The 70,660-nt window shown below is 41.9% G+C and overlaps 3 protein-coding genes across 9 annotated transcripts; 1 reads left to right on the top strand and 2 right to left on the bottom strand.

The window, feature by feature from the left end:
• Positions 1-4,947: 4,947 nt before the first annotated feature.
• Positions 4,948-26,601, bottom strand: MRPS31 (mitochondrial ribosomal protein S31). 2 transcript variants are annotated; one of them, XM_030468951.1, is made up of 7 exons: positions 26,437-26,601; positions 24,106-24,396; positions 23,263-23,421; positions 17,619-17,762; positions 14,589-14,653; positions 11,092-11,235; positions 4,948-5,304 (listed from the first exon to the last, which is right to left on the bottom strand). In XM_030468951.1, exons 1-7 carry the CDS (start codon positions 26,547-26,549, stop codon positions 5,093-5,095), a joined length of 1,128 nt encoding a protein of 375 aa, XP_030324811.1. In that variant the 5' UTR covers positions 26,550-26,601; the 3' UTR covers positions 4,948-5,092. The 2 variants fall into 2 exon arrangements, with proteins under 2 accessions (XP_030324811.1, XP_030324810.1); XM_030468950.1 differs by having other exon boundaries at positions 14,589-14,656; positions 26,437-26,600.
• A 4,342-nt stretch (positions 26,602-30,943) lies between these two features.
• Positions 30,944-47,704, top strand: SLC25A15 (solute carrier family 25 member 15). Of its 2 annotated transcripts, none has more exons than XM_030447297.1 (8): positions 30,944-31,181; positions 31,808-31,919; positions 33,614-33,741; positions 37,582-37,840; positions 42,655-42,792; positions 43,199-43,368; positions 44,345-44,503; positions 45,417-47,704. In XM_030447297.1, exons 3-8 carry the CDS (start codon positions 33,687-33,689, stop codon positions 45,539-45,541), a joined length of 906 nt encoding a protein of 301 aa, XP_030303157.1. In that variant the 5' UTR covers positions 30,944-31,181; positions 31,808-31,919; positions 33,614-33,686; the 3' UTR covers positions 45,542-47,704. The 2 variants fall into 2 exon arrangements, with proteins under 2 accessions (XP_030303157.1, XP_030303163.1); XM_030447303.1 differs by lacking the exon at positions 30,944-31,181 and adding an exon at positions 31,383-31,641.
• A 2,355-nt stretch (positions 47,705-50,059) lies between these two features.
• On the bottom strand, positions 50,060-70,261 carry LOC103535588 (phosphatidylinositol 3,4,5-trisphosphate 3-phosphatase TPTE2). Of its 5 annotated transcripts, none has more exons than XM_030454497.1 (19): positions 70,139-70,261; positions 69,226-69,300; positions 67,047-67,121; positions 64,456-64,503; positions 63,613-63,771; positions 63,097-63,216; positions 60,809-60,908; positions 59,957-60,020; positions 59,371-59,435; positions 58,412-58,472; positions 57,437-57,518; positions 57,254-57,342; positions 55,937-55,998; positions 54,907-54,987; positions 53,761-53,866; positions 53,054-53,151; positions 52,593-52,688; positions 51,620-51,690; positions 50,060-50,326 (listed from the first exon to the last, which is right to left on the bottom strand). In XM_030454497.1, exons 2-19 carry the CDS (start codon positions 69,273-69,275, stop codon positions 50,197-50,199), a joined length of 1,557 nt encoding a protein of 518 aa, XP_030310357.1. In that variant the 5' UTR covers positions 69,276-69,300; positions 70,139-70,261; the 3' UTR covers positions 50,060-50,196. The 5 variants fall into 5 exon arrangements, with proteins under 5 accessions (XP_030310357.1, XP_030310351.1, XP_030310365.1 ...); XM_030454491.1 differs by lacking the exon at positions 70,139-70,261 and adding an exon at positions 69,974-70,029; XM_030454505.1 differs by lacking the exon at positions 70,139-70,261 and adding an exon at positions 69,846-69,913.
• Positions 70,262-70,660: the final 399 nt, after the last annotated feature.

Here is a 70,660-nt window from a genome sequence, read left to right as displayed (position 1 = left end):
TTTCTGCCACTGCTGACAAATTCTGTCACCTTTCACTCCCTCCCCTCCCTCTCGGGTGAGAGGGTGCAACTCTGGGGACCATAAATGAATCATCACCTGGCAGCTCCTGCAGCTCCTGGGCACGGCAGAGGTAGCGGGGCCACCCATGCCAGGCCAGCACCATGGGGAGGGGAACCACGGCCCCAGCTGCAAGGAGAGGTGGGAGCAGAGAGGGGGTCTGCTTTGCATTTGGCTTTCATTGGGAAAATGGGAATATATACACCAGGGGCCAAAAGGGAGGAGAGGGGAGGTGGTGCTGAAACACCCCTGTGGCTGCTGTCCACGCTGCCTTTCCTCGCCGTGGCCGTAGCGGTCGGGATCTGGCAGCCCAGGGGAACCTCAGCTGTCCCAGCCATACCCAGGGCTGGGTTTTTATTCCCAGAAGAGGCTGGGTGCTACTGGGGCATGGAGAAGCCTAGATGGCTCTCACATGGGGCCACACCTGGGTTTAGGTCAGCATCTCCACCACCCACTGCCAGCAATTCATAGAATTTCCATGGATCTGAATTCACCTCCACAGGGATTAAAAAGTTTCTCTGAAAGGCAGTGACTGCTACAGAAAAGAGCTATAAGGTGCAAGGGGACTCCCCCAAGATGAACACTATGTCCTCCTTTCTTCCCAAGGTCCCAGCCCATCATTCAACATTGCAAGACCACTTCTTATATTTAAAGAAACAAAGCAAGCTTTGGGTGCCACATACCAGCAGTTAAGGTTCTCTGACACATTACTTGATCCAATTGCCCTCAGATCCTTCCTGCCACCCACGTTGACCCTTTTAGTTCTTCTTTAATCTTCCAACTTTTCTCTGAGTAAAATAGGGACCACTGGCTCAATATTGTCTATCACATATATGCAACTCATTCCTTAAGGGCACCTTGATACGAGCAAAACCTTGCCTTCTTTTGCTGGGAGCTCCACTCCCATTTTGGGATGGTACTCGCATCCCTCCCCAGGCACCAGCACTTGCCCCACTGCTCCTCTCCACAGGAGACACGTTCCAGAGCACAATCAAACCTATTGTGCAGCTCTAAAACAGGTTTTGCTTTAATCTGTCCGAGGGGGGGAACAGCACAAGGATTTTCTATCTAATCCAATAAATCTACACTGACATCTTGTGGAGATCACGAGACCAGAATGCAGCAGCCGCCCCTTGGCAGGGTGGAATTTACACCCCTCCTGTGTCCTGCTGGACACCATTACAGCAGCAACTGGAGTTCCCTAAGAACCCTCAGGTGGGTCCAGAGTGAAAACCAGGCCCTGCAGTCTCAGAAGTCATTCTCCATCCACGAACATAATTTTGCTAAGTGATGCTCACAAAAAAGGGTGTTTACTCATAAATCCTCACTGAAAGCAGGACTGTGGACCCTCTTGCCATGATGATAAATGCCATGATACTTCAGGGTTTTCTTCAAAGGCTTCCAAGGAGCTATTTTCATGCTGGAATTCTATTTTCTTTGTGAGTGCTGGAAGAAAATGGACCTGAGCAGCACTCCAGGATGCCTTTAACGCCCCTCTTAATCTAAAAATACATGGTTTAAGCAAAATCTGCCTGCAGTCTCACAAACACGTGCAAGATTTTTTTTCTCTCCTATTCATCCTGCCATTTTAGCTCCTTTGCCAGATTAGAAGGGTTAAATTAAGTCACCTCCTTTCTTCCAGTGCTCAGCAAGTGCTTGAGGAACACAAACCTCCTGTCAGGCACAGGCCACATCTTAATTGCTTGGTAGAGGTCAACACCAAGAGATGAAATCCCAGCACAGATCATCTTGCAACCAAACCAAACAATATAAAACTTGAGCCTCTTCCCAATATCATGCTGGAGAACAAATATTTACATTTTTTCTGTGGAGTGAATCTCATACATCTCATTTATAATAAAACATTCTTATCAAATAGGTTTGAGACAACTTGAGAGTGCCATCAGATGTCAGAGACAAGGTCTGGGTGTAGTGGCATCTATACCTCAGAGACCCACTGTGTTAACACAATAAATTATTCAGCCCTTCATAGGATTTTCACTCTACTCACTCCTACCCTTCCCTTTCACCAAGGGACCACCCCTGAGTAGTCCTTCTCATTCCAGCCCAATTTCTGATCTGTTCTGCTGCAGAGGTGAGGGAAGATTGGCCCTTAGGAAGCAGAAATAAAGAAGTTACAGGACAGACACGGACAGGCACTAAATGCTATGCCTTGAACTTCCCCATTACACCTTTACAAACCAAATGGGCCCCTCTCAGTCCTCACTTTCTTCCCTCTGATGCAGGTTTCACTGTGTAGCTGTAAACCTGGACAAGCCATGACCACCACTGACAGGGCCAGCAACAGCTATGACCCCAGCCATCAAGGAGTCTCTACATCCTTGCTTACAACTTTGCAGTAGCTCAGCCATCTCCACTCAACAAGATGTTCTCTCTGCTACTTACCCATTGCAGCCACCTTGGAGGAAAAAGTGTCATAGACATCATTTTCCTGCGATTACATCTTCAGGTCAGCCTGCTTCATCTTCCCACTCTTCCCAGGGAAGATGCCCCTGCTCTTGCCCTGCCAAAGCCAGACAACTTTCCAACACACATGCAGCTGTCTCCAGTGATGCCCATGCTGTGGGTGTCACAGAGGAAGAGCACTAGCAGCACATTAACAAGATCTCCACACATGAAGAAGGAAGTCTAAGACCGCAGAACATAACAAACATTATTTTGCCTTGGACAGATCCTAATGCCAAGTCCATTAAGTTACACCTAATACCACCAAACCAGTTAAAAGAGTGGGGGAAAGCAACCATCATAAGAAAAACCCAAATGACTCCAGCATAGGAATCACTAGCTGCAGCACTGGCTCCACTCTGAACAAGAGCAGACAGCTTTTATCCTCGGGGCTGCAAAAGAAAAAAGGGTAATTTTTTTATGCTTCTAAGTGACTAATCTGTAAGCAATGCTTTAAATTCCTGCAAGCCAACTCTTTTGGGTCTACCAAGAAGCCTACACCCAAGAGAAACCCCACACACATAAAAGCCCTGCCACTTGGGCTCTCTTAACTTGCCCTGAGCACTCACAGTCCGTGTGTATATTAAGCCAGGTCTGATTATTCAAATCCTGTTGCCTAGTATTAACTCTCAAATCTATATTTAAGCACATAAATATACAGCATTCTAAAGACCCCATAAATTACTACAGCATTCCAAAGACCCTAAGCACCAAGAGCTCTTGTTAGGAGCTTGTTGAAGTACTGACCTCCAGCTGAATCTGTTAAATGGTAACACTCACCTCTTTCCCAGTGCTGTGACATTCAAGAGTTTCCTACACCACAAAAGCTTCCAAAACTCTTCCATTAAGAGTCAAGCTTGTGAGTGTCCTGTCTTTCACATCAAAACACAGGTTAGATGCAAGTACACACAGGAGTTATTTCTAAAATCTCATGGTGAACTCAAGTCACTGTCTGTTGTTTTAGAAAAGACTTGAAACACAGCAGCACGCAGGCTCTGTACTGCAGTTTGGTGGAAATTTGAAATTTTTGAAGTAAAACGTATCTGGGTATTGAAACAAAAAATTTCAACTGACCCTCTCTACTACATTGAGATACTTCAATAAAAATTCTCACTCTCGACAACCCAAAACCCTGAAGCCTCTAAAAATTTTTGCTGTCCTTGCAGATAGAAGATCAAAAAGATGCTTTTTCCTTCCAACAACTCAAGTCTTGCCCTTTACTCGACAGGTAAACTTCATGTACAGGTGAGCAAAAAACAGCAACAATATTCTAACCTATAGAATAAGGCCAACCCTTTATTTTTCATTTGCTTTCTTGGAATTATGATTAAAACCAGTTTGCATAAGCAGCCAGGGGTTTACCTTAATTCTGTAACTTCCTCCTTCCTGCACTGGTTATGAGGAAAGGTGAGAAAAAAAGATAAAAGCACATTTATAAGGCCAAGAGCTGCTGAAGTGGTTGGAGTGAATGCAAGAGAACAAGGAGTAACACAACTTGTGAGGCTGGATCTGCTCTGGAATATTAAGGAACAAGACATAATCAAGGATTCTGAATGACTGAGCAAGTAACCCTAGATGACAATTTAACAAAAGGTAAGTGAAGCAAAATATACTGCAGTTCCTTAATAGATACAAAGGGCCATACACATTTAATTAGAATAAGGATCATCTAAAAAATATGAAGCTACTACTCCAGCATCAGAGGACCAGACAGAAAGCAGCAGTGGCAATCTGGAGGCAACAACTCCCCTTGCCAGCAATGTCAAGTCCTCTTCCCAGCCCTGCAGCTGCCCGAGGTGAGGCCTCAGCTCCAAAGATGGCAGTCATCAAAAAACTGCTTGCTCTAATCAAAGAGGACTTCACGGATTACCTGACAACCAGAGCCATTTTTAAACAATAAATACTGATGAGAAGTTGGTCAAATGCTTCAGAGTGAATGGATGGTATTATTTTATGTAACTCACCAGTATTGTGCTGTGCACACACCTCAGGAATACAATAGCCTTTCATGGAGCAGATGAACTAACGAGCTTTCAAAGCAAATGACTTAGTAATTACCAAAAATTTTTAAATGAACCAATAAAGATGATTAGTGAAAGAAGGATAGAAAGGATTAATATCATCCAAATACCACTGTATTTAATGAATTAACAAAACTGCTTTTCAATACGAGAGCAGTTTATAAAAATTAAAGCATTGCAGCTTTTTCAGGATGGGAAAGATGAGCAAACCTGTCAAGATATATACCAAGTGTGAAGGGTGTAGGAGGTGGAATTAGACCCAATACTTTGTACAGTCAAAAGATTAGTTTCAGATTTAATAGGCGACTATTCTGATAAACTTTTAAATGCACATTATATAAAAGCCATACTTTTCAGTTCCTTGTTGTTAAAAAATATCTACATATACATGGACAGACACATATGAAAGTATAACTTTTCAGTTTATTATTTAAAGTACAACTTTTAGGACACTTGATTAGTACACACTGACAGTATTTCCATTGCAAGAAGTGATCAGTTTTGATGCAATGATTCTTCATGTCATTGGTAAAGCCCTTTCCCAAGTCTCAATTCTGTTGAAGAAATTCCTTCTTTTCCTCAAAATACTTATGAAACCACTCAATATGTTCAACCTTCTGCTTCACACTGAGGTATGGATTTTTTGAAAGCCCACAGATAACTAATTCCATGAAGTGGCGAACAGGTCCTTGCTTGGGGAAGTTTTCAAGGTGTTTCTCCAGGAAGATATGTTCATGAAATTCAGCATTATCATCCATCCCTAAAAGAATGGAAAAAAAAATTACAAAGACGTTATAAGAGTAAATTTAACAACATAAAAAAGGATATATCTTGCAAATAAATCTTAAATGAGTAAAACGAATGGTTCTGTGCCTTTAATTCTTTTGCACAGTAAAGTTAAACAACAGAGAAGTGGAAGAAATAGCAGAATTTTAAGACATTAATTTTTCCCTCCACACAAAGCATGTCAGTATATCATACTCCCATCTACTGTATTCCATTTTATGCTTTCATTTATAAGAATATCAAATATTTAAATCAACTTTCTGACTGGTGATCTTGCTGAAAGCTGATGCCATAGGGAAAAAAAAAAAAAGAAATAAGTCTATCTTTTTGCTTAAAAAACTGTTTGTTCACTACATGAATACTGATTCATCACAGGAACCACCTTTTAGATTCTGGACATATTCATAATAAATTCTTCAAGAAAAATTATTACCTACATTCTGCAGAGGATTAAAGAATACAAAATACAAGCAAGTCTTGAACAAAATATGGCAACCTCCTAAGTACCTAATACTCAACAGCTAACACACACTTCCATGTTTTCTGTAAATCATGTTTTTAACATCCTACTGCTATAAAATGGGCACGTGAAACTGGTTTTTAACATTTTTGAAATCTGTGGGTGGATCCCAATGTAAAAATGTTTGTTTCACCAGCTGAAGTTGTAACCAGCACAAAAGATGATGCACTCAAAAGCACTGATAAGAGCACAAGGGAATATTGTAGATCTCTGATCAAACACAACTCAGATCCTATGAAAAATTTTTGTTTTATCTTGTGGATTTCCCTTACTGCTGTTCATACTACGATGATAGCACACACAAGACAAAGATTCAGAATACAAATCCTTACACAGAGAAAGCAAGCAGCATAGACTGCTTTCACAGTTCCCAATTCTGAGCTGCTAAAAAAAAAAGTTATTTGCAATTGAAAGATTTATCTTCAGTTAGATACATGAATGTTTTTATTTGATCTCAATCCGTAGCAGATTTCTAAATGACATTTGCAACTTTTACTTTAAGTTTGTTATTAGAGAACAAATGTTGCATATGAACATTTCCAGATGACAAAAATGGGAAGTCTGTGCCATAGTCCTAAGTGAAGACATTTTTCTATACCACATATAGGATACGATACATTATTTGACAACATTAAATCCTGAGTATCAAAATTGACCTACTGAAGCCACCTCAGTCCTAGGCTGGTTCCTGTGTTAGAGGACCTTCCATTTCAGAGGAGCATCACTGGGATGGAGAAGCCTCTCTGCTTGTTTATCCTATCCAATATTTGCACATTATTTATTTCCTGTCCAACACTTTTGCTACTGCAATGCCTGAAGCTTGTCAATACCTCTAGCTTTCCCAGAGATTTTTCCCAGAAATGAGTGCCTAACAATGCCAGCTACATGTCACATTCACCTCCCTCATCCTTTTAAAAGAAAGCACACTTCCTTCTTCAGAAGCTCCCTTTTTGCTTTATGATAAAAAAAAAAAAAAAAAAAAAAATCCTGCCAGCTTCAGAAGGTGTATTTCTGCTGTGATTGGGAATCTGTATTTACTTAGAGAAGCTTAGAGATCCTTTTACCATGCCACTCATACTGACTTTCCCCAAGGAAGGTGGAATCTCATGGTGCTTAGATGCTGCTGGTTGCTTTCACAAGCTAACCTCCTTTCCAGATTTCCATAATTTTGTTGGTCACAAAAATCCAAGAGAAATAAACCAATTAAGCTGCTACTGAAAGAATCTGGATAATACTGCCAGTAGAATTTGTCCTTTTGGATGCTCTTCTTTTTGGCAATAAAAGGTATTGGGAGACATCATGTGTAATTAATAATTTCTACAATTTTCATGTCTAACCTCAAAGAAATTAAACCATTTCTAGTCTCACACAAAAATTCAGGTCAGAAGGAACTATTACATAATGTATTTTGATCTCACATTTGTGATATATGGTTTAGGGATGAAGTGCTAAGACCAAACATTTCAGTTAGACCACATAGTTCAGTCCCCCCAAAAGTAAAGGGTGCATCCCAAAGAGAGACCACAATTCCCCAAAGCATCAGAGGCTGAGACCTCTGGTGGGAGCTGATTAGATGAGACCTGCTTGCATGACTCCCCCACCCCCAGAAAGCTGTAACTGCAAGCCAGTGCCTCAGCACTGTCCTCAGAAACCTAATTTGAAAGAACATGTATGGTGGGAGTCTGAAGTAGTGGATTTTATCAGCCTCAGAGCAAAAGTCACCCTAGATCTTATTTCCAGTCCCTGCGTACCTACATAAAACAGAAGTCTGAGGAATTTTCTCTAGCTAAAACACTCACCCTTCCATGAGATTACTAACTTTGCCTCAAATGTAACATCTCAAAAAATAACAACCCCATGCAGTGCTACAGGCTGGGGTCAGAGTGGTTGGAGAGCAGCCAGGCAGAGAGGGACCTGGGAGTTTGGATTGACAGGAAGCTGAACATGAGCCAGCAGTGTGCCCAGGTGGCCAAGAAGGCCAATGGCATCCTGGCCTGTATCAGGAACAGCGTGGCCAGCAGGTCCAAGGAAGTGATTCTGCCCCTGTACTCAGTGCTGGTGAGGCCACACCTCGAGTCCTGTGTCCAGTTCTGGGTCCCTCAGTTTAGGAAGGATATCGAGGTCCTGGAGCAGGTCCAAAGGAGGGCAACCAGGCTGGTGAAGGGGCTCGAGCACAGACCCTGTGAGGAGAGGCTGAGGGAGCTGGGGTTGTTCAGGCTGGAGGAGGCTCAGAGGAGACCTCATCACTCTCTACAACTCCCTGAAAGGAGGGTGTAGCCAGGTGGGGGTTGGTCTCTTTTCCCAGGCAACTCTCAGCAAGACAAGAGGGCATGGTCTCAGGTTGTGCTGGGGGAGGTTTAGGTTGGACATTAGAAAGAATTTCTTTACGGAGAGGGTGACCAGACATTGGAATGGGCTGCCCAGGGAAGTAGTGGATTCTCCATCCCTGGAGATATTTAAAAAGAGACTGGATGTGGCACTCAGTGCCATGGTCTGGTAACTGCAGCAGTAGTGGTTCAAGGGTTGGACTTGATGATCTCTGAGGTCCCTTCCAACCCAGCCAATTCTATGATTCTATGATAAATGCAGAGGTCCATCCTCACAGGGAGTCTTGTTGGCATGCTCACAGTAAGTAGAGAGGACCAAGTATCCTGATCTAGTGAAAGATGACTGAGCAACCCCACCTAGGGTAAGACATCCTTGCCCATGGCAGAAGGGGGTGGACTAGATGTTCTTTAAAGGTCCCTTCCAACTCAAACCATTGTTTCTAGGATTTTTACAATGAGAAAAATCAGGCCCTGTTAGCAGGTCCCTAGAAGAGACCCAGAATTAATAAAACAAACCCAACCTAAAATGACTGTGTAACATTTGCCACCACTCGTGGCAAACTGGTCCAATACTACCCTGCTGGAAACAGCATCTCAGAAAAACAGCCACAACAGGGCTTGGCAAACTTTTGCCTTCGGAAGCAATCAGAGACAACTGAGACATTAATATTTCCAAGACTTCCATTCAACCTATCACTTCTGCCATAAAAAAATCTCTGGCCCACCAGAAGCATTTGCTCCTCAGAATGAGGTGCTAAACCAATAATCTGCACTATCCTTTTTAACCACAGGATTACTCAGGAGACTCATCAAGGCATAATTGCACAAGAATTATTTTTAAAAGGGGAAGAAATCAATGTTTTTCCCAAGTTTTTGCCCCAGCAAGTCATGGAGCAAAACTAAAGCTACTACAGTAGAAGAGGCAGAAAGAAGGAGGAGTGAGAACCATGCTATGCTTTTTACAGTAGCAGTTTGTTAACCTGCTAAAAACTTATCGGACGTCAGGGAGATGGAGAGAAAAAAAGAGGTAGTTTTCTACCTAACAGTGGCTTCAACTGCAGAGACAGGAAAGGCAGGAGCAGACAATGAAGCAGCAGCAAGGGGAGGAGTGCTACTGGCCAGTAAGCCTGTAGGCCTGGCCCTGCTTGCAACAGGGCCAGAGAAAATTAAAAAATCATGGCCTTGCCCTGATGCCTCAAAGCATAGCATAGTGCTTGGTAAAGCACGCTAACAAGAACATGGAAATGCTCAGGAGCAAAGAAAAACAGTTATAAGGGGATTCATTTCTTTTTCTTATTTAAAACTTTAAAGGCCCTCATAATGCTAAAAGTTCAGTATGCTTCCTAATTAGAAAACTGAATTACACATACGTTAGTAAAATCACATACTTGTGGTAATGTCCTCCTATTGAGAGAGACGGCTGTTACAAAACTGCAAAATTAACAGCAGAAAAGGGCATCTTTCTTCTGCAGAGCCATTGCAAGTACAGTACACTGAAATAACTGGAGCAAGGTTCTCCAGCTTTTAGTTGTGCTTTGACATCCCTGACCTGCTTAGCAGCTCTCAGCTGTCGGTTTGATAGGACAGAATTTACTGACTGCACATTTCAACCTGAGAGGTGAGAGATTTTGGAGCGCTCCACTGGAATTTTCCACATGACTACTCTTTGTGGACAAATCAATAAAGATTCTTGTTTAAGTATATGTAAAGACTCTTTGTCCACTCACCACTCTACCCCAGACAGCACAGTTCCGGGCACATTGCTGCAACAGAAAACCCATTGGCCGCCAAAGACGCCCGGACCACTTACGTCCCCAGACAGCGGGGTTCCAGCCACATTACAACAACAGAAAAACCATTGGCCACAGTGGTTTTAAGCTTGCAAAAACATGACTAGAATATACTGGGATTTCTACATGATGGAACAAATCAATTCTGGGAGCAGTGATTAAACGATGTGAAGAAACTGCCAAAATAGGATGAGAATAAACATTAAGAAACAATGAACAGCATTATGCAATTTGCAACTTGGTATAGGACAAATTTTCAAAGTCTCCTAGCTTCAGATACTAACCTGTTTTTCTTTCAGTGACTGAATCATTCTAAAGTAGTTCTGTTTGATGTCTAAAAAAAAAAAAAAACCCACAGCCAAGCTCTCTCTGAAGTTATGTAGTCCCCATTCCTTAGGTCCACACTTGCTTTCTGTAGTTCTTCTTCCCTGCTTTAACATTTTCTCACTTTCTGTGCTGGCTTAACTTCACACAGAATTTCTTTGGTTTGTTTTGTTTTTTTAATGGCAGTAAAAGTAAATACTGTGCACAAAGACAGCTAGTTAATACAGATGCCTAGGGTGAGTGAATATTGCAACTAGTTTTTCTTATGAAGCAGATAGAACAAAGGGAACAAACAACTGTTTAACACTTGCCCAGTAGAGATCAGAACTGGCAGATAGCTAACTAGGATCTAGCTAGCCACTTGGTCTGAGAGCCACACCAAAGAACAGCATCAGCATTATAAAATACACACATCTGTTTTAAGATTCCTACTCCTCTGCTAGAAGCTTCTTTAAAGAAGTTGCATAGTAAAAGGTGTTATGTAATAGATCTGAAGGGCCTTTTTGTGTTGAAAGCATCAGGGCTGAGGAAGGGAGGGAGTTCTCCCCTTTTTGGCAGCAGCCAGTCCCTCAGATCAGCCAAACCACCTGCAGGATTCCACCTGAAGAGTGCCAGAACGAGTTCCTCTGAAGCCTCTCTGATCCAGGACAGTTGGAAAGTTGTACTTGTCTACTATCAAACATATGAGTCAAAGCTGAAAGATCATCCTAAAACAGTCAAAGGTCATAGCATGCTCTAATTCTCAAAAAAAAAAAAAAAAAATCTCTACAGACAATAAAAGATAATAAAAGTGCACATACCAACTTCATTGTCAATTGGGTACTCCCACAGTATGCCTTCTTTTGTCCACTGAATCATCTCCTCAAAACCGTTCCGGGGAGGCTGAGCAGTTACTGCTGCAATCTCCTTTGCTAATTCCAGATCCCAAATTGTTGGTGTGGATACTAAAGAAGAAATTATGTAAACATCTGTCAGCATGCCAAAGAATAGCTAAGACAAAGTCCTTGAACACTAACCTTTACAGAGACAATAACACTTTCAGATGTGCAGGTTTCTACCTTAGATGCCAGCATCACCTTTCTCAACTGAGAATTCTGTTGACAGGAAAGTCCATTAAATTCTCAAATGTCTGGTGAAAATGAATTCTGAACTCCTAGGGGACAATTTATTTTTTAGTGTTTCACACATGGCAGGAATTTAATTTTTTCACAACCTTTTTTCCTTTTTGTCTTTTACAAAGTGTACATAGCACAAACTCCAAACTTGACTGGTGCACTCTGATAAAGGATTCTTTCTTACTACAGGAGTTTTCAAGAACTCTCACTCGGAGAAGCAACTAAATCTACAGATGATGGCAACTCCTTCTCCAGCACCGTTAAGTGTCCTAGGTTGAGAAATCTTGACTTCCTATTCTTCTCCAAAAGTATAACATTCCCTTTCCTGACGCAAACAAATTTTTATTATTATTTTTTTTTTTAAATCAAACTGCACTCATATGGCAGCAGAGTTACTTTTAAGGAGTTTCTGCCCCTCCACCCAGGAGAACTGGTCATGAGCCCAGACTGAACCGCATCACTGAAGTGAAGGGAACAAGCTGTTACCACAGGACAGGGAGGAACCGCTGGGAGTGCCTGGGGCTGCTGTCTCATGAGCTGGCAGAAATCGTGCTCCCCTTTGTTTTCTTGTCTACCTCAGTTATCAATTCACCCTGAGCTCCTTGGAACAGAAATCTTCATCTGAATTCAAATGTTACACTCTGTTTGAAATGGATAACAGCCAATCGTTACTATTTTACTACTCATAAGTATTTGAAACTAAGATATAATTTCATCTTTGGCTCAGTGACTTGCAACTCAACTGGATTTAAAAAAAAATAAAATCATCCCAAACACATTCCTCCTCTGTTAAGAAAAAAAAAAAAAGGCCAAATGGTATTTTTTTACATACTGAAAGGCCTTTTCATTTTTTGTGTTAAAGCAGAAGATACTTTTTCAACTTATTTCTTACATAGCAGGGAAATTTCCAGAACTTTATTCCCCAGCTGCCTACTTTGATTTGAGGGCTGGAGGAGGGAATAAAATATAGATAAAAGACAATAGAAGAAACAATACCAAAATTAAATTATTTTCCACATCTTAAGGAATACCTTCTAGTAATACAGTACAAACGTTCTAAAATAGAAGAGAGCAGAAATTCATTTTTCCAGGCTTGCAATAAAGGTTATAAATATATTTTCACCTCTATGAAACAGAAAATAATACTGATCTTCTATGTTAACAGTTACTGATACTTTACCTAACAGTTATGACTAACTTTTTCAGGATGCCAATTTACTGTTAACAATCAGGAATTCAAAATAAATACTCAATACAAAACACAGAACTTGCTTTTCTGTCATGTATAAACAAGATTTTAACTCACTATCTCCACTAATATGACTCAAAAAAATGAAAGCAAATGAATCAAGGTATCAACTATCACACTGGTATTTCCTGAGATTAATAAAAACAACAACAAAAAAATTTATCAGGATTAGTCACTAAGCCAAATAATAAGCTCTGGGGCTTAAAATATATTGTAGACTTCCTCAAAGCTATCTGGAATCAAACAAGGAAAGACCACACAAAAAGCTGAATCTTCCTTCTTAATATCTAATTATAAATCAAATAAAGTCCACTGGCTCTTTTACCCAGTTTGTGCATGTTCTAGTTTTGTGTTTAAAAAAGTGTATTTTAACTTTTTATTTAGGATGACTATGTGGCATTGCATCTGTATTGTGCTCATGCAAATAAAAAAAAAAAGGTTAATCTCACCATTTTACACGAGTCAAGCTGATTCAACTCAAATGCCAGTTAGTTGAACACTGCATTTGTCAAGATCACTGAAAACAAACTGCATCACTCTTTTTTTCTGTATGTAAAATTGTCTGATTTTAAGGAAAGAGGAAATCTTAAAAAACAGCAAATTGAATTCCATTCTAATAAGCAACTTTCATAGTCCACCAGAGGTGGCTGCATTCAGAAAGCTCACAGCTGCTTGAAAATATGGAAACAGCATTAATTATCTGACATTAAAAAGTTACGTAAACAAACTTCTCCCTGCAGTTTTAACCGGAAAAAAAAGAGAAAACTGCTCAGACAGAATCTGCCAAAAACTAAGTCTTCCTATTAAAATGGAAACAAATATGTATCGTTTTCTAAGATACCAGAGTAGAACACTGTATCTTCTGTAGCTTTTAGCTTTATATATGGTTCTAAAATACTACACTGGAATAAAGTCTTTTTACCAAAGGCTCTCATAATAGGGAAATCAGGATATTAAAGATGAGTGCTAACAATGCACAGTTTCATAGTTCTGAAAAAGGGAGGGAAGGACAGAGTTCCTTAAATTACTTGCCCTTACTCACACATTCTTAGGCAAAGCCTAGTCTGCAGTAAAGGTAAATCTTCATGCCTGAAAGGTATCCCCCTGTGTGGCATTAAGACTGTTCCTGTAGGGCTGTGCCATGCAGTGACTATGGAGGTGAGCAACACCTGTTTTGCCACTGGGTTTTATCTTACATGAGTTTCAGCTTGGATATTTGTCAGGTAAGGAACTGGCTGGATGGTGACATCCAGAGAACAGCAGTCAATGGCTCAATGTGTGTATAGAGATGAGTGACAAGTGGTGTCCTTCAGGAGTCTGCACTGGGACCAGTTCTGTTTAATATGGACATAAAACTAATTTACAGTTCTAAACATACATGAAGAGCTTCACAGTACATAAAGCAAGACACAGTTCTGTCACCTACTGACAGGCTTGCTCAAGCTATATATATACATACATACATACATATATATATAAAACACTAAACAAGAGAAGGCTGCAAAGCAACCAAATGTGTGGTCTTGGTTTCTTCTACCCTGCTGAAGCTCAGCTACCTGTAGAGCACACCTGGTTCTTTGGGATCACTGCCTTGTGTTTCAGACAATGACCACAGCAAATTTGCAACTTGACCAAATAAACTAATGCAGCCAACATACCCATTCTCCAGGCTTGTTTTACACTCAGAGAAGCCTGTCCTCAGTGACAAAAAGCCAGTCTTACCCTTCAAATTCCATAAGAGAACATCCTGATTGTACAGAAAGCATCTATTACACTGCATAGAAGTTTTGCTTTCTAAAAATCAGTTATATTAAAGTATTCATTTTTTATAGGTCTGAAAGCAGGATGTTAACATGTCATAGTGAATCTCTTGATACCCTAAAAATTCAGAACGTGGCTTCACTGGGTTTTTCATTATTGAATTCCCACTAACCTGTTTTCAGTGTATTCTCTGTTTCTGCCTTGGTGAATATATTAAGCCTCTTTCCTGCTTTGAGACTTCTATAAACAAAAAAGAAAAACAATATTCAGTATTTCACAACACTTCACAACACTGCCAGATAACAAACTTAAAAGCACAAAATATTCTCATGAGCTAACAGATCTCTGGAGAAAAAAAAGAAAAAAAAAAAAAAGATAGTGACTCTCACTAAATCCTCAGGCTTGTAACCAGAGAAAGTGTTTATGACTTATTATTTGTCTGTAACAGAACTTCCCAAAACATTACAGTGTGAAAGAATGAGCATAAATCAAAGATTGTATTTGCACTCATTTTTTTACTGAAATATTGAAGAATTTGAAATAAACTAAACAGTACCAAACCACAGTACTCAAGTGATTTTACGGAGTTGCAACTAAAAAAAAATCATCTGGTGATTTGGTTTTTTTCCCTGTAAAAAATATTGCACAAATCAGGAAGAGAAAAGGCAAAAGCTAACTTAAGCAATCCCTGCTTTATGACATAAATAGCCTTTTTGGAAGATAACCTATCCACCTTCTCTGCCACATGGCAAATACTCCAAGTATATCTGCATGCTGTATTTTAAAATGCATCATCCTGATCTCTCACTTCTGAACATAAAAATATTTCACTCTGACCATCTATTTTTAACCGTATTTTTTTACTAGGAGCCTATTAAAAAAAAAAAAAAAAAAAGTAAAACAAAAATTGCAAGAGTTCAATAAGTTTTCTTATAAATGGAAACAAAGAAAAAACAATGCCCTTACAGAAGAACACACAGTGAACTCTAGAACAAAGTCTATCTTTAATCGTGCAATCTTTCAGGTCTCCCCTGAAATTCTTGTAGTTCCTACTTTATGTTATTACATATTCACCATTACACAGGAAATACTTTCCCTTCTTGATTTTAAAATCTCACTTATCTGGATTTACCACACACTTCCTATAGCTACAACTACTTCTGCAAACCTGCTCTTGTCGTATTACATTTTACTGATGTAATTGCCCTGGATCTATTTCAGCACACAGCAATCTAATTACAGAGCCTCAAAAGAATGTTGATTTAGGACTGTATTTTCCTATTTGTGTGTAACTCCCAGTAACATTTGCAGAAGATTCAAGCGTAACTTGGAAGAACATTTTTTTTAAATTACGAGTTCAAATTATTATAAAGCATCATCACTTATTTCATTGAGATCTAACTCAATTTAAACTTTGACAGTCTTCCTAACCCATTCTTTTCATACTTTTCAGTAGATAAGTAAACTCATTAGATTTCCAGGGATGCAGCAGAAAACTTAGGACTGGAGACAGTTTGCTCATTACAAGGTTTGTAGAAAATATTTTAAGGTACTGTTCCTAAAGTTGCATACCAAGCACAGTTTCATCAGAGAAAGAGGGCAAGACAACTTCTGACATACCATAAGCTTAATAAACACTTGAAAGCATAAGTAAAATTCACTTTACTTTATGGGGTGTTAATCAATGAAAATTTCAGCAAAGATATAATATACACTGCAGAACCACATGATAGATCAGGTTTCCACCTTATACTTCTAGATCAAAGGATCTCCATTCTTTCAAATTTTTTTGAAAAAAACTTGTAATCCAACACCTAAATAAAGTATTACTCATGGCTAGTCAAGTATCATGGCCTAATAACAAAATTACTTTCATGTGACTTATCAGCTCTGTCTGACAATTATGCCCAGATTAAAAATTATCTATAGATCTATTCAACAACTGACAATGGAGTCAGTTCCCTCACTTCTTGAATCAGCAGCTTAAAGCTGAATAAAATCCCAGGACACGAATATCAAAATCAATAAGGGCTTGGTCCAGAACTTTGTTCTATTTCTTCACTTTAACTTCTACAACAAGAAGCACTTCTTTCACTTTCCACAAGCTTTGCATCAGAAAAAGAAAACATTGGTTGCTGGTGTTATAACACTTAAGAGACCCAAGAGATACTTCCTTAACACACCTTGACAGCTTGGTAGTTCAAGGAAGTCACAAACACCTCAGGAAGCAAATTCTTCTATTCTAATGACTGGCCATACATCACTTTTTTGAGGTTTCTGCATGATCTACATGGCTCAATGCCTATGTTCCAATTTGTTCCTTATGGGATGTCACAATTCTCTGTTTATGATAAATAGAAATAAACATCTTGGCCAAAGAGGGAAAAATACTGTACATCTATTCCCCCACAAATTTATGCTTTTTTTTCTTAGTTAACCAAATTCTGTCTTCAGCTTTATCTACCTAAACACAAACTTCTCCCTCCACTTCCACTATCTAACCCCAAGAAAAGGGGATTAATTTCCAAAATATTAATGGTTTGAGAAGTTAACCTTACTAGTAACAGAACTGCTAGAGAAAGAATATAATAGGAAGAAATGTGATGATGAGCTGCCATGGGAAGCTCAAAGACTGCAGACAAGAAAGACTAACTTAGAGGAAACAAAAATTTAAGAGCATTCCTTAATGCATTAAGAAATCAACTGTCCACATAAACCAGCAGCAACATAAACTTGAGGAGTACCCTGAAAAAAAATTTAAAAATCAGACTTTAATATCTCTTTAAAATTCCAAAAGAATGGATGAAACTTTTCTAAACATAGAACATGTATCAGTTTTCCACTAGCTGAAAGTGAGCCTTTAAAAAAAGACAGTGATATAAAGTTGTATTATACGTGAGAATAATCTGAACTTCTTAAACAAAAACACAATTACATTTCAGCACCAAGTATTTTTAATTACCTAAAATTTTGTATTAAGAAATGCACATCATTTGATTAGCTGACTAGGAATAATAAGTGTGTTATTACAGAAGATTATTTCAGCCCTAGCAGCATGTCTACTTAAAATAACTTTACTTTTACTTAAATAATTTCTTTAAGCACTGAAGTATCACAGTAACATGAGTACATACAACTACATTTAAAGCGTTAATAATTTTTTGTATACTCCTTCTGTTGGTAGAGGACACAGCAAAAATACCTTCTGGATTCAGAAGTCTGAGATGACATTCTTCCAGGCCTGATCCTTTGATCCTCATCCAATTGCAAGGAAATGCGATTGGATATCCTGGCAGCTCTCTGAGCTGGGGACTGCCTTTTAACTGTCATTTCTGAAATAACATTGCTGAAATTAAAAAAAAAGTGAATGTAAAAACTCAACAAATCAACAAAGAAAGGAAGTCTCTCACATCTTTTAACCAGACAGAACTATAGATTATACAAAAATATACCCACTTTTAGGTTATCAAACATTTGAGTCTTACTTTTTAAACCACCTCAGTTGTTACATTCTCTGTAGATTAAATGGAAAGTGTTACCTAAGCACACTATATCCACCAGGCATGCTTCTTGTGAAATTATTCAGTTCCCAACTACAAGAACTTTATACATCTGCATAGCAGGACTCACAGAATGTATTAGGTATGTTCTCTTTAAGTAAATGAGGAACTTCTCTGGACACAAGGCATATGCTGGAATAGCAGGGGTAAAAATCACCAGTTCTTTGGAGAGGAACCAACACTGCCCAGGAACAGAGCTGTGCTGCTGCAGACCAAAAGGAAGCTTGCCTTCACACATCAGCTGACATGGGTCAATCATGCCACCCTAATAAGTAGGTCACCTTTCCTGATCCACTGCAATCTGTTGCATTGCATAACCATATTACAGCATTAACAGACCACATCTTCCTTCATAATTCTGTAGTCAAAATCAATCACGAAGAACAAATGTCCAGATTCCTTCCAGTGCAGTTTGCAGCTCATTCTGAATCCAAAGGGCAAAACTCAACATCTTTCTCTCTCTCTGCCTATTAGTGCTCATAACTGGTAAGTCTGTTGGTTGGTAAAGACCAGGATGATAATTCTTCCTCACAGCTATCCTCTCCTCCCAACCACTTCCAGTGACACAGTCACCCAAAACTGGAGCACTCAAGTTTTGGGAGAAAAAGATGGCCTCAAAAAAACCAAAGTAGGCCACGCAAAAAAATACTGCATACCTATTTTATGAGAATCTGAATGAAGTCCAAACTATTTTTTTCATAGGTTAAGTCAAGAGATTTTATTAACAAGAAAGAAATACTTCTGGAAAACTGTAAAAGCTAAAAAGCTAATTGCTACAGCAACACATTACAAATTTCCCGTGAGTCTTAGCTGTGGTTTTGAAAGATAGAACAAGAATAGCATAGTGCTTCAAGTACTTACTGTGAAAGAAAGACATCTGAAAACAAGTTTTAAATAATTTCATTTTAATTTTGTAGAAAAAGCATTCTTGGATTAGTTCTGCATCTCATACTAGAAACTACTCTATAAAGTACCTACTGGCATTAGTGAGCTGCTGCTGTGCCAGGGGCTTGACAGACTTCTGAGGGTCAGGGGGTCATAATTCCTAAGGTCAGACACACACAGCCCAGCCCAGCTCAGCTGCTTGGCTTGGCTGAGACCTACAAGACTGGAGTGCTTCTGTTCTACAGGGGGATCTGGCTTCCTTGGAGAAGCTCTTCTCACAGCCAACCTTGATTTATTTGTGGTTTTACACAGCTGACAAACTACAGTTCCATGCTATCAGAATGCACAGTTGATTTTATCATGTCCTCACTGCAAAGCCTGATGTCACCTCATCACTGCTATACAGACAGTTCTGGTAGCAGCACTGATCACTCTGCCACTAAAAGTGTCCTTGTATTAACTAAAAATAAAACTATAAAGGTGTTTTTAATGCCTTCTGTAACTATAAACATCAGATTGCAAATTCATACCCTAGCCCTGGTGTACCTAGAGTGGTTACATATTACATAAGATTACCTCATGTCACAACATAAGTTAAAAAAATAAGCTACTAGATACTTCTGCCTTCCAGAGAGAGAAAAAGGCAGAGCTTTTGTAACAAGCTCCTTCCTAATCACAAAACAATAATTATAACACTAAAAGCAGAGACTCAAGGAGCTTTGGATTTATTTTAGTCTAAGCTCTGAATTACTTCTTCACCCAAACCAGGAGCTGAAATTTTACTTGTAGTGCTGCTGATTCTATTTTGGCACAGCACTGTTGTAATTTCCACTGAGTGAAACTTCATCCCACACTAAGAAAAATAAATTCCTGTATCGTTAATATTTTCCCATCTTAGTGAACACGCTGTCCTCACACCATCTACAAAACAAGGCACTGAGACAACAGCATGCAACAGTGACCTCTGGAGGCCTCACCACAATCCCGGAAAAAATAATTAGTAGGAACCAGAGGATTCTGACAACATGCAATTTATTTCATATGCTCATAAATCTCAAGAGCAGTATGCCAATTTTTTGCAGTTGGACACTATATGGCTCTACTGCCTGTGAAGGTATCTCAATCTTAAATAGTTTTAAGTAATGTAAGAATATATATTGGCTTTTCAGTATATTGAATGGAAAATCCTTTATGGAAAAAAATGAAAAAAACGCCCGTATTTCTTTTGTTATCAAATAAATATCAATAGGTAATCATCATGTATAAATAAAATTAATTGCTTTCTAATATAGTAAAAGCATTTTAATACCTTCTGCTGGACCTAAAATCAACAAGTTTTAACACAGAACAGAACACAGAACAGAAAGCACGGAATTAATCTCTAACTGTGAAAGGTTACTATTAATCAAATTTTCAGTTATAAAAATCAGCAGGAGTTGCTGGTTTTTCTAGAAAACTCCTCCATTGATAGACCTTTAGTCTGTTATTAAGGTATTAAGAATAAAACTGAACTTCTACTGTTTAGTATCTTCAACGAGAGTGGGGATTGAGGCGCTCCTCAGCAAGTTTGAAAATGACACTGAGTTGACTTGAGAAGCTCAAGAAACTGCTCCATGTAAACATCATAAGGTACAACAAGGCCAAGTCCAAGGTCCTGCACGTAAGTTGGGGCAAACCCTGGTATGAATACAGGCTCGGGGAAGAACTGGATTTGGGGGAAGTGTGGGATGAAAAGCTGAGCCAGTAATGCTCATGTGCAGCCCAGAAAGCCAAGCATACCCCAGGCTGCATCAAAAGCAGCATGGTAGAGGGAGGTGATTCTGCCCCTCTACTCCGCTCTCCCCACCTGCTGTACTGCAGATAGCTCAGGGATCAGCACAGGAAAGACATGGTCCTGTTGGGGCAGGTCCAAGGAAGGGTCATAAAAATGATCAGAGGGATCAGAAAATGAGAATTGGGGTTGTTCAGCCTGGAGAAGTGAAGGCTCCAGGGAGACCTCACTGCAGCCTTTCAGCACTTAATAGGGGCCTATATGAGATACAGGGACAAACTTTTTAGCAGGGCCTGTTGAGATAGGACAAGGTGTAATGGCCTTAAACTAAAAGAGGGTAGGATTCAGACTAAATATAAGGAAGTTATTTTTTTATAATGAGGTTGGTGAAACACTGGGACAGGCTGCTCTGAGAGGCAGTAGATGCCTCATCCCCGGAAAATCAAGGATCAGGCTGGACAGGGCTCTGAGCAACCTGATCTGGTGGAAGATGTCCCTGCTCACACCAGGGGGTTGGACTACATGACCCTTAAAGGTCCCTTCCAACTCATACTGTTCTTTTCAGCATTTAACTAAAAAAATTAACATATATTCCCAGGTAGAAGCAAACTAGTATACAAAGCTGCCTCAAGGAGTAAAACTAGCCAACTCAAATCAGAGTAAGCCAGCTATGACATTCCTACCCAACTAAAAAGGAAGGTTTTGGTTGAGGAAAGTGCATTTTTCTAACCATAGTGAGTCACCTACAAGCATGTTATAAAATACTGTAATAGCCCATCAACCAACTATATATGGCCCTGCGGAGACTTCAGCTTTTCAATTTCTTAAGAATTTAATCTTTTAACAGAAAAAGAAGTCTTCTTGCCCAGGTTACATCTTCCACAACATCCACAGCTGGGTAAGCAGTGCAGAGGAAGTGCAATGGGTGGTGAGGAGAGTGAGCCCTTGTTGCCAGCAGGCAGACCAACTTCATTTAAAGAAGTGTATGTACACTTTGAGATGTAGGCCCATGGGAAGTCAGCGACTGCCAACACCTTGCCAGGAGCTGAAGCAGGTTCTAGTTACATTAAGTTGGCCACCTACAGCTGACAACATTATGACATCTGTGTGCTCTGCTCTTCTGAAAATGCCAGGGACAGAGATGGAACAACCTCACTGGTAATTAATAGTTTAATTACCATATGCTTTACATAAAATAATCCTTACTCAGTCTCCTTACATTGTTTTTTTTTGTGATACTGCACACACACAAAAAATAATTAAAACCCTCTCCATTTTACACAAAACAGCCAAACCTCTCATCTTTAAAACTACTCATTTTGGCTTCAAGAACCTGTGATGAGATCAGCTTCTGAGATCTCCCATATTCAGTCTGAGAGGATATTATGAAAAGAGAAGATGCACATCACCTTTGGTGATGTTTGTGTACACACTTAAAATCATATTTCCTATCTTTGGAGAGAAATTCATCCTGCTCTCCATACCCATCATTAGCACTCTTGGCAGAGAGAATCATGAATACAGGCTAAAGGAAAACTTGCAGTTTCTCCCTTCTCCCTTCATAACCTCTGAAGAGCTTGCATTTTGTTTAATGAAGTTACTGCCTGAGAATTGTGCTTTCCAATCTATTTACAATCATTTAACTCCATCTATTTGCAAACATCTGTCACATTCTTCCTTAGTTTTCACTCATAGAAAGGGCAGCCACCAGCTGCAAACATCTCTAGCTTGTTGACTGCTCTGTTTGCAGTTCATTAATAAACATACAAAGATATTTTACTGATCCCTAGAGCAGCCTACAAATAATAACACATGGGCTGAACTTACATCCTAGTTTGGGACAAATTCATTTTCACAGAATAAATTAAAACCAAGACAACAAACAGCTTGCAGCTCACACTACAAACAGCAATAAATAAAGGCTTCATATTCCTATTTTGCTGAAGATCTGATTTTCTATTTAGTTCAGCATTTCACCTGGATTTAATGCCTTATTTTCTGAGTAGTTAACTGAACACTAGCTGAAAAGAAAAAAAAAAAAGAAATGAAAGATCTGTCTTTCTTTAGCAGTCACCCAAAAGAGCACTATGCACAACTGTTCCAGTTTCCAAACAAATGTTTCTCATCTGTTTGAAAGCCACGCTGGAAACAGAATTAAGCCAAGAGATGAGTTTCTTGGGTCGACTGGAAAGTTTTGAAAGGAAGGGTGGGACTATAAATAGAGCTGCTCTAGTTCAGTTCTGCAGAGCTGTCATGAAAATTCACCAGTCCAGACAGAACGTCTGAAACCTTTACAAATCTATCCATTGTGTGAGAACTTCAGAAGCTTGGAAAAAAAAAAAAGGAGAAAAGCAACACCCAAACCTGTTATTTTGTGAGTTGTCCAAGAAAGCAATGATCCTGGGCAGGAAAACAATTTCTGCAAAACCTTTTAGAATGAGGATGGCAAAACTTAGGGAGTTTAGTGCAACCAGAGCAACGATGCTCCTGTTATTCATTAATTCCAAGTATAACCTGTCCAAATTTATCTTTTAGGGCCACTTTTCCAACACAGAACCCAGCCATCTTCAAGATGATATTGCAAAATTATAATTTCAAGCATTACTGAGAATACCATTCAATATACAGACCGTATATCAATAAGGGTCCCCTTTTTCTGTTTATCTGTGGTTTCTTCATGTCGTCTGAGTTGTGCAAGTAGTTCTGATTCCATCTGTTTCTTGTTGAGTGGTAGGGAAGATGCAACTGCTGAAGCAGCCTTCACCAGTTCTGGATTTAAAGGTTTGCCTCTGTAAGAGACATAAGATATGGGAAGATGAAAAAGCTATACATTTATCTTATTTAAATTGCCATTAATACATTCAAATTGTAAAATCTTTACTGTCATTTTATGTCTTGAAGTTACATTTACACATTATCCCAAATAATAAGGTGTAGGTGGTCAGAGGGCAGGCTGGGCTTGCCTTATGTTGCACTAATTATCAGCTGCTAAATTAACCTGACAAGCTGTGGTACTCAAGTGGCCAAAGACCACAGTCAGCACAGACATGCAAGATCATTAACACAACATAGTGGGAGCCATCCATGAGTCTCAACATTCATGATGCCATTCTTAATTCTGGGCTTCACTTTAGCTTAATTTTTTTTCCGCTGAGCTTTGATGTATTTTAATTGAGCAGTATTTTTCCCCTTCCATTAAAATCACTTCCTATAAGCAGCTGCCAGTGCTACCTTTCAAGAGCCTCAATACAGACAAATGTAATATACTGTAAAAAGCACACAACATCTTTTATCCAGATTCTCCCGTGACTTAATACAACCCATATCTACAATATATTCCCTTACAACACTCTTTTCCATGCTCAAAAATTGCATTTCATGCTATTTTGACCTAGATAATAGAATAAAAAAATAAATAAACAGTTTAAAACAAAAAGGAGAAAACAGTTTAAGAAAATTCTGTTATACTTTACCTCTGTGTGCCTTCTGTAGTTTTCTGAAGCACACTACCTTCACTCTCTGGGCTTTCCAGCTTGTTTGTATCTTGCTTTTTTACATCACGTGTTTTTAACTGCTGGAGTTTGTTCCTGTAGCTCACTTCTACTTTCATATTACCAATAATGTCTAATAACTTCTGCTTTGGTTTTTCTGATGTACCCTCCTGACTCTTTGATGAGACTTCAGTGGTGCTGCCTTTGGAAGCTGCAGATTCATCTTTCTCAGCAGGGAGCACGCTGCTTGTGCTGAAGAGTTTCTCTATTTTGCTACATGATATAGAGAGTTTTAAAAAATAAATAAAGATACATTAAAAAGTCCAGACAAATAGGGCTGCACTTTGTAATCCTACAAAAAAAGCCCATCAGCTGAAACTGTCTAGGCCTAATTGAGTGTGAACTGAGAATGCCAAGTGCATGTCAAACACGTACCTTTCAATTTCTGAGGACTAGGGCACTATTTAAGACTCTGTTTAAAACATAAACAACTTTATTTCTTTCACAAATAAACTGTGTTCAATCTAGGAACTTAAAACTTTCAAAGTATCTCTGCATTAGGTAGCAGATTGAGAGTTTGAGTCTTACTGTACCCAGTACTTCAATGTGTAAGTACTACAGAAAATTCACTGTAACTCTTCTAAATCACCCAACAAAGAGAGCACTCCTAGATCCTTGAAAAAAGACTGTACACACACCTCTAGCTTGATCCTGTTTTACACTTGTGGCACTCCTGTGGATCACATTCCCCTACCTTCTGTGCTGCAATACAGCAAGCCAAGCATTTGTGCAGCCTTATGACAAAATGGATCCTGCTGCAAGATGACCCAGTAACAAAAAAAAAAGTTATTTTTGTTATTTTCCCACCTGGAACGTCTCTTCTCCCTAGTTTACCACATCACTGAAGAGAAACTAAAACTGGCAGGGACAGCACAGAGCTACTCAGGATATCCCTGCAACGCAGACACAACTGCATTCTTTGGAAAAACTGTCATAAAATTCGAGGAACATGTCTCATCTAAAAAGGAAAGGTTTAAATCTTTCAATTCACAACTACTTTTTTGTTTAGGAAAGACCTTCAAGTTGCTAAAAGAAAGATTAAAAAGTCAACATTCAATATTTATTTTGGTTCAAAATTAAAATACTTCAAAAGATCTGAAAGAATTTTTAAATACTTTCCTCCTGCGCTCACATTTTGGCTTAAAAAATAAATTTCTGTTAGTATCTGCAGACACCACATTAATACTTCAGTCACTCTGCACTTCATAAATTGTCGTCATTAAATTGTCAGCATTAAACCTTAAATTTTTATTTTGAAAAGCAACAGGAAAATTTAAGGAAAGCTTCAAAACCACATTAGTGAGAAGACAGGAGGAGTCCTGCTGTTTTAGACAGAGGTCTTCTCCACAGATCTTCTTCAAACATGTTTTTCATTAATTCAGGCTCTACACTCTTTAAAAGCGTTTATCCCTTCAGCGATCTTTGCCTGGATTATCAGAAAACTGAGCAAGGCTGCAAGCCTTAACTATTTAAAGCCCACAGTGCACTGCAGTTTGCTTTACTGCATTTCATCTGCCATCAGCTTTGTCTTCTGCTTGGAAGCCCAGCCTAGAAAACAAACACAGCTACAAAAGCCAAGCTGCTTTATACACCAGGCTGGAGCATTACTGGGCTTTGCTCAAAAAAATATAGAGGAGCTTTGAAACAAAATTAAAAAATAAACAGACGACTGATTTTTTCATTAAAAGCGATTAAAGTGTTTTAACAAAGATAAAAACGAACTTTCAAAGCTACTTTTAGCCAGTGTTTCAGGCGTGCAGCTTTACCCAGGCTGTTAAATCCTGCTGGGACCACAGGTGCCCATCGCTCACCCCACGCCCAGGTGGGAGGCAGAGCAAGGGAAGCAACGCGGGGCACACAACACAAACCTCTCCCCTCCTCAGCACCTCCCTTTCCCAGTGACTCCTGCCCGCTCGGGCCAGCAGCCCCCAGCAGGCCAGGCGGACTGGGGCTCGGCCTGCTCGCTGCCCCAGCCGCTGTAAACCCCGCGGCAAGCGGGATCAGGGCTGGGGAACAGCCCCCAGGCCCCACGGCCACGGGGGAGAGGCGCTGAAACACGAGGCCCCGTTTCACGCCCAGAAGCAGCGCGGCGACCCCGCTCTCGAGGCACAGGCCCGGGGGAGCAGCTTCCCGCGGGGGGGAGCCGAGCGAACCCCGTCCCTCAGCAGGCTGCGGGTTGGCGCCGACACCGCCCGGACCCTCCGGCAAAGCCCCTCCTCCCCCAGGCGAAGGGCTGAAGGGCGGCGACGGTACCTGTAAGGCCTGCCCGCTACCCCCGCCGCCTCCCGGCCGTTGGTGAGGAGCCGGGTGCCGAGGCTCCCGGAGGCCCCGGTCACGCCAACCCAGCCCCGTAGGCCGCTCCACATCGCGGCCGCGGCCCGGAGAACCGCGGCGGCCCGTCCCCCTGCGCCGCACCCCCGGAGCTGCCGGCCGGCAACAGGAGCTGCGCCGAGCGTTCCGCGCAGCGGCGTTCCGCTCCGGCCGGGAGCGGGATGTCTGTCTGTCTGTTTGTTTGTCTGTCTGTCTGTCTGGTCCTCTGCCAAAAAGTCTCCCAAACACAGACGATTCCTGGCGGATTTTCACTTGTTGTCAGGAGTCGCAAATCAGTTCTTGGGATGGCTCCTCTGAGGCACTTCTGCGTTGCCGAGGACTTGGTAACCACAGAGCACTTGGCCTCTAATGCTTCTGTGGAGAAAAAAGATAGAAAAAATCTCTGTCTGTGAAGTTTATATATCTAGTCATTAGTATTCCCATTAATCTCATTATTTCAAACACTGAATACTCATGAAACGGGCTCTGCATTAGGGACACCAGTTCTGTCCCAGTGGGAGGACGGCTCAAAAAGCATGTATTCCAAAGTACATATTCACTGATATAAAAAAAAAAAAAAAAAGATTTAATAGATGACAGATCTAAGTTCAAAAAACCAGTCTGTTTTATTGTCTGTTTTATTGACTTGTCAGCAGCACGGATGATGACAAACAAAACAGGCAGCAGCATCCAGAACTGTGCTACCATGGTATCTGAAGGCCAGTTACCCCTTCAAAGGACAGATCATCTTGTATTTCAGAGCATAAATTGTTACTTCCTTTACAGCCAGCTAATTCATGTGCTTCTCACCTTTCTCTAAAGCTTGTGGCACTGAAAACATCAAATATAAAGCAGCAGGCCTTGGGTTTCAGCCCTGTGCAGTGCTTTCCATGGGTGGCTGGTGCCACAGCAGTGTTTGGGCACACAGCTCCTTTCACTGCCTCGATCCTCACATTCCTGAGGAAGCTGAGGTGTCCAGGGAGCATGGAGCTCCTCTCTGCACCTTTCTTGTGCTTTCCTTCAAGCTGGGTGGTGGGTGACACGTCCTGCACTGCCCACCTGCACTGTTTACCTGCACCTTCTCCGTTGTTTCAGAGGCACAACAAGCACACACCAAGCAATAAGATGGTGGCTTCTGTTGATCTCTCTCTCAGAATGATCCCTAAAGCAGGAACATGAACTTTTTTTCTTCCCCTCAAGCCTACACTATCCCTCATCCCTGTGCTTCTAGATGGATTTGTAGTAAGGTCTGCAGTCTCCATGCTTATTAGGAAGACAGCACAGTCTAGGAAGCTCTGGAGTTCCCAGGGTGGTGGGACCATCATATGGCCTTAATGTGGTGCAACAGAAATAGATCAAGAGACTGAAATCTCCAGTGCTGAGGCTCCTCACCTCTGACTTTGGGAGTTTGTTTTTTGTCAGGTTAGGGCCAAAAATCCTTGTGAAACATATGATTCAAAGCTGTCTCCCCAAACCTTTACTTCACTGACTGCAACCTACTCTGGAAAGAGGAACACTGTCCTCTCTCTCATTTGCAGCTGCCAGTACTGCATCAGTACAAATCACTATCACCTGTGTAAAACCTCACATGCAGAACCCACCTTACTTTTCCTCCATGTGGTACTGTACTGCTTGACCACCCTCTCCAAACTGTCTGGACAACATCAGGTGCAAGGTTTTGATGGTCTGATTTCTGCATCTTTGGCTGCTATCCTGGGATGTCACTTGGGAACTGACATCCTTCCTCCAGCACAATGAGGATTGCCCTAAGAATCATGGAAGGCAAAATGTCTTTCAGGGAGCAAATGGTTTGCCTCAGTTGGCTGGGCCCAGGAGATAGGCTTGGATTGCTGGGATCTTGCAAGTTGAAAAGGAACCCTTTCTTTTCCTGCATCAGAAAAAATTCCATGGCAACCCCTCTCAGCTTTTCAGCTCCCAGAAGTTACCTATCCCTCCAGTGACAAAACATCTTGCTCAGGAGCTATTGTGCCCCCTCACCAAACAATGGGTCTTCATTTCCTACACCAACCACCCATACTCCAAATCCAGACCACCTCAGTTCCAGAAAACACTTCCATGCTCAAAAAAAATACCTGCAAGCTCTCTGCACACACGTCCCATTTCTGTTCTGCTTAAATCCTTTGAGAGAAAGCTCAAGGTCTCAAAAAACCTGCCTATTAGGACCTCCATGCCAGCAGGGTGGAGGGGCAAAAAAACCTAAGTTTGGCTTAGTAGACATGGGTGCAGGTAGCAGAAATAACCATGTGGTGGCAATATGCTCGTTGCAGTGCTGCATTTCACGGCTACAGAATCTCCCATGCAACATTTCAAGGGTTCTCTCCATTGCCCATCTTTTGTATAGGGTCCAAACTAGAGCAGACTAAAGCTGGGGGTTTGTCCAAGGAATGTGGCTCTGAAGAAGTTTCCTGAAATACTCAGGGCCTGTTGTTTCAGCTGGCAAAATGCAACAGCAGGCAGCGTGTCATTTAGTGCCATAGTAGTTGCAAGCATCATTACATTAGGGTTTAGGTATTTTTTTCATCAACTGAAGCTTCCAACAAGCACTGCAGTCCTGCCAAAAAAGAAGACAGCACACAGGTCAATATTCATTGTGAATAAACTGTAATCTCAGTATTTCAGATCACTTGCAATGCACAATTAAGTCACCATCACAAACTGTTTACCACAGACTCAGCAATTATTTCTACATCAAAGCAATAAAGTATTTTCCATTTTGATGGACTGTTTCTAAAATCTTTTATAACCTATCCTGCTCTTCCTTAATAGTTGCCATATTTTGAAGAATAGCCCCAAACCATTTAAAATTAGTGCTTCAAGAAAACAACCACATAGAAAAAAACAGCCATGCAATACCTACAATTAAATAAAAGTATCAGGAAAAAATTGAACATTTAAATTTCTGGTGTTTATAATGCTTTTGACATTTGAGATTTGAAAGCAGGAACTGTCAGTTTTATTTTTAGGAAAACATCATGGATCTAAGCTCAAATACATAGATCTGCACATCCTCAATCCAACAAACGTGCAGCTCAGCACGGACTGCAGGTGTACAGTGCTTCCCAGAAACACTGCCTGGTCTGGCAGCATATCTCAAGTATTACAGATCACTGACATGCTATAGATAATGCTCATTTACCTTTCCACAGGTTGTACAGCATCCTACTGCTTTCACCTGGGCATTGATTCTGAAGAGCCTTCTTGCAAGCACTTAGATTGATTCCTAATGAAAAGAAAAAGGTGTTTTGCACAGTTTCAGAGTCAAGTGGTATTAACTCTCAGCACGGTGGTTTAAGCCACCGCATTCTCCTTCATATTGCCAAAAAACTCAAGACCACAAAAGTCATGTCTCAGCTTAGTGGAAGTCACTTGCTGATCAGCAGCAAATTGTTTACAATTGCAGTTGTCTGTCCATGTCCACTTCGTAGCACATTAAGGTGCTAGAGGTCTCTTATGTGAAAGCAAAACTCGAGCTTTTAGCAGATATCTGAACAGGAACACCTCTTGTTTGTAACTCCACGATTATTTGACCATTCCTTTCAAATAAAGAGGCATAAGAAAATCCTTTTTATTGTAGTTAGTATTCAAGATGTCACATATATAAGTTTGTACCTCTAGATATAAGATTTTGTATTGCTGTACCTTTAAGTATAAAACAGTGAGAAACCTGCATGGCTTAGTGCTGTAAAACATGTGAAACTAAATGGGGGGAAAAAATAGTGATAGGACAACAGGCAATGCTTTTTATCTGGAAGAGGGGAGATTTAGGCTGGACATTAGGAAGAAATTCTTTTCTGTGAGGGTGGTGAGACACTGGCACAGGTTGCTCAGGGAAGTTGTGGCTGCCCCCTCCCTGGAAATGTTCAAGGCCAGGTTAGATGGGGCTTTGAGCAACCTGGTCTGGTGGGAGGTGTCCCTGCCCATGCAGGGTTCTTGGAACCAGATGATCTTTAAGGTCCCTTCCAACCCAAACCATTCAGTGAGTTAGGACATGACTGCTGTGGTTGCCCTATAGACGCACACTGTTGTTATTTCCAAGTACTTAATTCCTAAACAATCCTCTTTTAAAACCAGAGTGGAAAACCACCCAACCAAACCAAAAAGATACCGTGGTTCTATTCAGAGACATTCTAAAAAGATACAGTAGTTCTAATTTATAAATCCAGAGACATTCTTCTCAGCAAGCTTAAATGCAGCCCACCGAGCCGGTCGTGCTACGGGAAACAAGCAAGGATGATGTGCTGCAGCTCCACCCGAGCACCGGCAGCCCGAGTCCTGCCCTCTCCGACACCTCCACCCGCGGGCCAAGCCACGCACCGAGCCCGAGCGCCGCCCGGGCCCTCGGGAGAGCCGCCCCGGACAGGGGCTCCGCCGCCACCCCCTCCACCCTCCCCCCGGCTGGTGCTGCCAGGCCGCAGGGCCCCGCCGGGCTCCGCGGGGGGAGCGGGGCGAGGGCGGTACCGAAGCGGACCCCAAAACCCGGTCACCGACCCCCAGCCGCGCCGGCCGCTGGGCGTTTCCCCGCCCGCCCGGAACCGCCTCTCGCTGCCGGGGGCACGGCAGGGCAGGGCCCGGCCCGGCCCGACCAGACCCGTGTCTTCCCCGGGGAAGACGCGGGAGGTCCTCGCCGACTCCCTCGGCCGCCTATATAGCGGCGGCGGCGGTGTGCGGTGAGTGCTTGTCCTGGGCGGCTGCCTGCTTTGCCCTTTCCCTTGCCGGCCGGGCCTGCTCGGTGTGAAGGGGTCCCTGGGGGGCAGGCAGGCAGGCAGCCCCGCGGCCTGCGGGCCTGGCGGGCGGGCTCAGCGATGCACGGCGCTCCGGGAAGCCGCGGGCTGCGTGCGGCCGCCCAGGAAGGGTGTCGGGCTGGGGGCGGTGCGGGGTTCGGCGGCCTCCTGGCCCGGCGAGCCCCGCGGAAGCCAGGCCGGGGCTTTCCCGCTCGAAATGGGAGCGTGTTCTGGGAACGGGGGGGTGCCGCGGGTGTAGCCGGAGCCGTCCCCTCCCAAGGAAAGGCGCCCCAAGGCTGTGCCCGCCCTGCTGCCGCCGGCGGTCTGGTCAGGACGGAGCCCGGAGCAGGGCTGTGGGGCGGCTGCCGGTCCCCCCGGTGCTGCCCGGCCTGACCTTGAGGCAGGGGTACGGCCCTTGAGGCTGAGTGCGGGCTCTTCCAAGGAGCAGCGCTGCCTTTCGTGTTTATCTGCTTGGTGTTTGGAGGATGGATCGGTGGAGAATAACATCTGGGGCTGTGTCTGGAGGACTCTGGGGGACCTGTTAACACTGACTCATGGTCCTGTGTTTCCAGTTTTGAGGCTTGGATTTGTGCTTGAAGTAACAACAGTTGTTGCCTCGCCGGATCTGCAATCAGTTTCTCATCTGCTGGTATTACTACAAATAGGAAAAGAACAGGAGAGAAGGTATGTACATATATGACTTTGGCTAAGTCTTTTTAAACTTCTGGAAGTGTCGGTGTGCTCTTATGCATCAGGAAACTTGCCTGGCTCTTAAAACTTTCATATTTTCATAGATACCTCTGTTTTTCATTCTGCTTCAAGTTTCCAGTGAGTGTGACTGGGGACTGGCACAAGTTGATAAGCTCTCAGCATGACAAAAGCAGTGTACATTTTACTGAATGGAGGCAACTGATACTTGCTAATAATTCCCTTGATTCAGAGGCTGTCTGGCTGATCTGTTGTTCTTCCTCTAAATGAGAAGCAAAACTGAGGAGTGCTGTGTGAATGCTAATGAGTTATATGTGATATTGAAATGTAACTTGGTATCAGAGCCTCTATCAGTGGTGAAATGGTTCAAACCTGTAACTGCAGTTTGGAAATGGCATTTGTTCATGTCATTTATGGCAAGAGCAGTGATTTATTTATTAAACCCATTGCATTCCCATTCATGCAACACATCTTAAACAGATTGGACATGTGAAGTTACTGAGTGACAGTATTTGGCCTACTGTGTTGGGTTTTTTTTAAAGCTTCAGCATAATAAATCTCTTTAGAGACAGGCTTCCTGAAACCCTTGCTTCTCTGCAAGTGTCAGTGATTGTAATGTAAAAGTTGCAAAAGGATGTGGTTCATGCAGTGTGTTTAATTATTCTTTCAATGTAGTCTGCTGGAAATTATGCTTTCCATTCATATTACTCCAGAATATATTTGGGGAAGCAGCAGGCTCCAAAGCAGCATTACAGTAGTCAGAAGGGTGAAAAATACTCTGTCTACTGATGTACTGTGCTTGAAGCCAGGTTTAAAAGTCAGTGAGGGGCTGATTCATTTGTGTGGTTTTATGGTTCTTCCAACTTTTTTGACAGCACTTCTATCTCAGCAATATGGTTTTGAAACAGTGGGAGCTCTTTGGATTGGTGATTTTATTCCAGATAAGCAAGCTTCTATTAACTGCCTGCCCAGTGAAAATAGCTTGCTGGAAACTTGAGAACTGAATTAATTTGAATGTTCTATTTGAAAGTGTCACCTCTGTAGTTCTGCTTTCCAGCTGCCCTCCTGAGGGATGAGGTGTAGTTTATATTTTATATATGCTGGGGAGTGGGAGACTGACACTGGGAACATGACAGCTAGACACATTTCTACATGTTCATATTAATTCCTTTTCTGTTAGTATCTGCTGAGAGCCACATAGAAATACCTCATGTATCATCATGGATACAATTTTCTTAGCTGCTCTTCACCATGATGAGGGCAATTCTCCATTTTGCTTTACAGATAGAGTGCTGAGATGGGGTGGGAAGGGTGTGAAACTATTCCTGCCAGCTAGCCTTGGACATCTTATGGAGACTAAGCTTCTATAATCAATGGAGAGGTCATGCTGAACACTGTTCCCTGGAGGTACTCTTGACTTTTGTTTCAGAGATCCAGGGAGGCTAGAAACTAGAAAGCCCAAGTAATCTGAAGTTAGGCAATGGTACTCCAGGGGACTTGCCTAATGAGGCAAAAACTACTCAGTCAGAATACAAGTATGCTAGGTCTCAGTCCTGGTGACAACCATCTTCCATTTCTGAATGGTTTAGAACAAGCTAAATCATAGAATGGAAGTGAAAGCGTTCATGTTATTGCTGTAAACTGCATGCTTCATCTTTCTCTTCCCTCAGGAGATAAGTATCTCAACACGTGCCAAGAAAAGGGAGACTTCATTCTGATTTAACTGATAAACAAGTGTGAAGCATGAGGATCAACTCTGCACTTCAGGCTGCTATTGACCTGACAGCAGGAGCTGCAGGTAATGTTAGAGAGAACTTTGTTGTACAAAACTTCTGAGAGGCAGGCCTTTGGTACAGCATTTACTTTTACAATTTTGTAAAGCATGTAAAAGCATTTTCCTTTGGCTATAAAAAAGTCTCACTTTCTGTATTTTAAGGATATGGAGGTAAAGCAGCTGACCTCAGCCAGTGTTGTAACTGCATCACTATCACTCCTGCCTGGTGAAATGCCTGCCACACAGTGAAGATGTAACCCCTATTTCAGACCAGTAACTTTCCAGAATCAGGTTTAAGTTTCAGTTTCAGTGTTGGTTCTCATGCTTACATGAGCTTAATTAAGAATCAGTCACAAGCAGAGGTTTGGAATGAACTTGTGTGAGTGATTGAGGTGGCACTTTTGTCACAGGCACCTCTAACTGAAACAGCCTAGGGGCTATCTGAAGGGTTATTGGCTCAGACAGCATCCCTGTGTGAATCTTTAATAGCTGGGAAGCTCAGTAGTAGGACTGGTGACTATGAATTCACTTAACTAACTTCCCCTTTAGTTTAGTCTGTGCTATAAAGTTTTGCCAGACCAGTTGTGACAGTCGTAAAGATGGAAGCAGTTGCGTTGTCTCACTGATGTTAACATGCTGGTATTGTCTGTGGCTAAGAGATGATCAGTTTTTAAGTCTTCCAGAGAAAAATGGTCTTTTTGGCCTTTCTAAGGTGAGAATGGTTATATAGAAAAGATGGAAAGGAAGATTTGTCTAATGTACCATTGTAATCAGTTTAAACAATTTCATGTTTTTAATTTCCCACACAGTACTTTTTTTAGTCAGTCCTTTTATGACTGTTAAAGCTGTGAATATACCAATATTAATGATGTTAAATGCATTAAAGGGTAGCTATTTGAGGTCATTTGTCAGAGTAGAGTTAACAGTGCAGTGAAAGAACAAGAGCTGACATAGTACATGAGCCTAATGTGGCACCTTCAAGTATTTTGTCTGCCCCCACATTTTGCTCATTGACAACCTCCTTTGTTAACCTTTGCAAAATATATTATTGATGATACAACACTCTCACTTCCTCCAAGGGAAGAGAAGCATTTCTCCTATTATTCCTTCTTTACCTTAGAAAAAATAGTTCCTGTTAGTTTGTTCGTTCTTGTTTCTGTGTCCCCAGGCAAGAATAGCTTTTACATCTGCTCTGTTTCCCAAAATAGCAACTTAATATCTGTTCTATTTTTGACAATTTTCCAGCTGTTTTCAGGTGCTTAAGTGGGAGGCACGATTGCTTTCCTTCCCAGTACTTCAGCTCAGGAATGCTACTGTTAGCATCCAGAGCAGTGGAGCAGTCTGGCTCAGGAAGTTGACTTTGAGTTGAAGCCTGGTGTGTCTCATCTTGGTTACCAGCAGAGCTGGAAACCACCATTAACTCAGGAACCATTGCTTGGTTCCTGTGTTTCATGCCTGCACCCAGGCTAGGAGGGCAGGAGTTGAGCTTTGCCTGGGTTTTGGCAGTATTGCTTGGAGGGTCTTAGAACTAGTGAGTTTTGTTGGTTTCTTCTCTGGTGTAGTTCTTCCAGGTAAGATAGAGGAATTCAGAGCTTTTTCAAGATGACTTCAGTAATCCTAAGTAACTGTTCTTTTCTTTGCTGCTTCTGTTGTAATAGGTAGTTTTACTGTTCCTCTAGTATTTATTTTGCATATTCTTTCCACATTTTTGCTTTGTATTGCCTGTGTTCATTGGGAGTGCTTGTTTCTGTGTTAACTATGTTTGTACCCTTTAGAAAGTGCATTTAACTAAGCAAACAGCTAATTCCTTCTGCAAATGTGTAACCTGATTTTACCTTTCTCAGTTAGATGATAATGTAATGACATACTGGGGCAAGTAAATTCTGAAGAAGAATAATTAAGTCATTTAGCTGCCTATGGGTAATAGTCCTTTGCCTGGGATCTGGGCAACCTCTAATCACTTCTTTGATTAAGTAGGACTCTTTTCCTCCACCATTCTCATGTTGTTATTAGGATTATATTTGTCCCAATGTTTAAGCAGGCTTGATTTTTCTTTTTCTTTTTTTTTTTTTTTTTTTTTTCAGTTCTTTTTGTTATCAGTTTGAGGTTTGTTTTTTCCAGACTCTTTACTGCTGGCTGGAAGAATTATTTTGTCTTGAATATTTTAGATATTAACTGAGACTCTTGGTATTTACCTTGAGGCTTACAAAGGTCATTGCTGTAGATCAGGAGGCTGCTTGTGCCACCTCCAGTTGACAGTCTGAGGAGAACCCTTTCTCTTCTTGGAACAATCACTCGGTCAGCTCCCAGTTTTTTGGTTTGGCATTCCCCAGAACATTCCTGGTTTTCTCAAGCTTCTTCCAACAGCCATTATTTTACTGCATCTGGATGTTTTTGGTGTACCTTTACACAGGAACCAAGCATTTGTCCTATAGATTACCTGACATGCCTGCAAGTTGTGTTGTCTGAGCCTTTCCATCTCTGGCTCACATTCGTGTTACTGGTCTGATCCAGCTGCTTCTCTCCCTGGTTATCCCTCCCAGAGAAAAAAAGCTCTTCAGGCTTCCTTGCATGATTTGCTCTGAAGCTTTTAATGATCCATGTTATTGAGAATGAGGACACTGAATTCCTCTTAGAGTCCTAAAGTACCTCTTTGCAGAAGAGCAGCAATAATGTAACACAAGTGTGTTTGCAAAAAGTAAAATCAATTGAAAATCACCCTGGTTAAACAAGCACTTGCTTACTCTTCTACTCTTAGAAGAAAAATAATTAATCTTAATTAGCTTCACACATTTGTTTCTATTTCAGTTTATTTACATTATCCACTTCTACAAATAATTATTTCCACTTCTAATGTGGAAAAACCAACAACTTAACTTACCCTCATTAAGATATATGCATGTCAGCTGTGCTTTGGCTAAGGATCAGTTTCTCATTTATGATCATTCTTCTTTCTTGCTAGAAAAAGCAAAACCACTCTGTTCATGTAAGGTAAATCTATCCTAGCATGCTGCCTGTTAGGTATTGGCTCCTAATAGATTGCTGTCAGCTTAGAATGGTATTTCTTACTGAAACAAATGTAACATTAGCTCTTTCTGCAGACTACTGAATTGAGTTAGATCTTGTGGAAGAACACTGCACTGCTGCACTGGGGGCAAAGTGGTTATGATGACATTGATGGAAGTATCTCACAATTTTTCAGGGTATTGACCTTGCAGTTCAATTTGGAAAAGATAACGTGTTGAGAAACTTTGCCCTTTTGTCCTTTTTCAGCTTATTCTGGATGCTTTCTTCCAGTATGTAAGGATTAAATGTAAATAAGAATCATCTGAAGTTTTGAAGTAAAGAGTTTGAGTCTTTTGATATATCAATTTAGCATCAGTTTTAGCACTCTGAAGTGTTCCTCTTGTCCTGGGAGAATCTTTGTCTCACTTGATTACAAATCTTTTAGATTTTTGTTATTGTTGAAATGTAAAATCAAATGGCTTCTGAACCACTGCATCAATAAGCAAGGAAAAATGTTGCTTAACTTATTAACACAAGTGAGCTGATTGCAGAACAATACCTCTAATTCAGTACCTGTTTATGAAAGTGAACTGATTAATTTAGATGCTTGCTTTTAGTAAGGCAAAGAAATGTGTAATGAGAATCAAGCTGTCACTGACTGCTCTTATTGTTTTTTTTCTTCAGGCAACTGAATTCACCACTGACAATTGATGTCATTGTGCTAAAATAAGTGCAGTTGTCTTTTCTTGCAGAGAATTCTTTCATCTTTGCTTTCTGTGTGCTTTTCCTAACAGTGCTGATTGCGTATAGGCACTTCATAACCTTCAGACACCCTCTTCCCTTCCACTGCTTCCTTAGGTGGGATAGCATGTGTGGTGACAGGCCAGCCCTTTGACACTGCAAAGGTGAAGATGCAGACGTTCCCTGAAATGTACAAAGGACTTGTTGACTGTTTTGTGAAAACCTATAAGCAAGTGGGATTTCGAGGCTTCTACAAAGGAACCACACCAGCACTTCTAGCCAACATTGCAGAGAACTCCGTTCTGTTCATGTGCTATGGGTTTTGCCAACAGATTGTAAGAAAAATTGTTGGAGTAGACAGGAAAACCAAGCTCAGGTAAGTAATAGAAATGTTTCATATTTTGAAATAAATAAAAAGTCATGCAACTGCTACTTGCAACCACTGTACTGTCAGTATGCAACTGATGTACTGGGACTTATTCTGTCAATATGCAGTCTAAGTTTTGGATATAGACCTTTGTGCTAGGATATGGTGTCTAAGTACAGCAGTCATCTGCTTGTCACTGCAGCTGACTGATGTAGATAATCACAACTTAAGTGGGATATTCAAGAACTGGAATGTCTTACCAAAGGGAATGATCATTGCAGCACCTGAAAGCTTGTACTCCCTTGATCTCTAGGTTCTGGCTTTGCAGGGGAGGTAATGGTTCCTCTTACAGGGAGGCACATTAAGGAGAAAGGACACTTTTCTTACACTGCCTTGCTTTTTAAATTTATGTATTTACATTTCAAAAGCTTGAATTTATTCATGGTTAGACTGAGGGTCCAACTTTGCACAGTGTGTTATTTACAGTACTGCAATGAGTGGTCATTTCTTAATAAGAACAAAGAGTAAGTGTTTGATACTTACTCTGAGTCCTCTGCCAGGCTGTGTTGGTTCAAAGGATTTGAGCCCAGTGTGATCATCTATCCAGTGATTTTATTTTTTTTTTTTTTTTTGTATCAAAGCCCTTGTCCAGTCATGCCTCATTTTTGTAGGTTCCTTGCTTCTGTGATCCACTTAGAGTTCTGCAGGTGTGATAATCATTAATTCTGTAATAGGAAGAGACAGTTTATCCTTAGCCACTGTCTCCATGCCACTTGGGATTTTGTAGACCTCTGTCCATTACTCTGTGTCCCTTTTCTCCACCTGGGTCTTCTAGGTGGAAGGATTTTAGCCCTCCTAGTCAGTGAGAACTCAGGGCCTGTTTCTTTAACTGTCTTTGACTTCCTCTGTAACTCTTGTAGTTCTGATGCATCTGGGTTTGAGCTCATGAGACCAGAGCAGTGCAGAGCATTCCAAGTGTGGACAAGTCATGGATTTATGCACTGGCATAACAATCCTAATATTTTTCTAGCTAGGGAAGGTGTGTCTTCTGTGCAGCCCTGAGGGCAGCTGCACCTTCTCTATCCTTGTGCTGCCCCACACTGTCTAAAAGACTCCTCACACTGTCCTAACTCCATCCAAAAAGTACCACAAGGTTAACCACATCCAGCTTTTTATTAATAGCTTTGTTTCACCTGTCATGTCTGTCTGCAGCTGGGAGTAGCCAGGGAGGCCATGATTCTGCATTTGAGATCTCTGACGTGGCACAGGTAGATACCTAAGTGCAAGACAAGTATCTAAAAGTTGACAGGAGGTGAAGTGTTCTCCTGTCATATGTTAAGATACGCTTTATCTTAAGACTGAGGCCTGCTATGAGGTAACACGAAGTGATGAAAAAGCAAATTATATTAATTGCTTTCTACTTGCATTCTTTTCCACTGTTTTCTGGTAGTTGAGACTTCTCAGCTGAGACAGGATTGTTTGCATCTTTTTTATGGCTTTCTTAGATCAGAGGTTTTCTGCTTGCTCAGCTTTATGGGCCTTTTCTTACCCACTAAAATGTAGGAGGTAGGCCTAACAACAGCATGCTTCTTCTTAACTAAGCTCCTGTGATTCTCCTGGGAGGCAGAGCATAGACTTGCAGAGGTGCTGGGATCATTACTTCATGTGACTGAGACAGCATGGTTTGGATGTATGTAGGGGAGGAAACTCAAACCATACACGTAGATGGATATTTTTTTAGTAGGTACAGAATGAGAACATAATTTCTGTATGTAGCAACAGCAAATGTCTCTGACATCTGACTCATCTTTCCTTTGTCAGGTACTGACTTTCTTTTTCAGGTTCAGGAGGGCTGTTTAATTCATTGAATCATAGAATCATAGAATTAGCCGGGTTGGAAGGGACCTCAGAGATCATCTAGTCCAACCCTTGACCCACCGGAGCAGTTGCTAGACCATGGCACTGAGTGCCACATCCAGTCTCTTTTTAAATGTCTCCAGGGACGGAGAATCTACCACCTCACCGGGCAGTCCATTCCATAGCCTGATCACCCTCTCCGTGAAGAAATTCTTTCTAATATCTAACCTAAACCTCCCCTGGCACAACTTAAGACTGTGTCCTCTTGTCTTGTTGAAGGTCGTCTGTGAAAAGAGTCCAGTTCCCACCTCGCTACAGCCTCCTTTCAGGTAGTTGTAGAGAGCGATGAGGTCTCCCCTGAGCCTCCTCTTCTTCAGGCTGATTGATTGAAAAGCAAAGAGTGTTACTGCATGGGTGTACTAGAACAACACAAAAAAGGATTTAAGCTTACTTGAAAGGCTTCTCCCTCGGTCCTGCTCCTGCATTATCTGCATCTGGACCATTGTGGAGGCATCTTTTGAGGCGCATAAATGAGAATTGTGTTGACATGGTCTGCAGTGGTGCCCTTAAGCACGTGTGGCTTGTCCAGGATGTCCTCACCCATTCTCATTATGGAAGAGTTGAGACACTTTTATAGTGTGCTGCAGGGAAGGAAAGAAAACCTGATGAGGTGGCTGTCTCCAGACATGACAAGTAAAGAACTATAATTAGATTTATTTCATCTACTTTTTTAAAAATAGATTTTTAAAAACTGTCTTAGCCCAAAGAAGATGAAGTCAAAATGAAATGAACCTGACCATTTTTCTTACCTGTATTAAGAAATTGCTTGTCACTTTTTCATTATTTTACAGTGTTTGAGATTTCTCAAAATGAGCTATAATAGTTTGGGTTTGCTTTAAGTTAGCTTTTCAGTTGTATTTTTTAATGGCTTGGAAATAAGCTTGTCTGGTCTTCCTGTGTTTAGGGATACCCCTGGATCAAAACAGTTGGAAGGACAGTTACAAAATGGCAATTTTTCCAGTTAAAGGAATATATGCCATTGATACATGAGTCAAAAAGGAAACAAACGGAGAGAAGAATGCTAAATTCTATTTATATTTTAATATCCATTTTGATCCAAATTGATCTCCTTCTATGCTGAAGTCTAAACCTATACAACCAAATAGAAAGAGAAGTGCTCAATTCAGTTTGTCTTTATATACTCATTTACTCTAACCAAAATGATTTTGCTCTGTCCTAAAGTTTGAACTGAGACAGCTATTACCCTTGTTCACCTCAGTATGACTTAGTACACAACTAGTCATCTTCAGCAGGTTTTTTTAAAAAAAAAAAAACCCAGCATAAATGCCTCTTATAGAGGAAGCAGCAGTGTCAGAGTAGAGGATTCTTGCTCCTGTGATGTATGATCAAAAGTCTTTCATCCAAAAAAAAAAAAAAAAATTAGGTATTTTTAGTTGAGAGGGAACTTCAGCAGGATTCAAGCCTTGTTACTTCTGCAGTGACATTAACTATATTAAAGACTAAAGCCTAACCCTGAATTTTTGTATGTAGAATTTAATCAACAGGCAAAATTAGAAAATAGCTGAATTATGGCTAAATCTAGTCCTTTATGTACATGTGTCAGAATTCTTTTCAAGTCTGATAGCCTGTTTTTCCTCCTGAAGGAGGAAGCATCCTGTGCACTATTTAACATGTAGTTAGAAGGCACCTCTTTTTTGCATTTCCTTATCTTTATGCTTCAATGTGTAACCTCACTGCCTTGCTCTAGCTCATAGCTCAATCCCTGCAGGGCTCAGCCACACACTGTATTTTAACTCTGCCTTGCTCTCTTTTGAGGTTTGGTGGGCTGCATCTTGACTCCCTGTTGTGCGTGCACTGCAAGAGGGCTGTGCAACCCATCTTGCTATTTCTTATTTACTGCCTGTTACTCCATTTCTGCTCTGCAGGCAGTTACTGATTTCTTCCACTTTGATAGTTCTTGCCACTGCCATCTGGATGTCACAAGCTTTGATTGATGTAACAGCTTTAGTTCCATGATGCTTCTGTAAGGTGCAAAGTTGTAAGCTTTAAGCTCTGATACTATAGGTGTATAAAACTCCTGGGCACTGGGATAAAATGTCCCTCACATGGAAGAAGCTTCTGTGCAGCAGTCTCCACTGTGCTGGCTCCTCAGGCTCCACTTGCTTGTTCTGTGCTATTGCACAGCTCCTGTCCAACACACCAGTGCTTGTAGGAGCCCTTTTAGAGTATATCCTAAAGCAGTATGATCCTGGAGTACCTTTTGACCCCTGGCAGTTTAGCAGCCCAAACTTTGCAGTGTGCAATACCACTGCAAAGGGAGTTGCAACCATTTTGGAATATGGTGAGTCAGTGCAGGGTACAGTGCTGTCCTGTTCAGTCATGTCATTTATGTTTGTCTGCACTGTTTCATATTCACATGCTTACACTCATGGCAGCACATCCACAGAAAGATGAGAGTGGTCTGTTGTGCCTTGGTTTCAGATTTGTAGCATCTTCTACTGTAAACCTGTATTGATACTGGTAGGGTGAATTTGATATCTATATGAAATTGGATCTATTGATCCTGTTCTCTTTGAGGAAGTAACTACTACCTAAAATTGTCCAGTAAAACATGGATATGGAAACTTCAATAAAAACCACAAAGAGGAAGATTTGACAATATTTTTCTGCTATCACTAAAGTATAGCAGAAAAAGGTAACAGTTGCATTGTCTCTTCTTGGGTGTCAAAAGGATATATTTGAATTGTATACAAAGATGGGATGAGGAGCTGAGTTTTTCATCTCCATAGTTCAAGTAACTGCCCTTTTCTCCCTTGAGACTCTTCCCTTAAGGCTGTCAGTTTTTCTTGATGGGATTTAGAATACAGGTAGCCACTTGCCAGTGCAGTGGCTCCCCAGCACCAAAGGTCAGTGCCCAAATACCCTCTGCAGTTTCTCTCTTGCAGTGATCTGCAGAATGCTGCTGCAGGCTCCTTTGCCTCTGCCTTTGCCACCCTTGCCCTCTGCCCAACAGAGCTGGTGAAGTGCCGGCTGCAGGCCATGCACGAAATGCAGTTGTCAGGAAAGATAATCCAGGGACAGAAGTAAGTATACACCCTGCACAGTACCTCCCAAACCAACCCTTTTATGTGTATTTACTATTTTTAATTCTGTACTGGCTCAGCGCCACACTTAGTAGTGTAGTGCACTGTTAACCAGAGAAGACTTGTGGCTGGGAGGGCCAGCCCCACTCCAGGCCATTTGTGGCCTGGAGATATTTCTGGTATTAAAGCTGGATGCCAGTGAAGGGCTCCTGCCAGGATCTTGTTCTAAGTCTTACTTGAATTCTGTTTGCCATACAATGGGTGTACCCCTCAGTTGTGGCTGCAGGTGCCTTTTGTTCTGTAACCTTCTTGCTATCTGGCAAGATAGCAAGAATATATATATAGATATGTTGCTATCTGCTATCTAGCTATTAAGCATCACTAACTGTATCAACCTCTCTCTCAGCACAGTTTGGTCAGTAGTGAAGAGTGTTATTCAAAAGGATGGTCCCCTTGGATTTTACCGTGGCTGGTCAAGCACGTTGCTGAGAGAAGTCCCAGGCTATTTCCTCTTTTTTGGAGGGTATGAACTGAGCCGGACGTTCTTTGCCTCTGGGAGATCAAAAGATGAATTAGGTACAGCATCCTTTTCTCAGGTGGATTTTTGCATGCTGTTGGGGGGGGCATATCATCCCTGAAGATACCCTAGTGATGCACAGTGACTGTAAAATGCATGTAAAATGAAGGAAACTGGACATGCAAAATATGAAGGCCTGCCTTTTGTGTCTGTGTGGCAATCAATTACTGAAGTGACCACTTTCCAATGGAGCAGGATTATTACAAATAAAAACCCAGTGCACTAACAGTAATAATACAAAACTACTTAAATATCCAACTACAGTGCAACACAACTCTGAACATTTCAGCAGCCCTGTAGAGTGGTTTTTTAGGTTTTTTGGTTTTTTTGAAATTCTTTTTAGCTGTATTCTCTTGAACAGTGTGTTTGAGTGTATGCCAAAATGAATTCTGACTGCTAGATTCATTACAATGATTCTAAGAACAACGAGGTGGAAAATCAGACATGAAAAAATGAGATGTCAGAATAAAGATCACTTATCTCCTGTTGAAAGACTGAACAGTAATACTTCACCCTGCTGGGAGTTAGGATTCAGCTGCACACATTCTGCTCTCTGTTGTTGCAAAATGTTTATAAACATCAGATCTGAAACACACAACGAGGCTACATCATGCAAAATGACATCACAGTAACTTCACAGTACCAAGTAAATATTTGTGACATATGATGTTACTCTTAAGTCATAGTTATCACTGGAGAGTGATTACAAGTGTCACTGGGAATAACAGTCAAAACAGAATTCCAAGTTGTGCTTTTTTTAGCATGACCAATAAACTAAGAGGCAGTCCTTAGGACCTTTGAGCTTTTGCTTAAACTTGCAACTTAGCAGTGGCTTAAAATTAACTTAAAGGTTTGTGGGGAAGAAGAAACTGCTGTTTTGACTTAAGAAGATTCCTCTACTGTAGGTGAAATAATATGATATTTATGTTGGTGAATATTTTGTGGTGTGTGTAAAAGCTTATTTCTTACCCTTAGGTCCCATTGCTTTGCTAATAAGTGGAGGATTTGGAGGCAGCTGTCTGTGGATTACTGTGTATCCTGTGGATTCTGTCAAATCTAGAATTCAGGTCCTATCAATGGCTGGAAAACAGACAGGCTTCATAGGAACATTTGCAACTGTTGTGAGAACTGAAGGTGAGTGCAGCATATCAATGGAATCTGCAGGGCTTCAGATGATATCTTTACCCTCCAACACCATGAATTGCTTGAGAAATCTTGTCCACTGATATGTTAGAGACAGACAATAACCATTAACAACAAACAGAAATATTGATGCTTCCTGTAGTCTGGAAAGCTTGGAATCTAGAAATTTAGACCTATAGCACCTGCCGTGCCTCTTGGCTCAGGAGACAATTCACTTAAAGCTAACAAAAGCTCAGTCTGCATTAAAAGCAGATAAAGGAATAAGCCCCATGACCAAATCTATACCTGAAAACTCAAGGAACTGCTTAAGTTCAGTACAGAATCTTTGTTCAACTTTAAAAGTTAATATAGGGCTGATTGAGGGCCATTTGATAAGTCAGTCCTTTATAGCCTGGCAACTTGGACCACCTACTTCAGTGTCCCATCTCTAGAAAACACCTACACCAGCCACTTCAGAAGGTGGTCTAAGAATGTACACGTCAGCAGATATGAATCCTGGCCCTATGACTAGGGAAAATACTCATCAGAGCAGTAGTCTGTCTTGGGTCACAGTTCCAACAGAGTCCTGCTGTTATTTCTGTCTCCTTGCCAGCTTTGGTACAGACACTGTAAATTGTATCCTCAGGTGGCCAGGGCAGCATTATGAGTCCTGAAATACCCCAGATAAGCTTCTAACCTAAGCACTGCAATGGCTGAACTTGTTACAACTCTAACTATTCCTTCTCTATCACTATCACTTCAGCTAGCAGCTACACCTGTGAGTTCAGCTGGCGTGTGTGTCCGTCCATCCGTGTGTGTGTGTGTGTGTCCCTCCTCAGCAGCAGCATCATTACTTCAGTAGCCTGCACAGTGCTTGATGCAGATTTGCATAAATTGCTAACTGCCTCTGATTTTTTTTTTCCAGGTGTGCTTGCCTTGTATTCTGGACTATTGCCAACTATGATCCGTGCATTTGTGGCCAATGGGGCTCTGTTCCTTGCCTACGAGTACAGCCGTAAACTCATGATGAGCCAAATAGATTCTTACTGAGCCCCTCTGGCAGACAGAATAAAAGGGTTTTAAAGGATTATATAGATAAACATTAAAAAAAACCTATAGATCACATCATGGTCTGGGCAAGGCCGAATCAGTGACCTAATTTTAGGGACTCTGATTTAGGATTTGCAAACTTTTAAATTCAGGTGACTTTTATAGTGACATGTACATGCTGCTTGATCTGTACCAGCAGAACTATCTCCATCTTGCAGATTCTGCACTAGGTACACTGCATGTCCTAAATGTATTTTCCTGATCTGTAATGGTGCTAAAAAGTTATGTTGACCTGTTGGGTTAAATGTAACATGCATTTGTTTAAGGCAAAGCATTGCTTTAAAATCTGTGCTGCAATTGTTAACTTCTCCAGCTGTTGCTGGCAAGTATCTGACTCAAAACAACCAGTCCTGTGTAATCTTGCTGAGTGTGACTGGCTTACACATCCCTCAGCTAGACCCCTGCTCTTCACCAGCTCCCTTTTGCCCTGTGCCTTTTCCAGGGTCATGGGAGCTGGTGTCTGACTTGTGTACCCCATCCTAGTGAACAGGCTTACTGAAGTAGGAAATCTTCAGCCCCTACCTCATATGACTTAGAGACAGGTTAGGCCTGAATTTGAGATAAAAACATATTTACTGTGTTTAAGGAGCCCATACAGCATTTGTAATGAGAGTGTTATCTTATTTTCTAAATTCTTCCAAGAAGTGCTGGAATACATTAAGCACCACTGACCTAAGCACTTAATGGAAGAGTCTGATGGAAATAGCTGCTGGCTTCGAGGACAGAATTGTAATTTTGTGGAGGCTCCTGTTTTGGTCACCTTGACATGAATGAGTGCAGGTGCTTGAAGAACAGGAAACTGAAGAGGAGCTAGAAAGCTAGAACTGAGTTCCTAAAAACAACTGCCACAGTGGTGTAGCAGGCACTTACTTGGGCTGGAGTCCTGCCACTTGTTGTCTCTTCAGCTCCTGGAAAAAGCTCATATGACTGGAGTTCATTTCACCTTCAGGCCTGGAGGGCACACTTGCTTGGTCATGTTGCTTGATTACACGTGCTGTTAGTCAGCATTACCCAAAATGATCCAGTAGCACCTACTTCTAGATGCCCCTTTCATTCTTGAAGTAGGGTGTTCTTTATACAAGCATGCTCTGCCTGGGAGAAGGCAAAGCAGATCTCAGTGCAACACAGTTCATGACTCAAGCCTAGAGTTGTAGAGGGGCACATTGTCCATATGCTGAAAATCACAACCCATGTTTATGGAAGGTACAGACAGGACTGTTTTACCCACCAAAAATCATCAGAGCTACTCAGAGATAGGAGCTTGTCACAGCAACCATAGTTTGTCAGTGACTGACAAGAGTCACAGCTGGAACAGCTCAGTTTTGTGTGTTACAGTTTCCATTTCCAACCCCAGAAACAGGAAAAAGCTTTGGGCATAGAGGAAAGTATCTCGGTACCTACTGCCCCTTGCATAGTAGCCAGGGTGCACCTCAACTGGCTACTGCCTTGTTCCAGCCTGCTTGATGAAAGCTGTTTCCCTCCACCTTCACAAAGAGCAGGAACTGATAATCTCCCTTTAATACACCCATGAGAAAAGGCAGTAAAGAAGGACATGACTGACACATCTATTGCACCAATTTACCTTGATTGACTGGTACGCTAGCAGCAGTAATACAGTGCACCATCAATACTTTACTTTAGAAGGAATTTATACCAAATGTTTAAATAATTCAGGTAGGAGGGTGAGGCTTTAAGAGTTGTTAAGACTTTCCCTTCTTTTCAAAGGTGTCTACCCAAGAGAAATAGTATATTTGTACATGTTTCTAATAATTATGAAAAGGTAAGGAGTGAATCAATATCAGTGAAATACTTTCAAAGTTGAATCTATTTCTAAGATTTGTCTTTGCTTTCATTTTTTAAAGCTTATGGATGCAGTTTTTAATAAAACAGTTGAAGCTTCAAGAGAAGCAGGATATGCAGAGCTGAGCATACAAGAAGCTGGTAGCTGAAAGACATGCATTTTGAGTTTACTTTATACAGCTGACATAAGCAGTAATTTTTCCATCTGCAGCTGCTTAAGTTGCATATGTGTATCACTTGTTCAGCTCAAAACTTTTGTTGGTATAGGAATTTGTGGGAATAAAGCTTGGTTTGATTAACTGAGTACTTGACTTGTTTGTGCAACAATATTTGAAGAAGCTTGTCTAGCTGAAAAGAAATGTTGAAGGAAGTTTCACAATCCCTTCAGAAATAAAGGAAGTGATTTTGCAATCAGTTAACCCATAAAACCCTCAAAACTGAAGGTAAAGTGCCAGTTACAACAAGGTGCTGTGGAACAACTGCAGCTTTTCCATAGTCTACTATGAAAAATGAAGCTGACAGGTTAGCCCTTAGCCTGTGGCTTTGTTAGTACCAAAGTCTGTTCTAATATTGAGGTTCAACTCTACTTCCAAGTATCTATAATGTTGGTAACACAATACATCTCTAAGTTTCCTGCCAGAGGAATGCCAGGAGTCCAGCACAGATCACCTAAATACCACAGTGTCCACCACACTGAAGCCTGAGAAGGTCAGTGCTCCAGGAAGTTCAGGAACTTTTTGTTACCATCTTCTGAGCAGTGGTGCTTGGATCTCTCAAGAGAAATGTAGCATCTCCTGCAAATATCTATTTAGTCACTCATTCCTGCTTATACAACAGTTTTTACTTAACTGCATGCTTCAGCTAGAAAAGTCTTGATTCTTGCTGCTGTAGCCTTTGCTGCTGCTCTGTGAGAGATGAGCTTACTTCATAAGCAGAACGTTCACCTCAAAAGCCCTGCAAGCCACTGGAAAGGGCATCTGAGGACAGTGATATCCAATTGCCCGAGCTAAGCCAAAAGGAACTTGGTCATCAGCTCTTCTAGCTGCAACACACTGGCATCTTCCCCCCCCCTCCTCCTCCTCCTGGGATGTTCAGTGTGCACACAGCAGCCTTGGCTGCCTTCTTGCTCCATCACCCTACAGTGAGGCATCTTTGGGCTTGCTCCTCTGTAAGGGGATTTCTCCCTGGAGGTCACAATAACTTTGCAAACACCCACTGACATTGAGGGCCAGGCTTAGCAGGTTTATGTGAAATACCTGTGTAGCTTCTGAGTCAACACTACAGCTAGAGGACAGTGTTGCAAAAGTTGAAGATGATCCTTAATAGTTCTCACCCTCTGCTCATGTGTCAGAGCACTCCTGGAATGCTGTATCTCATTCAAGTTCCCCAGTACAAGAAACACAGTAACATACTGGAGCAAGTCAAGCAGAAGGCAAAGAGGATGGATGGTGGAGAGAACTGTGGTTCATCACTTGTTGTAAAACTGCTGCCTGAAGTTACTCTGTTCATGAGAGGAGACAGAACCAGCCTCTTGTGGAAGACATAAGGGAAGAGAGTCAAGAACCACAACTTGGGAACTTCCAACCCGAGGAAAAGCAGTTATGAGATCAAGGTTTGTGCAAAGTCCTTGGAGATGTATAGAACTGAACTATGCTGCATGAGCCTGCTCTAGAAGGGTGTTTTGCTCAGTTTGCATTACATGACCTCCAGCTACTTCCACTCATTATCTAAGCTGCCCAGGATCACCCTATTCTGCACCACGAACTGCAAAGAACTGGTGGAACACTTTGTCAATCTCCACACTTGAAGTACAATGCTGAGAGAAGCAGCTTCCAAACAGCCCAACTCCTAAATACACAGCAACAGCAAAACCTGAGTCCATGTATGTATTTTGTAGTACACTCCTGCCCTCAAGTAAGCACCTGGGAAGTCTATGATCCCTCTGCCTACTCCACTAGCTGGTTATTAGCTATAGAAGGCCATGCCCAGCCCCTTCTGCTCTTGGTTCCCAAGGCTGGAGAAGCAAGCCTCATCATGTTTCACAGCAAGGAAGACCTGAACAGTCTGTCCAGTCTTGCTGCACTGCTGAGAACAGCTGGGAGCAGAATAATCCTCATCTGTGCATTACAGGTTTTGGTACAGCTCAAGCAAGGTGAGGGAGCATTTGCAGCATTAGCTCAAAGCAGCAAGTGCACAGATCAAACCCCTCAGAAGCAGGTAAAGGCAATCCTGGCTAAGTGGCCCTGGGCTGTTGGCACACTGGTGAGCTGATGTGCCACCCCAGCCCTTTGTGGGCAGGTACACTGCCAGAGCAGTCTCCAACCTCCACTCAGCTCCCAGGCCAGGTGCTAAAACCCTGCCTGGATTTCTGATGAAGTGAGCTGGATACCAAGACTCCTCAAGAAGTACAGTCTGCCTGTGCCAGGTTCCTCCCTCCAAATTCCTGGGTTTTAGTAACCTGTGGAAAACCCTGATGCTGAGGGAAGGTGTGTCAGACTTTTCTCCACCCACCATCAGGCTAATGCTCTTGCTTAAAGAGAGACAACTGTCTTACAATAATAAACTAGGGATTACCTGTATGTAGAGACAGCTGAGCTCCAAATGATCCAACAGCTCATTAACTTGACATGACAGCTGGCACTAAATAACTCATCCAAGTATTATTGCTCTGCACAACAGAACTTCATGTCAGTTTATTTGAGAAGTTGTATCTCCACAGATATACATCAAGTACACCAAAACAAGACTGCTTCACTTCGTACTGAAGCAGGAGGCCGTCCAGGCAGAGATGAATTTTACACGTCCCTTCTTTTGGCTTTCCCTTCTGGTTCAACAAAATTCACCTCCACAGCAAATGTCTCACTATAGACTTTCCATGTTTTAGACTTATGAGGGTTATCCAGCTCATTCCTGGGAAGGTAGAGCCTGAAAGACAAAATTCAGTAGTGGATCTTACAGCCTGAAATACGCTTTTTTCTTTCAGCCAGCCAAGAACTTCAAGCTCAGCCCTGGAATATTAAATATAACCCCAGATCTTAAGTTCAGACAGCCATCAGCCATGCCTACAGAGGGTTTTGGATGTGAAGAAGTCCAAGAAATATATAATCAATCTGATGGGCTTGTGGGTTGGTTTTAGGATTTTGGGTTTGTTTTGGGTTTTTTTTTTCCGCAGAGCCCCAGGATGCAAGACTGCTAGAGTAAAATTAGTGTTACATTCAGTGCAAGGCCTGCTGATGGGAGGTGAGGTGCAGGAATTTAATAACTGACCCTCCTAATGGCAAGGATTTGCTTTAGTATTCTGTCTAGCTCACAAGGCATATTCTCTACTTACAAAGTAAATGTGTAGTTATCATTTCATAGCACTTGTACATCAGTTGTGGCTGATTAGGGGCAGAGAGACAGGGGTTATCACACAGCAGTCATACACTTCTCAAGGTATTCATTTGGTCTAACTAGATTTCTGCAAGGTGCATTGCTGGTTCAGCATATTAAATTTAGAGTTATGAACAGACTTATAACTAGTTCTCCACATGCTCTGATGGGATCAAATAAATAAAAATTGTTTCCTTCCTACTCAAGTTGTGGAGGGAACAGTAATTATATTTCAAGTACACTGTTTCTCTAAGTCTGTGAAGTTTGGTAAATAGAAGAGAAGGACCTTCTGCCTCCCACTTCTACATCACTCTTAGTGAGAGAGACAAGTCCAACTTCTGCTGGCTGGAACTCCACCAGGAATTGTAGTCTCAACAAGAACAAACCACAGTAATTTCTAACTTTAACAAAAGTGTGAAAAGCAGTAAAAGAGCCCTTCTTTGGGATCCCAAGCAGCAGTACTTCTAACTCTGGTTTTAAAGTTTGCTTGCTAAGCTGCTGAATGAGTTCTAGCCTCTCATTCAGCCATGCTGCAGAGGAGAGGTTCCAACAGTGAGCATTACCTTTTTTAATTCAACTTTGTTAATATCTTAAGAGTGCTGAGGAAAAAGTCCAGTGAGATTAAGTTAATATAAAAAGCTCATATGTTTAAAGCACTTGCCACACTGCAAGCATGTCAACTGCCTATTTGCAAGTTACAGTTAATAATCAGAGACCAGCACCCACACAGAAGCTAAGACAGTCTCTACCAGGCAGCTATCTCAGCTTTCAGTACTGTTTATGAACTTGCAGCTCTGTTCAGACACCACAATTTAGGTTATGAAGGAAGTCACTATGATCACTTACCTGTTATTTTCAATAAAGGAAGTGTTGAACCAGAAGAAGAATGGGCAGTCATCATAGCCTTTTGGGAGATCCTAAATAGAAAGACCTCGTTTAAAGGCTCCATTAGGCAGTACGACTCATTTTTGCAGAGCAGGAGTACACAGCTGCCCCCAATAGTTTGGTTTACCAAGCTACAGCACCAGAGTCAGTACACTTGCAGAGCCCAATATCACACCCAGATCACTATTTTCACTGAAGCTATTTCAGAACTAGGCCACCCACACTTCACACAATGAAGAGACCCACATTAGAAGCAGCAGGTACTTGAGGCTGGTGAAAGGACTCCAGCACAAGTCCTGTGAGGAAGGGCTGAGGGAGCTGGGGCTGTTCAGCCTGGAGAAGAGGAGGCTCAGGGGAGACCTCTACACTCCCTGAAAGGAGGGGGTAGCCAGGGAGGGGTCAGTCTCTTCTCCCAGGCAGTATCTACCAGTACTTACTTCTACCAGTAAGACAAGAGGGCATGGACTCAAGCTCTGCCAGGGGCGGGTTAGGTTGGATATTAGAAAGAAATTCTTTACAGAGAGGGTGATCAGGCATTGGAATGGGCTGCCCAGGAAGTGGTGGATTCTCTGTCCCTGGAGGTTTTTAAGAAGAGGCTGAATGTGGCACTCAGTGCCATGGTCTGGTAACCACAGTGACAGTGGATCAAGGGTTGGGCTTGATGATCTCACTGATTCTGTGACTCTGTGAACTAAGGTGCCTTGGTTGTACTGTATGAACAGAGAGATGCCTCCCCTGCCTGACAGGCTGATGTAGCAACATTTGCTGATGTGGAACAACAGCAGCTGCTGCAGTGGGGCAACTCCAGACAGCAGGAGTCCATGGGGAGGAACACAGATTCTGCCCCCACAGTGCAGACAGCACCCACCCAGCTGCAGTTTGCACTGCAGCCTCCCCTCACACTCAAGTGAGAATCCTCCTGTCATTTACTTACAGAACGTGATTCAAATCTGACTTTCACATCACCACTTATAACAGGGCTGTCTTCCAAGCCAATCACTACAGTGTCACTTTCAGAATCAAAGAAGAGCTGGATAACAGAATAAGGTGTTACTTTTCATAAAAGTTATTGCAGAGGGACAAGACTCAGGCTAATACTAATTCATGGTATACAAATGCAATAGCAGTGCTAGAATAATAACCAACAATTTAAGCTATTCAGGTCAGAGCAAGCTATTGCATTTCACTGACTTCTAGGGAAAACTTTTGCTATCTTGCCACACTTTTCCTGTGATTTAGCAAAACTTTGCTTTTTCATTCTCCCATAGTTTATAGCATCCATTTACTTAGGTAGTTTTGTGCCCAGTGTTCATCTTTTACAAGATGATATTTTTGACCTGTAGGTCAGCTTTCAGCTTCTGTGACTCAGCTGACATGATTTAATAGTCCTCTTACCTTGCAGTTTCTTTGACTGGCACATACACATTCAAGTACAATTTGCTTCCTCACTATTATCTGCACTTTCATATCAGTTCCATCACCCTTCCCAACTCCTAGGAGTAAAGAGTTGCATTACACCAGAGGACATACATAAGTAGAAACATAAGGGGCCATAAAAATGAAATGCAATCCCATTCAAAAGTGTGTTCTTCCCAGAATGCCTCATAATAGACTTTAGGGAACTCAAATCCTAAAGGTAACTCAAGATCCAGGGGTTGAAAACTCTGCTGTGAAGTGGGAAGTGAGTCCTACTAGTGGAGCAGCAACAGACTAATATAGAGAGTCTGGTTCCACTGACTGAACCTTTTAAGAAAATTACCAGCACACATGTACAGAAACAGGTGTGTATATCAAGCTGAGAAACATCAGTGGATCCAGCTCTGCATGTGGAGCTAATCTCACTTAAGAAGTGACTTCCCCTCCCAAAACAGAGCAGGTTGTATGTGAGCCTCCATTTAGCCAGACACCCAGAGAGGGACAGAATGCATGGGGCAATTGCAGTCCAAAATGCGTTTCATTGTATTTTTACTGTCGTTTGAATTCTTAAATCCCAGTAAGTCTACATTCCTATCACAGGCTTAGTTAGAGCAAGAGAAAAATCAGCTCCCTTTATTAGGAAACCATTAGCAGACATAGGAATGCACAAATTCAAGAGTTCTTACCATGTATAGAGTGGATTTTGAAGTTTTTTATTTTGAGCTGTCTCTCTGGTGGGAGTTTCAAGTTATACTTGTTTTTCAGGATCTCATAATACCCAACATACCTACTCTGCAATGAAAAAAACCCAAAAATATTATGCAGTTTCTGCACTGCACAGACTAATTCTAGGTAGAAGCAAAATTAAATAGATCTCCTACACCAAGTTCTTAGAAAATCTAAGTTCAAAGCCAAGAAGTAGCATTTGCTCTCTTTCCCCTTCCCAGTTCAAACAATCCTCTAGACAAATTCAACATCTACATTTTTAAGCAGTGTTTAAGCCTCACATTCTGTCTTAAATGGAATTCTGTACTTTTGAGTTCAGCAAGAAGAGCTTTTATATTGTAACTTTTAAAGGAGCAGAACTTAAAAATAGACAAGAAACTTTCATTTTATAGAAGCACATTCTGAAGGACAGCTGGACCTCCATTCTATTTTATACCAGTAACTGAAGTAAGTACCTCTGTTACCAGTTCCATCTCACACCCCACAGTCAATCAAAATGCACAAAGCCCCAGACTGTAGTCTGAGGCAATAACTTGTTTAGTATTTCCTTGTGAATGCAGTTTCTGGAGGATGCATTCCTCCACCCAGCCATATCAGTGCCACAGCCCTCCCCAGGCCAGGCTGCAGGCTTCAGTGCATCCTTAGTACACAGCCCCCATTGTCTGACAGGGTCATGCTCTCCTGGGAGGGTGTGCAAACACTGCAGCACCTTGCCCAGAGGGGCTGTGGAATCTCCCTTTGTGGAAATATTCTAGACCTGACTGGACAAAGCCCTAGGCAACCTGCTCAAGCTCACCTTGCTTGAATAGTGGGGTTAGACTTCAAGCACTCCTAAGCTCAACAATTCTTAGAAGGCATTAATTCAGATTTGATGATATTACGCAGAGAAAGGCAAAAAGAACATGCTGGAACAAAGAGGAGGGTAAAGATGAAGCACAACCCTACCATTTGATAGTCTTCCAACCCTTGAGAGAGTACAGAAAGTTCAGGAATTAAGCATTAGTAGGAACCTACATCTCTAACAAGGCAGGAGAGGTGGGGTAGCACAAGTTCTCACAAGGCTGGATGTTGGTTTGGCTGCTGGTACTGGACTTGCTCAAGCTTACCTGGGATGGAGTTTCAACACCTTGAAACTTGGTACTTGTGCTTCTATCAGTTCTTCTCTCCCCAAAGTATTCCAGACTTTCCTACATAGGAAGATAATTGGCAAGAGCAAGAGTCAAGATACATATCCCACCACCGTTCCCCTTCCTGAGAAGTGGATAGTAAACTAGTATTACACTATTCCAGGTTTGGAATGCAAGTGAAAATACACAATAGGTGTTTTGGTACCTTCTAGAAGGTACTTTCAACTAAGTAAGAACTTACTAATTAGAAAGCCAGATACATTTAATCTATCACCCATGAAAGAGTGCTAATAAAACTCATTGAATGAGATCAATGTGCTTTTTCAGCAACTGTTTTAGAACCACTTGTATTTCTAAAGTTCTCTGTGACAGAAAAAAATGAGCATTAGTTCAGACCTTCACAAGACAAACTCTGAGAAAAACAAGTGACTAAATGGATACACTCTGCCCAGACTGCCTTGGGTGGCCTGGGCCTTCTGCAGCCCTAGGATACTAAAGCAGTACATGCTCTAGTCCTGGCCAGGATTTGCTGATCTCTTTCTCCCTTTCCTCAGAAGGGCTTTTAGCTGCAATGCTACAAGACCAGGCAATTCTTGATGCCTCACACCACTTAAAGAGCTTAGGGGAAGAGCTGCACTTAAAAACTGTGACACTATCTTTAATACAACATGCTCAGAAGCTGACAGTTTCAGAAAGTTGTTGCTCAAGATCCCAAGTTCATTATGCCAAAGCACAAAAAAAAAAAAACCAAAAACTGCACACTTTAGAGTTGGCATTCTGTTAAGTTCTAGTTTCCCACTAGTTTCAAGAATAGTCTTCATCAGAAAGGAATTTCCACAGTAACAAGACTTGCAAGAACTTCATGAAATGAAGAACTTTATAAAATGTTGTTTATGGTATTTTTTTTTCCAGACTTTTTGCAGAGCACTCGTGCACTTCACCAATTAGGTAGGTTTGAAAGGGGCATTTTGAACACCAGAAGAATCAAAAAAAGACACTATTTTTTTACCTTTGCACTCTCAAACTGGTCACTGTCTATGAGCCAGGTACAGACCATTGTTCCAGTCCTGCCTGTATTAGAAGAGACAGGTTGAACTACGGGAGTTCATTGTCACAAAAATAATCCCCAATACCTTTAAAGTTACAACTTTTCAAATGGAAGAGATAACAGGAGATAAGTGACACTGAGAAGAATGAGCTGAAGATACTGAAGATGCTGCAGTGTGTTAACTTGTTCCTTGAAAGCAGGGCCCACATTTCCCTGTCATATTCCTCACAGATACTTAGGAATTTGTCCAGTATCTGCAAACTCTATTTATCAGGGGATAAAGTCAAGTACACAGTACTAGATTAGGTTATAGACTGGCACTTGCCAATGCTTTAAAAGCCTCAAGAGTTGTTACTCTGATCCAATGGTTTTTTACCCCCAACCCTACTAAGAAGACCTCAAGACTGCTAGCACTAAGACTCCAATATAAACTCAGTTTTGATTTTTAAATCTCAGAAGTAAAGCCACTCCTGTCTATGCTTGTTCTTCAAGCTGGGTTTGGCCTGCAGATAGCTCCTGTGTTCAATTTTTCAAATTTTTTTAAGATATGGATCCAAGTGGAGGCAAGAACTTTCTTTATACATTAGTAACTACCTGGACTAAGCCAAATATTTGCAGTAGTAAAAGCAGGAGGCTAAAGATGTGGCAGATGTTTGCAGGGATATTTGGCTTATTTACACAGCTATCTATGTACTTCAACAGCTCCTACACTACCACAGGTTGCAGATAGCACCCTCAAGTCAGTCTATGTGCAGTAGCCTTGACTAGCTCATCACATAATACCTTGTGTATCTTGATTTAAGATCCAGCAGTACCTACAACAATTCCACTCTCCCCTTCCAAGGAATTAAGGAGGTTTAGGTATATTACAAGGTGTATATATACACCCACAGTCAGCATGGGAGAATGACTGCCAGGGAGCCAAAGCAGCAGCTCAACACTTTGGGTAGCAGCAGTTTCAGCAGCTCCCTATTACCAGCCACTCCTGCAGGACTGCTGTACCAGCAGTCAGGACAGCAGGACATTACTGCAGCCTGTTTCAAGAGATCAGATGCCAACTCAATTTAAAAACCAATCTGGGCTACCTAGAAATGGGGTTGCTTAATACTGGACACAGAGCCCTAGTACACTGTTGATAGTCATCACAGCATCTGCAGAATGTGTCAAGTTAAGACTCAAAACTCATCTCATGCTATGGGTTAAGGCCATGCTTACATCAAAAAAGCCACCAAAACATGTAATTTGTAGCATACACAGGTTACACATGAGAAGTCCCACCTTTGCCTCCTTTACAGTGAATTGCTATGATGTTCTTTTCATCTTGTCCCATCCATTCCCGAACGCTGGCAGTGAATTTCAGCATGTCCCTAGATAAAAGAAAAAACAGCAGATCAAAGCAAATGCCCACATCAAACTATCTTGATTCATCAAGATCTATTCATCTCTCTTGACAAGACTCACTGTAGTGATGGGACATTGTGGTCATCAATAAAGATCCTTTCCACCCTGTAGTGAAAGTACTTGGGGTCATAGCCTTTCTCACCTAGAAGGCAAGATCTGGAATTACACCAGGAAAAGGAATAAGCCTGCAACAAAGAAAATTGCTTCTGGCAAAACTGCTGGTCTGAGCATTTACTAGTGTTTAAAGCAGTAAAAATAGACAAAGCAAAGTGAGAAACTATGAGGTAATTTGGCTGAAACCATGCTCGCTAGGCTTCTAGTTACACACCTCTCACTTTTAAGTCAGAATAACACCTCCAGGCCCTGATGGTCATTCCTTTCCATAGTGATTATTTAGGGATCTGAAAGTTAACGTTTTGATGTACTGACGGGGTCAGTCACAGCAGCGACCACCCACGAAGGAAGAAGGAGCTGCTGGCACTGCACTCCCCATCTGACTCCTCATCTTGCCCTCTGCTGGCTGGAGAAGAGTTTTACTTTGTCACAACTTCAGTATTGATGCTTCTGTATCATACTTTGTCTGCTACTAGCTCTAAAGGTGTACTATGAAAGCAAAAACTACGGGATATTTTTCCCTGAAGTATTTTTCACTGGTTTAGCTGCCTCTAAACAGAAAAGTGTTTAACTATTAATTTATCTCAGTCTTCTCATCTTTCATTTAGAAAGATTCTCCAGCATCATCCCGTACTTTAGCCTAGATTTAGCTTTTCACTTCTTTAACAGAAGTTTTGGAACACTGAAGCAATTGTTCAGCATAAGAAAGAAAGTCTAAGCTGCATCCAGTGTCTCTGCATTGGTACAATGTATTAGATGCTGAAAGTCAATAGTTGCATTCAGGACACAAATGAAATAATCAGGCAGCTGCATACTTCTCCAAGAGTTTGAAATCTGTCAGATCAGGTACCTCCATCATCATATCTTTAAAAGATGTTTTTCTCTTTAGCAGTATTTCAGTCATCAGATAAACATACTTACTGCAGAGATTGTAGACTTTATAAAGACCTGCATGTTTAGTGTCCAAAAATCTTGCAACTTCCTAAAACAATAGCAAGACAGGAGTTCAGATTAATTAGTGCTCTACTGCCACCTCATCCCCCATCCCCACATAGGGTCAGCAGCTGTATCCATGGACAGCCCCTGGACAGCAGGCCTTTCCAGTCCAAGAGCTCAGATTCTTGTCTGGACTAAAACTGCTACTGCAATCATCTTCCCTGTCCTGTAGATTCATGTTTCCACAGTATCAGACAGCACAGCCCTAAAGGGAATCAATGCAGACTTTTTAAACATCTTTCAGATAAGAATACGGTTCACTCATACTATTACTAGCCTGGGACAGAACTGATTAGTTCTCTGAAGCATTCCCTAGAAACAGAAGCATAAGAGCCCCAGTGTGTACACACTGCAATATAGATCCCACTTAGTTAAGAAACTACAATACAAATGGTGGAGACCTGTTGGGGAAACAGTTCAGAAATATACAGGTTGTGAGCAATCCTGACTTACTTCAATTTAGGCCACATTGGGTTAATGGTTATTGAGGCCTAGTTAGAGGCTTTCTGAGAATGAGCTACTGGGAAAGAGATAACTTAATTGGCAACAGAAGAGGAAAATAATTATGTGAGAAGAATCTTTCCGTGAGAATGGAATGTGTAATTGGAATACAAAGCCACCTGCATGATAAAATGGTGTAAACAAGACTTCTCTATATAAAGTGAGTGCAAGTTGTTAATAAACGATTTCATACAATCGTATTGATGTGCACATGGAATCCTTAAGCCTCCGCAGGCTGTTTTCCCACAGAGACCATCATTCAGTCATTCCAGCCAGTCAAGACAGCAGAACTAAAACTGCCTTGGCAATTCAGTCTGCATACAAATTAGTGGCAACCTAGAAGTAAAACAGCATTCAGAAATACTGAACTTAGAGATTTTTACCTCTATAGGGTTCCTATAGAAAGATTGCTTCCCAGAAGATGGAAATGACATAGCAATAATGCGATCTGTGGGGAAAAAAAAAAGACAGCAATCAGAAGCAACAGGGGGAACCCTCCCAGCATGCAGGCATGCTTGAGAGCAATATCATTAGGAAACAGCTTATTTCTGATCTATTGGAACCACCAACCCATTTCTGCAAGGTTTTCTTCTGCAATATTTATAGCTAGAGGAGGAGACTAATGCTTCCTGAAGCATCAGCTACCACTAAGTATCAGTCTTTACAGAATCACGGGTAAAAATACTACAAGCTAGTCTATAGTTTCTCAGCTCTGGTTCCCTAGGCCTCAGGAGAATTTCTCTCACTACATGCAGCGTGTACAACCTCTCTCCCAGAAGGCATACCCTAAAAATAGTGTCAGGAACCCACATTTTAAAATCCCATGGAAAAGGAGTAGGCCTGGAGTGATTTCATACTTAAATTTCATCAATCTAAAACATTCCCTGTATTTCACATCAAGCACTTATTGACTGAATAACTAGAATGAGCAGGATGTAACATGCTGCAGTGTCATTTGCTTCTACAAACCAGTAACATAAGTGAGATCCAGATCAAAGCCATCTTTCATATAACGCCTTTTGTTTTCAGAGACCTGCAAAAACAAACAAAAAAAACAAACAAAAAAGCAGAGTTAGTCCAACCATCCAGACTCTGAAGTTATGAGTAGCAGAGCACTATTTTGCTACAGCAAAATTTACAGTGTTAGCCAAGAATAATACTTATTGTGTTAGCTCTTAGGTGGAAGCTCCACACAGAGTTTTACCCTGAACTATCAAAGTTTATCTTTGCAGGAAAGAACACTGCAAATTCTTTGCAGTCTGCAGCACGAATCTGTCATTGCTATTTGAGTGTTTGAGGGCTGAGGGAAAGAAGAAAGGGCAGCATAACCAATTCCCTTGGAGGAGGGCATTCTTGAAGCTTCAAGTACCACTTTCATGCCCCTCCTCTAATAAGAGGAGGCATGCACAATGGATAGGGCCTCAACAGCTAGGCTGTTTTGGTTTTATCTGGAATAAGCAGCAGAAGCATTAAAATTCCTTTCCTCCCTCATGTCAGAGAAAACAGTCTGTATACCACACAAACTAGAAATTACCACTTGAGAGACAGTGATGGTGCAATCACTTTGATATGCTGTCCTTTCAGGTTCCAGTTGCTACTGACTTGAACCAAAAAAAGAATTATTAGCTATACTGAAGCTGGAGGCAAATCTCCAGCAGCTTGTCAGGGACACTGAACACCCATGCTGCTTAGTTAATATGACCACCTGGAGACCAACAGGCTCTGGGCAGCCTTGCTGCTCACCATTGATGCCCACCCGGAGAAAGACACAGGAGTTGGAAAACCTAATAGCTGCCTAAAAATATTAAGAGGCCAACTCACCATTCTCCTGGTTGCCACTTCAAGTTGCTTTTTTTGTGAAGCCAGACGAAACACCCTTATTAAGATGGCAATTCTCAGAACTCGGAGGAAAGTAAACATTCTAGAGGAGCCAGTTTCACCATGAAATGAAATGAAATGAACACAAACTTAGATGCAAAGCTTGAAACTACTTAAAAGCTATTTTAGAGATAGCTTAAAGCTTTGTTTCATATGCTGAACTAGGACTTCAAGATTTTCGAGAAATAATATTATGCTTGAAGAATACTATGGTTTCATTGAAGAATTCTTTGGATGTACATGTTCTGAACAGCTACTAGAAGTAGGAAACCCCCTGGTTGCTCAAACTGACTTTCAGATGCCTCTGCCCAGCAAGCAATAAATTCCTTCAATGCTACCTGTGTTATCAAACTCCCCAAACTGGTAGGCACCAGAAAAATAGCTGAAAAGAGAAGCTAGACAGGCTGTAAATATCATGCCTTGTTTAAGAAACTTAAGAACAGATTAGAATAAACCCTGTGTTTAATCATTCAGCAGCTGGAGCAGATGCTTTGGTTTGAGGAACTTTGAACTGCTGTTGAACTTTGAAGCAAACATGATGCTTATGGGAGTGGTTCTACCAAAACAACTGAACAGGGGCAGCTGCTTTCACATACCTCTAGGGACTAGGGCAAACTAATATTTATTCCTGAAGATGGCACATGCACATATTTCAGGTCTTGATACACTTCAGTGAGAAGCCTGGAGAATACCTACAGTAAGGGGGACAAATATTCTGGAAACATTATGCCAACCCCTCCAGCTGAAGACAGTCTGCTCTCCACTGATGTGGAGCCTAAAGGCAGCAAGACAAAGTTTTCCTGGACACTTGGGAGACAGCTTCAGTTCATGATCACCCTGCTCTTTTCAAAACACAGTTCTCCTGGAGCTAGCAGCCATGGAGCTGACCCAGCACTGGAGTTAAGACTCTATAGTCTATTTCCCCAGCCTGAACCACAACTGTGAGAAGCAGCTCTTCAAGATAAACACTTTGCATTCTGCCCTTTAGGATGTTAGCCAGTTAAGCATTAGCTCCTAGGCTGATATCCAACTCTCATTCATCTTAATGTTCTTTTATTAGTCAGACTTCAACAGAACAGGTAACACATCCCAATGCACACTCAGCTAGACTTGGTTAGAAACAGACACCATGCCCCTCCACCAGGGCATGTTATCTCTATGGACTGTAACCAAAATTTCACTTGTTACATACATGTTCTCATTCACATGCTCAGAATCTAATTATTCTGAGATGCATCATGTGCTTTAAGACTGCTGATTGCTTCTTGAGGAAGGTCTACGAGGAGAAAAAGGAATAAACCCCAGGTAGGCTATGGACAATAATCTAGATTGTGTGAACACTGCTGAAGTGTTAGGTGGGAAGACCACCTCAACAAGATTTGGGATTTGGCCATGTCTGAAGTATCATCTAGTGCCAGGTAGTAATATTTTTGTCAGAACAGGACTGAAGAGCCCTTAATGACAGTAGCCTTGTAAAGGGCTTTTAAGAATTGCATGAGTGAGATGGTAGGCCCCAGATGAGGATCTCAGAGTATGAGTGTGAACACCCTTTTTACATGACCCTATTCAAAGCCTATTCAAAATCCCCACCAACTTCAGTAAGCCAGAATAAAAGGAACTTGCACACACTGATCTACAGCAGCACAGGCTATAACACTACCTAGCAAATATAGCAGTCTAGATTCCCCTGTTGCAGTGCTCTCTCTCCCACCTTTAACTGGATGTTACAGTATGAAAGCTGCTTCAGAAAAAGTTGCTTCAAAAGATGGGAAGTAATCATTAAACTCAGACTAATGTTTTAAGACCTAGAAGGAAACAGCCATTTATGATCCTGAGGCTGCAAAAACTATTCCTTTGACAGTTCTACTTTTTGAAACCTAGTTTAGAGACAAGGAGTACTTCTAGCTGTTTGTCCAACTCTGGATTCTTCACTAACTAGATTTTGAGTTGGTTTCTTCTAGAAGAGTATTTCTCCCCTTGTGCCCAGAAGTCAGTTGAACTGGGGGATGGCGAGTTGTTTTGGGGTTTGTGTTTAATTTAAAAATAAATAATAATTTAAAAAATAGTTAACTTCTTTCCCTTTTTTGGATCAGTGAGGGAAAGTTTGGCTATTCTAAACTACAGCCAGTTTCTGTTGGCTATTGTACACATCTAGTTCCATGCACCCAAGAAAATTCTTGGACTATCAAGAAAAGAGAGTTCACATTTAACAGCTGCCACACCATTCTTACCTCGGTATCTTCTCTGCTGCAGCAAGGTCTGAGAAGGAGTATGTCATGTTAATTAACAGTGTGCCCACCACTATGAGTGCATCCAGAAAATTCAGTATTGACTGGAAATAGTTCCTGATGCTGAAACAAACCCATATGGACAGCAAAGACTGAAACACATTTTCAGGAAGAGAACCACTGCTACAAAAGTATTGCTAGAGAAAAGCTCTGCTGAAGTAGTTATAAATACTAAGCACTGAAGGCTCACTAAGCAAATAATGGTACACCTGGTCTACATGTAAGAGTCACAGCAAAGCTGATGCAGATTCCAAGTGGTCATTTATCCCCAAAGCACTTTACAAGTTATTCTATGGAAAGGTAACAGCAAATATACACAGCCAGGAACAGATATGGTCATTGTCTATGACCAGAAAATTAGTATACAGAGCAGCCCTGTTCACAGCCCAAGACAGAAGCATTGCTTCCTTACTAGCCTGAGGGTTTGCCACACTGACTTAACTTTTGCTCGTATCTTACCCTTCAACAAACACCCTCAGGAGAACATCAATGAGAAAGAAGAATGCTATTGCCAGGGAAACACCTTCAAGAATTAATCTAACACCCTTCTTCTCATTGATAGCCAGATCCGCAATCAGAACTGTAATGTCCACAATTATAAGTACAATCCCAAATACTCTGCAAAAAGAAAAATAGAAGTTAACTTCAGAGGTAGTAATGAACTGCTGACATTTATTGGGTGAAGAGCATAAGCCCAGATTTTTAAGTTCCAGCTAGAGTGTGCTCTCTATGTATAAAGACTGAGGCCTGTTTGTATAAACAGCTGAAGGATTCAGATTGCATTTTTAAAGTGATCTGCACAGAGAACATCATCCATGTGGAACTGCACATTTATTTCAGACTCAGCTGTAGTTACTAACCCAAAATTCCATAGCTACCTACTAGTGGTGTAAACCTGACCTCTTTAAGGCACAGAAGTTTCAGCTTACCTTCCCACCCACCTGTGACTTGGTGTAGTCCCTTAAAAATGTCTTGAATGGCTTACCTTGTTTCAGCATATGAAATGCATACAACTCATCAACTGGTTGTGTAAAGGCTGACAGCCTGGCATAAACCACTAAAAAGGTTTTATTCAAGTCAAGCAGATATACAGTCCTGACTTTCATTTCTCCTTGGAGAATGTAGTGATACCTGTTTAAGACTTCTTTCCCAATAAGAATACTTCTCTGAAGACAGGGGATTCACTACTTTCCAGGCACAGCAGGCTGGAGTCACTGCTGCTCAAGGAACTCTCCAAGCTCTTACACCAGAAACAAGGACTATTTCTACCTTGCTGATGCTATTACAAGTGTGATCTTTTACCTGAATCCAAATGACATGACAAATGGGGAAATTTTTCTCCGAATTGCACTGCAAGAGAAGAGAATCAACATCAAGCCAAGTGACATTTTGCTCCTGATATTAGCCACAGAGCACTCTTGCTTTCTTTCTTTCACACTGATTTGGTTTTAGAACTCAGTATGGTAGTGACTTCTCTAAGAGGAGATTATTCTGTTACATTCATGAAGTGTACAGGTTAATACAGAACTTGAAAGTAACAGTTTGATCCCCTGTTAGAAGCAGTATCATTGGTTACAGGCCCTAGAAGTACAGAAGTATGTGCTTATGCATAACACTATTTAATGACACTATAAATCTGCATTAATGCACAGTTATAAGCTTTAAGAAGTGGACTTGGATAACAGCTACAGGTCAAGATGAATATTAAAGGATAAACTTCTTCAGGCATCTTGTTCAAGATACAAGATTATACTGTAGGGTTTTTTTCCAGGCCTGGAAAAGCTGTACTTGTTAATAGCTCTATTACTGCTTCTGTGCTCTTGGAACAGAGGAAACCAAATCCCTCTTCTGCCTTTAAAAGAGAATAAAGGTTTGGCTTTCAGATTGGAGACTCAATTGCCACTTAAGAAAATTAGTTACTGAAGCAAAATTCTTCCAGTGGTGAGAGTTATCTCCAGTCCTGGCAGGATTCCAGCTACAGAACATTTTTTGCTTCTCTGGCATGCTTTAGCCTTCTGGTTTAAAGCCAGGCCTTTGTGTAACTATTTTACTAGCAGCAAGTCTCCTTGGGCTTCTCCTTCAGCTAAAGTAAAAACCATTACCCCAAGTTATGACAGTTTGTAACAGACTGCCAGTCTGTTAAATAATTTTGGGATTACTTATCTACTGGAAGTACCAAGTTTTTTCTTATCTACTTAGAAGAAAAACATCATCTCTAACAGTATCACTACTGTATCACTAGCAGTAGGACCTACCAAAAGTTCTGCATTGGAGCTTTTCTTAGGTGTAACTAACAATAGGACAAGGGGCAATGGCTATAAACTGGAGCATAACTGTTCCATATAAATATTAGGAAGAATTTTTTCACAGTGAGGGTGACAGAGCACTGGCACAGGCTGCCCAGGGAGGTTGTGGAGTCTCCTTCCCTGGAGACATTCAAAGCCCACCTGGACACATCCCTGTGTGACCTGCTAGAGGTGACCCTGCTCTGGCAGGGGGGTTGGACTCAAAGATCTTTTGAGGTCCCTTCCAACCCCTAACTTTCTATGATTCTATGACTCTATGAAAATTAATGGCAGATTCCTCTTGTTCACATATCTACCCTATCTTTGTTATATACAGTTACTACACTTCCTTCTCCACTGCCACTGAAGGTACCACTGTTACAGGAAGTCTTTTTGCACTCCAGTGATAGCCTTTGAGCTATTTGTTTCTTCTTGGGTAACTTCAGCATTGCATTCCACCTGGTGCACCTCCTCCTCATTTCAGTAACTCTGTTTAGACAAGGCTGGATATCTTTGAAGCAACAAGGAAGCATCTTGCTGGGCTTACTCAATCAGCCCATATTTTGTGTTACCAATTTCAAACTTTAAACTAAGAAACACTATCTAGGCAGCAAGCACCTGCATATGTAAGCAAGAAGGAGATAGTTAAGAAGTGGTGCCTGCTTTTCCCACGGAAGACAATAACAAGTCTTGCCTTGAAAGCAGTCTGGTAGATAGGAGGTTCCTGCATTTAGAAAGTCCAGTATCTAACAAATCACTGCAATAATTACACTAACAGTTTGTTAACCCGTCTTTGCCTAGTCAGTCCTACAACATGCATGTAGTAGGTACACCAAGGCTTCAACTTCCACAGTCTAAGAACAAGTACCTTTATTAGGTGCACTAAAACTGAAATATATACACACAACTCCAACTTAGCCTGCTAACATCTTAAATGAGTTAAATAAAATGTGGCACATCTGCTCACAGCTTAAAACCTTTGTGAAATGCACTTGTAAACACCAGCTTCTGAATTCCATAAAGATGTGCTGTCACATAGAAGAATTGAGATAACAGATTTAATCTCATTGTTCTTGGACTGCAGGAACAGAGAAACAAGGCTATTCACTTGTCACTGACTTGACAAGTCAGTTCAGAGTAAGAGTTAGCAATCTGGTGAGAAGACTGAAACACTGCTAGGAAATAACTACTTCAAGAACAGAGCTAATCACTAGCAAGTTCAGTTAGTCTTGATGACTTGCTTATCATTCCCTCAGATACTCATTCACCTCATTTTCACACCAGCATTTGTGCTTCTGTGCTCTCCCAAACTGACTCCTTTGGGAAAATTTAATCAGTGCAGTTTGGACTATGCATTCTCCACAATATGATGGGACTTTTAAGTAGTTCCTGGGCTGAGCTTTCATCTCTAGAGGCATAAAGAAGCTCCCTGAACTTATTTGTCTTTATTAAGTACTAGACCAAATGTCAGTATCAAGTGATTTACTGGGCTTCTCTCTACTTCAGCAAGCCACCTGCCTTCTTATTTTGGGTCAAAATTTTCCACTTTTCTTTTTTTTTTTTTTTTTTTTTTTGGGTAAACAGAGGTTTAGTATGTCATTCTCTTACTTGAAACAGCTGTCAGGTTTATCTTCATCACGACCATCATCAATCTTTACTGTGGCCTCTTTTGTTGTTGGAGAGCTGGCAAAAGAATAACAGAAGTCACATACTGATACAGATGTCAGTTTAACACACTGCTATCCTTGACTATTCCAGAGAAAAAAATATTAACTCTCAGCTGAGCAATGAGCAGCAGCCTCAGCTAGAGCACAGGCATAGTACCAGGGGAAGAAAGACTTTCCATATATTGGCACAGCAAAGCCCTCAGCTTGCACTAATCAAGCTCCCATTAGCAATCCAAGTTTCTCTTTGGGGGCAGGAAAGGAATACATCTTTCCAGGAATAGCATAAATTGCTTAGAAGTAGAGCATCCAAGAGTCTGCTGAGGACTTAACAGTCCAGACACTAGAAGTGCTGGAAATATGCATATGCAAAATTGCTCTAGAGTGTGCAAAAGCCATTAATGCATTACAGTAACCTACTTGTTCAGAGAATTAGCATTTTCACCAGGAAAAGACATAGCACAGAGATGTTTTTGTGCAGAGCAGGATATCAAGCCGGAAACTGGAAGACCAGAGCAGCAGCAGCTGAGCTAGTTAGTGCTACAACAGCATTTTTTGGGGGTGGTGGCTGCTTTCCATAACTTCCCTAAAAGAGCCTCTTTAGATCAAGTTTTTTTCAGCCACCTCAGAAGCTTTAAAGGCCACATGATGACTTCAGAGAAAATTAAGTCTAACATCCAAATCCAGAAGTTTCCATTTCAGCCTTCTCCACAGAAATACTGTGCTGCATAATAGCTCAGCCACAGTGTTTGCTGTGTCTCTGTCTTTGGCATCATTGCTTCTTGGACAGGAGGAACTACACACACACATATTCAATATTGATGTTTCCATGCTGTTCTGAAGCAATGTAGCATGTTTGAAGCATTAGTGTAACTCAAAGGATTCAAGTATTCTTCATCCTACATAAGCAACCCATGTACCACCACTGCTCCTCTAGTGTGGGCTAACCCCCCTTTAAACAGCAACAAAAAAAAAAGTTAAACTTTTAATGCATTTCCTACAGTGTCAGCAACCAGTACTGATAGTTCATCACCTGTGCTCAGTATCAGGCTGAAGAGAGGAATTATTTCCCACCAGTTTTGGTATTTAAAGCTAATTTTCCAGCTCCAGTGTCTCCAGAAACCAAAGATTGCCACTTTGTTCCTAGAACTGCAGCAAAACTCTAGTGATACATGGCCATTCAGGCTTGCTTCCCACCTATTTTTATTGTATATTCTCTTGGGAATTTCCACTTCATGTACAGCTGAAATGCTTCACTTATTAAAGCAAGTTGCTGCTGCTACAGCAATTTTGCTGCAGATCACTTGCTTACATTTGTAGACATGAAGTGCACCAAACACCACCTTCTTATCCTCTACTGTGATTAAAATAGCCCACAATAAGACAGAACAACGGTAGTGTTTTGAGTTAGGAATCCAATCTTTAACACAAAAAGAAAACAGAAAACAAGTTTGAGTACATTTTCTACTGTGTTCTCACAGAAAATAAAATCAGTTCTAGATAATGCTTTTCTGTGAGGGAGTTTGTTTTGATGAGTGTTTAACATCTACTCATTGCCCAAGATTAAATAAGCTCTCTGCCACAAGCTCCTACATCTAGTCTTTGACTACTGGAGTAGAAGAGAAAAAAAAGAGGACATACTAAAAAAAAAAAAACCAAACAAATTATTTCCTCCAAACACGCACAACCTCCATGCAGAGCATTAGCTTTTTTACTGCTCATAGCCAAAGAGAAGGTAAGACCTGAGGCTTTTATGGAGAGCAGAGCAAGAGCATCCTGCTCTACAAGAAACCTTGACAGTATGTCTAGATACTCTAAGCAGAGGTTTTTACTGCCATGGGCTTATTATTTCAGGGCTGGGTGCTCTGAACTTCTTAGTTCTTAACTCCTTGCAAGAAGCCAATGACAACAGCATATTTCTTTCAGTGGTATCACTGCTCTCAGACAACAGCGTTTGAAGGTGATAGGAGGGAAATACAGAGACTGTATGACTTATAAATGCCAAGCACTCCATCGTTAAGTCACTTTGTTATTTTTAAAACACTAAGACACTCCAGACTGGGGACCACACATAGCATACTTCAATCCCAAACCCATGCACTGGTGCAGTTCATTTCACTCACCCAGACGTTTCGGTCAGCTCTGCCCCTTGTTCATACTTCACAGTTGTCATTTTGCCTGTTGTTGTTCTGCTGGTCCTACAAGAAACACACCTAGCTAAAGAGAGACCAGTAGGAGAAACAGGGCATGTCAGCAGCCTCACACTCAAGTTACCAGCAGACACAAAGCACAATCTTTACCTACGAGGCTAGCAGCAACCAGTGCACTCAGCAGTGTGATGAAGGAGTTTTGACTACACCTAACATGACAGGGTGACAATAACTTCAAAGCACCATCTTTACCTCACGGTGAAGCGTTTTTCCCCTGCTTCAAGCTACGAGGCACAGAAGAGCCCCAGCCGGCTCCCCTGGGAGTAGGGCAGCCCCGCTTGCTCCGCCAAGCACGGGCATGAACCCCCCCAAGAGCGGGGCTCCCAGAGCTCCGGGCACACCTCAGCTCCCCGGGAGGGAGCCCACGCTTCTCCCGATCCATTTCCACTCCCTCACGCCCGCCTGCCCGGCACAGCCCCACAGTTCCGAGCCGGGAATGGATTCCCACAGCGCCGGGTCTCGGCCTCTCCTGCAGCCTGCCCGCTCCCCCGGAGAGGGGCCGGCATCCCCGAGCCGCAGCACCCCTTTCCCACCAGAGGCCCCGCAGGCCGGGCCCCGGTCCGGCAGCCGCCCCAGGGAGCCTGCGGTTCCGCAGCCCCAAGGGGGACAGCCCGCGGAGGCCCCAGCCCCCAGGAGCGCTTTCTCCCCTCACCGCCCTCACCTCAGCGCGGCCGCCCACCTCCGGCCGCCGGGCTCAAAGTCGAGCCCGGACACCCGCCCCCGGCGCCCCGCGGACTCAGCGGAAAGTTCGGTGAAACTTCCTGAGGGCTGTTCCCTCCGACCCTCCCGCCTCCCCTCACCCGCCGGGATGCGGAGCCCCACTCACCGACCCAGCCCAGGCCGAGCTATGGAGCAGGAACACACCTCACAGCCTCCTCCTCCCCCCCACCGCTCCGCGGCTAAATGGACCAGCGGCACCGCACAGCTGCACCTGGGCCGGGCGCGGGCCGGGCGGACCCTCCCGCTGCCATGGCGACGGCAGCGCCGCCGCTCCCCGCACTTCGCAGCGGGCAACGAACCCGCGGCTGCCCCAGGTGCTTCTCGGGGTCGGTAGCCGGGCCAGGGCCTGCCCGTCCCCCTGGGATTGAGCCGTCCCGGCCCGCAGGAGCAGGGAAGCTGCCCCCAGACAGCCCGCCCCAGCAGTGCTGCCGCCTGCACCTCCCGAGCCTTGGCCGTGCGGGTTTTGTAAACTTTGCTGCTACACTTTGCAGCTTCTGCCGCGGGACGGAGGCGTTCAGGGGCTGCGATCGGGACAGGGTCGGTGCGGGTTGGCTGCGGGCCAGCCAGGCCTCCCCAGCCTGCGACGGCGGCGGCTGCCTCCATCCTGGGCAGAGCCGCGTAACATGGA

Source organism: Calypte anna, chromosome 1 (genome assembly GCF_003957555.1).
Source record: "Calypte anna isolate BGI_N300 chromosome 1, bCalAnn1_v1.p, whole genome shotgun sequence".
Classification (NCBI taxonomy): domain Eukaryota; kingdom Metazoa; phylum Chordata; class Aves; order Apodiformes; family Trochilidae; genus Calypte; species Calypte anna.
Note: the sequence above shows the minus strand (reverse complement) of the source record. Positions and strands in the feature narration are given on the sequence as shown.

Coding starts and splice junctions, on each gene's coding strand:
- LOC103535588 (XM_030454497.1), bottom strand. CDS start 69,275: ATGACAACTGTGAAGTATGAACAAGGGGCAGAGCTGACCGAAACGTCT. Junction 64,504..67,046: donor AAACCTGACAGCTGTTTCAA/GTAAGAGAATGA, acceptor CTTCTCTTGCAG/TGCAATTCGGAGAAAAATTT. Junction 53,152..53,760: donor CAAAATCCACTCTATACATG/GTAAGAACTCTT, acceptor CTTTACTCCTAG/GAGTTGGGAAGGGTGATGGA.
- SLC25A15 (XM_030447297.1), top strand. CDS start 33,687: ATGAGGATCAACTCTGCACTTCAGGCTGCTATTGACCTGACAGCAGGA. Junction 42,793..43,198: donor AAGATAATCCAGGGACAGAA/GTAAGTATACAC, acceptor CCTCTCTCTCAG/CACAGTTTGGTCAGTAGTGA. Junction 43,369..44,344: donor GAGATCAAAAGATGAATTAG/GTACAGCATCCT, acceptor TCTTACCCTTAG/GTCCCATTGCTTTGCTAATA.
- MRPS31 (XM_030468950.1), bottom strand. CDS start 26,549: ATGTGGAGCGGCCTACGGGGCTGGGTTGGCGTGACCGGGGCCTCCGGG. Junction 23,422..24,105: donor ACTACAGAAGGCACACAGAG/GTAAAGTATAAC, acceptor TGTCTCTTACAG/AGGCAAACCTTTAAATCCAG. Junction 5,305..11,091: donor CCCAATTGACAATGAAGTTG/GTATGTGCACTT, acceptor CCATTCTTTTAG/GGATGGATGATAATGCTGAA.